At 34.2% G+C, this 71,080-nt stretch overlaps 6 protein-coding genes, 1 long non-coding RNA gene, 3 other non-coding genes and 1 pseudogene across 16 annotated transcripts in view; 6 read left to right on the top strand and 5 right to left on the bottom strand.

The window, feature by feature from the left end:
* The window catches only part of LOC132308869 (uncharacterized), a 2,606-nt gene extending 541 nt beyond the window's left edge, over positions 1-2,065 (top strand). Inside the window, exons 2-4 of one of the 3 annotated variants that reach the window (XR_009482491.1) lie at positions 1-409; positions 693-770; positions 1,549-2,065. The exon at positions 1-409 is cut by the window's left edge and continues 114 nt beyond it. This is a non-coding gene — a long non-coding RNA (uncharacterized LOC132308869). The remainder of the gene's footprint in view (positions 410-692; positions 771-1,548) is intronic. The other 2 variants (XR_009482492.1, XR_009482493.1) reach the window with 2 other exon arrangements.
* A 12,042-nt stretch (positions 2,066-14,107) lies between these two features.
* On the top strand, positions 14,108-20,978 carry LOC132308868 (beta-glucuronosyltransferase GlcAT14B-like). Of its 2 annotated transcripts, XM_059807137.1 has the most exons (5): positions 14,109-14,190; positions 14,387-15,654; positions 19,616-19,691; positions 19,798-19,913; positions 20,242-20,978. In XM_059807137.1, the coding sequence occupies exons 2-5, from the start codon at positions 15,048-15,050 to the stop codon at positions 20,751-20,753; spliced, it is 1,311 nt and encodes a 436-aa protein (XP_059663120.1). In that variant the 5' UTR covers positions 14,109-14,190; positions 14,387-15,047; the 3' UTR covers positions 20,754-20,978. The 2 variants fall into 2 exon arrangements, with proteins under 2 accessions (XP_059663119.1, XP_059663120.1); XM_059807136.1 differs by having other exon boundaries at positions 14,108-15,654.
* On the top strand, positions 17,164-17,235 carry TRNAG-GCC (transfer RNA glycine (anticodon GCC)). The gene has a single exon. It is a non-coding gene; the product is annotated as a tRNA-Gly (tRNA).
* A 318-nt stretch (positions 20,979-21,296) lies between the features above and the next one.
* On the bottom strand, positions 21,297-21,369 carry LOC132310576 (U5 spliceosomal RNA; annotated as a pseudogene).
* Positions 21,370-21,978: 609 nt separating this feature from the next.
* Positions 21,979-22,134, bottom strand: LOC132310546 (U4 spliceosomal RNA). The gene has a single exon (XR_009482616.1). It is a non-coding gene; the product is annotated as a U4 spliceosomal RNA (small nuclear RNA).
* Positions 22,135-22,894: 760 nt separating this feature from the next.
* On the bottom strand, positions 22,895-22,966 carry TRNAD-GUC (transfer RNA aspartic acid (anticodon GUC)). The gene has a single exon. It is a non-coding gene; the product is annotated as a tRNA-Asp (tRNA).
* An 803-nt stretch (positions 22,967-23,769) lies between these two features.
* On the bottom strand, positions 23,770-28,745 carry LOC132308867 (probable galacturonosyltransferase 10). Of its 2 annotated transcripts, none has more exons than XM_059807134.1 (2): positions 28,219-28,745; positions 23,770-25,461 (listed from the first exon to the last, which is right to left on the bottom strand). In XM_059807134.1, exons 1-2 carry the CDS (start codon positions 28,366-28,368, stop codon positions 24,010-24,012), a joined length of 1,602 nt encoding a protein of 533 aa, XP_059663117.1. In that variant the 5' UTR covers positions 28,369-28,745; the 3' UTR covers positions 23,770-24,009. The 2 variants fall into 2 exon arrangements, with proteins under 2 accessions (XP_059663117.1, XP_059663118.1); XM_059807135.1 differs by having other exon boundaries at positions 23,770-25,450; positions 28,219-28,345.
* Positions 28,746-32,036: 3,291 nt separating this feature from the next.
* Positions 32,037-35,336, top strand: LOC132308866 (F-box protein At3g07870-like). The gene is made up of 2 exons (XM_059807132.1): positions 32,037-33,450; positions 35,095-35,336. Exon 1 carries the CDS (start codon positions 32,270-32,272, stop codon positions 33,407-33,409), a length of 1,140 nt encoding a protein of 379 aa, XP_059663115.1. The 5' UTR covers positions 32,037-32,269; the 3' UTR covers positions 33,410-33,450; positions 35,095-35,336.
* A 1,654-nt stretch (positions 35,337-36,990) lies between these two features.
* Positions 36,991-40,380, bottom strand: LOC132308865 (urea-proton symporter DUR3). 3 transcript variants are annotated; one of them, XM_059807129.1, is made up of 9 exons: positions 40,054-40,380; positions 39,664-39,771; positions 39,485-39,580; positions 39,254-39,336; positions 38,960-39,180; positions 38,609-38,871; positions 38,289-38,527; positions 37,548-38,197; positions 36,991-37,398 (listed from the first exon to the last, which is right to left on the bottom strand). In XM_059807129.1, the coding sequence occupies exons 1-9, from the start codon at positions 40,231-40,233 to the stop codon at positions 37,121-37,123; spliced, it is 2,118 nt and encodes a 705-aa protein (XP_059663112.1). In that variant the 5' UTR covers positions 40,234-40,380; the 3' UTR covers positions 36,991-37,120. The 3 variants fall into 3 exon arrangements, with proteins under 3 accessions (XP_059663112.1, XP_059663113.1, XP_059663114.1); XM_059807130.1 differs by lacking the exon at positions 39,254-39,336 and having other exon boundaries at positions 39,485-39,567; XM_059807131.1 differs by lacking the exon at positions 39,664-39,771 and having other exon boundaries at positions 39,485-39,663; positions 40,054-40,180.
* A 7,645-nt stretch (positions 40,381-48,025) lies between these two features.
* LOC132308863 (ubiquinol oxidase 2, mitochondrial-like) lies at positions 48,026-49,729 on the top strand. Its single transcript, XM_059807128.1, has 4 exons — positions 48,026-48,388; positions 48,716-48,844; positions 48,995-49,483; positions 49,606-49,729. Exons 1-4 carry the CDS (start codon positions 48,038-48,040, stop codon positions 49,663-49,665), a joined length of 1,029 nt encoding a protein of 342 aa, XP_059663111.1. The 5' UTR covers positions 48,026-48,037; the 3' UTR covers positions 49,666-49,729.
* Positions 49,730-62,438: 12,709 nt separating this feature from the next.
* LOC132308862 (ubiquinol oxidase 2, mitochondrial-like) lies at positions 62,439-64,531 on the top strand. The gene is made up of 4 exons (XM_059807127.1): positions 62,439-63,017; positions 63,348-63,476; positions 63,627-64,115; positions 64,238-64,531. The coding sequence occupies exons 1-4, from the start codon at positions 62,667-62,669 to the stop codon at positions 64,295-64,297; spliced, it is 1,029 nt and encodes a 342-aa protein (XP_059663110.1). The 5' UTR covers positions 62,439-62,666; the 3' UTR covers positions 64,298-64,531.
* The last annotated feature ends 6,549 nt before the right edge of the window (positions 64,532-71,080 follow it).

The following is a 71,080-nucleotide window of genomic DNA, read 5'->3' as shown; positions in this document are numbered from 1 at the left end:
TGTTTTTTTTCCCCTTGTTTTGGGAAATGAGGGGAAGGGGGTTTTTATGGGGGGTTTATATGCATACAAGCTTCTTTGTGTTGGAGACTTGGAGTGAATCAAGGATTGATCATTTCACATAATTCAAAAGTACATTTGAGGAATAATAATAGGAACTAAAGTCATTTTGTTTTCTTTCTTCTTCTGTTTTTTTCTTTGTTCAAGATTTTCAAGATTTTCTTTGTTCTAATTCTTAGAATTTCAAGATTTTCTTTGTTCTAATCCATATAATTTTATATTCACATCATTACCAAATACTGGCTTTTTTTATTCGCAGGGTCTTGGTGCATTGATTTATGCTGGAACTGGAATAGTAGAAGGAAGTAATTCATCTGGAGAGTGGGAGGAATTGGAACTAAAGACATCTCAGGTTTATATACATACCTGTGTATGTTTTTTTTTCCTCTTGTTTTGGGAAAGGAGGGGAAGGGGGTTGTTAGGGGGGGTTTATATGCATACAAGCTTCTTTGTGTTGGAGACTTGGAGTGAATCAAGGATTGATCATTTCACATCATTCAAAAGTACATTTGAGGAATAATAATAGGAACTAAAGTCATTTTGTTTTCTTTCTTCTTCTTCTTCTTCTTTTTTTTTTTGTTTTTTTTCCCTTTCTTTATTTTATTTTTTTGTCATGTGTGTCACTTATGATGCAGTTTACCAAATTGATGAAACTAGAGGTGCCTCTCTATTGATACTAAGAAACAGTGACTCGAGGACTACGAACTGTGAAGGTTAGGGGTTCTGACATAAAAATTACATCTTGGAGCATCTTTTCGAAAATCGTATTGTTTTTTCCTGTTAGATGGTTTCTTGCAGAAATAACTTTGAACGTTGAGAGTTTCACCGATCACATAACTACACTGTAATTTTTATCATTTTTGTACACATAAATCAAGCATTGTAAACGTATTTTCCCTTGAGCATATCATGTCATCGTGTTTGAGCTAAATGATTCTCTTTGATTGGTAGCAGTCTGGGTTCACCAGTTTGGTCTCCAATTCAGTTTATTCTTTTATATTTTCAGTCAAGTCCTTATCTATTTTTTATAACATCTATACTAGACAATTTACTTCAACTTAGGACGACAATTGGCTAATCTGTCCGGTAATCTCATGGAATTTTCATCTCACCATGTGAATTTTCAACTTCAACTCTTTTGTGATCTGCCATATGCCCAAACTTGAGGTGTCCATTTTTAGAAAGGAATATGGATACAAATATATCCATATTTTATCATGCCAACTGCAAAATGAGCTGAAATCTGCTGCAAGTTGAACCTATTACAGACCCTTACGGTCCTTCAATCATTGATGAGAATTTGGGGATTTGGGTTTGGTCAGCACCACATATTAGTCAATTGTGGGAATATATTAGTTAATTGTGGGAATATATCTATATGTAAGCCAATTTATCTTGGAAAATACTCTTTTAAGTCTTAGCTATGTCATCTAACATATATATGGTTTTTTTTTTTACTTGACGTTTTTTTAGTTTTATCATTTTATATAGATTAGAGGTAAAAAGACTCAGAACTACATACTACAGTGGGGGTGAAAGCTTTTGACAAGCTTGGAGATGGAATGTCATGATTTTTGTTTGGTGATAGGCTCGGAGAATGAAATAGCCTTCTTCATTGAAGCCAGTGAATGGTATGTTTAATACTTTGCTCATGTGCTCATATGGTTTTTTTTTTTACTTGATTTTTATTAGTTTTATCTTTTTATATAGATTAGAGGTAAAAAGACTAGGAACTACATACTACAGTGGAGGTGAAAGCTTTTGACAAGCTTGGAGATGGAATGTCATGATCTTTGTTTAGTGACAGTCTCGGAGAATGAAATAGCCAGTGACAAGCTTCCAGTTCCAGAGCATGACCACTTTTCTTTTTTCTTGAATGAATGGGACTTTGTGGATTTAAGTTATATATATATATATATGTTGGATGATTTGCTGAAACAATTTGGGTTGAAAAGATATGTAACTGATATTATATTGTTTCTATTTATTTTGATGCCTTAGATAAACATAAATGGGATGAAAAAAAAAAAAAAAACAAACAAACAAACAAACAAAGAAACAAACTTAACCTGATTTATTTGATAAATGGGTTAAATGGGTTAAATGGGTCGTGTCGTGTTGAATTCAACATGACACGACCCAATTATTACATGAGTCGTGTCGTGTTGAACCCAATAAAACACGACCCAATTATTAAACGGGTTACATGGGTCGTGTCGTGTTACCCGTTTAATAATTGGGTCGTGTTCGTGTTTATCCAACTCGACACGAAAATTAAATGGGTCGTGTTCGTGTCGACCTATTTGTTATAATACCCATGTCTCGACACGACACGAATACGACCCATGAACACGAATTGCCACCCCTAATATATATATATCACGTCGCTTGGATGCACATGAAAACACCTAAATATTTCCGACTCAAAACTCATTGTAACATTTTTTTATGTAATAGTGTTGCGTAATGTAATGGTGTACGTGTGAAGTTGCATGTGTTCATTCTCAATTTATTGTATTTTAAAAAATTAAAAAAATTTAAAAAAATTTAGAATATTAAGTGAGTGTGCATACATGCGCGTACGCTCGTCAATATTCATGTATACATATATATACTAGTAAAAGGTACGTGCGATGCACGCGATGAATGTTTTCTAACTTATATAATTTATATTTTTATATATTTTTTAATCGTTTATTGTTTATATATATAATTATTTATATTTTTATCTAATGAACAATTTATTAATGTTTGTCAATCATTGAACACTGTTAGGGTTGCAAGTGTTCCAATATGTTCCATACTTAGCTCTGTTGTGTTGCATCGAGGACAATATAAAATTTAGTACTACAATTGATCTTAGCCAAAAAAGAGAAAGGTGTAATTTTTATTTCTTTAGGTCTATAGTTTTATAAGAGGCTTTCATGTAATCTTTTTTACTTAATACTAATGTGGGACAAGAAAAATGAATTTTATTAGGTAATTTGTAATTTTAATTAAACTTTTTAAATAATTATTAAGTAATTTTTTGTTTATAAAACTCTTTTTTTATATTAATAAATAAGATCAAGAAAGGTTAACTAAAAGGTCGATTAAAAAAAATTTAGTACTTGATCTTAGCCAAAAGGCTAAGAAAGGTGTGATTATTATTTCTTTAGGCCTATAATTTTATAAGGACTTTCATGTAATCCTTTTTACTTAAAACCAATGTGGGACAAGAAAAATGAATTTTATTAGGTAATGTGTAATTTGAATTAAACTCTTTAAATTAATTTTTATAAATTTTATTAGGTAATTTGTAATTTGAATTAAACTCTTTAAATAATTTTTAGGCAATTTTTTGTTTATAAAAACTCTTTTTTATATTAATAAATAAATACTGAAAGCTAAAAGGCTGAGAAAGTAATACTACACCTTATCTTAGCCAAAAGACCAAGAAAGGTTAGCCAAAAGGCCGATCCAAAAAAATTTAATACTACACTTGATCTTAACCAAAAGGTCAAGAAAGGTGTGATTATTATTTCTTTAGGTTTATAGTTTTATAAGAAGCTTCCATATAATCCTTTTTACTTAAAACCAATGTGGGACAAGAAAAATAAATTTTATTAGGTAATTTGTAATTTGAATTAAACTCTTTAAATTAATTTTTATAAATTTTATTAGGTAATTTGTAATTTCAATTAAATACTGAAATACTGAAACTCTTTGTACAAAGGCCGAGAAAATAGTATTACATTTGATCTAAGGCAAAAAAGACCAAGAAAGGTTAGCCAAAACGTCGACCCAAAAAAATTTAGTATTACACTTGATCTTAAGCCAAAAGGGTGAAAAAGGTTAGCCTAAAATGTGAGAAATGTGTGATTATTATTTTTTTAGGTCTATAGTTGAGCCTTTTATGTAATCCTTTTTACTTAAAATCAATGTGGGGCAAGAAAAATGAAAAAATATCCAATAATCAATCACATCCATCCATAGACCACCTGGGTGTAAGTGTCCTTGATCCACCTAAAGCTCGTCCTCAGAGAACCCTTCATCTTATAGGACCTCTTGTAAATTCTTATTTTGCTGTTTTTTTATACAAAGCTTACCCATTCAAGCTGCAACTAAATAAAAAATAAAAAGATTGAAGTCATTGGTTCCAATTTGCTAATATGCAAAGTTAACTCTACTAAAATTGTAATGTTAACATTTTTTCTACCAAAATAATATGGTAATCAAGGAGTAGTAGAAAATAAATAAATAGTTGTATGTAGCTTTGACTTCTAAATCTTCCCTTGGATTGAGGTAACACAGCAAACTAAACTAATTATTGGGAATTCTAATCGAAAGCTAAAATTAAAATATAGACCGCAATTTTTGAACAAAATTTGCGAAAATAAGCCCTATGCACCTAACATGTATAAGATGCACTTAGTTGCTGTGCGCTCGTCATGCACAGTTTTAATTTTTAAAGATAATGTCTGCGTGTCCATGCTTTAAAGATTGTTACAGATGAAAAATTCTTATACTGGTATCCTTTGATTTAATAAAAGGCCAACTCAAAAAATTTAGTCTACTATACTTGATCTTAGCCAGATGACCGAGAAATGTGTGATTATTATTTCTTTAGGTCTATAGTTTTATAAGAGGTTTCCATATAATCCTTTTTTACTTAAAACCAATGTGGGACAAGAAAAATGAATTTTATTGGGTAATTTGTAATTTGAATTAAACTCTCTAAATTAATTTTTTATAAATTTTATTAGGTAATTTATAATTTGAATTAAACTCTTTAAATAATTTTTAGGTAATTTTTTGTTTATAAAAAATTCTTTTTTTATATTAACAAATAAATACCAAAATACTGAAGCATTGAAACTCTTGTACAAATTTTATTAGGTAATTTTAATTTGAATTAACCCTCTTAAAATAATTTTTAGGTAATTTTTTGTTTATAAAGACTCTTTTTTTATATTAATAAAAAAATATTTGATCTTAGCCAAAAGGCCAGACTTATAACTATGGCTATTATGTTCCTTGTCTATGATCATCTCAGCATTTTAATATGTTTCATAACCTTTTCTTTTAGCTCCATTTTAATTTTTGTAGTTCTTAATTTCTTTAATTTCATTTGTTATATTTTTCCTGAGATTAACATCATTTTGCTCGTGTCACTACTGTTCAATGAGGACCTGTATTGTCATGATTTTAAAGTTTATATTGTCACATGTTTGAAGTGTTTACATATATGAAGCATTTGTGGTACTTAGCCGGCCTATTTTTAAAAAATAACATAGCCAAAAGGCCAAGAAAATTTAGTCAAAAGGTTGAAAAAGTAGTACTACACTTGATCTTAGCCAAAAGGCCGAAAAAGTAATACTATACTTGATCTTAGCCAAAAAGACTAAGAAAGGTTAGCCAAAAGGTCGAGAAAGTAGTACAACACATACACTTGATTTTAGCCAAAAGACCAAAAAAGGTTAGCCAAAAGGTCGACCCATAAAAATTTAATATTACACCTCATCTTCGCCAAAAGGTCAAGAAAGGTTAGTCAAAAGGCTAAGAAATGTGTGATTATTATTTCTTTAGTTCTATAATTTTATAAGAGGTTTTTATGTAATCCTTTTTACTTAAAACCAACGTAGGACAAGAAAGATGAATTTATTAGGTAATTTGTAATTTGAATTAAATTATTTAAATTAATTTTTATAAATTTTATTAAGTAATTTGTAATTTAAATTAAACTCTTTAAATAATTTTTAGGTTTCTTTAGGTCTATAGTTTTATAAGAAGTTTTTATGTAATCCTTTTTACTTAAAACCAATGTGGAACAAGAAAGATGAATTTATTAGGTAATTTGTAATTTGAATTAAACTATTTAAATTAATTTTTATAAATTTTATTAGGTAATTTTTAATTTAAATTAAACTCTTTAAATAATTTTTAGGTAATTTTTTGTTTATAAAAACTCTTTTTTTTATATTAATAAATAAATATTGAAATACTGAAACACCTGAAACTTTTTGCACATTTAATAATAGTATAGATATAGATATCACGTCGTTTGGATGCACATGAAAACACCTAATTATTTCCGACTCAAAACACATTGTAACATTTTTTATGTAATAGTGTTGCGTAATGTAATGGTGTACGTGTGGAGTTGCATGTGTTCATTCTCAATGTATTGTATTTTGAAAAATATTTTTTTTTAAAAAATTAGAATATCAAGCGAGTGTGCATACATGCGCGTACGCTCGTCAATATTCATGTATTATTTTTAAAAAGAATTATTCATCATCGTCATCTTTTAACTTTGTTCCGTAAATGAAGTCGGTTACACAAATTCCTCTCAGCGGTATATAGTCATGGCACGATTTTATTCAGGGAGATGGCATTAACAGCCCTGTGCAACGTCAACTTCTAAATTAAAGAGTGCATGCATGCCTTCAAATAAATCATCCAGCGCAAACTCAGCTGGTTCTTCAGTAGTCTATTGAATTCAGTGTGTTGGCAACAATTGAAGCTCCTCCATACACATTTATTTCTTGATGTTTGGTCTCTTCATTACCCTTAATTAAGCTTGCCTAAACTGCCCTTACTGTTGGAGCTTTTCAACTTTATTTTTATCCCACACCCTTTATCGGTGTTTGTTAGTAATTATATAAAAGATGTGTAATTATTCGTAAATCGATCACATGTATCATTTAAACATGGGTGTTTTTTCCTTTGAAAGTCGAGTTCAAAACATCCGAATTTAGCTACTGAGACGTGAAGAATCATATATAATATATATATACACACACACACACATACGCCATCACGGTTGATGTCTTACCTTAGCCCAAATAGAAGTCAGTCAAACATTTAACATTAGTTATATGATTATACCGTGCACTCTGGATAAATATTTTGAACTCTTGATGTACAAAATGAAACCCATTAGAATCTTCCTTGAACATTATATGAACTTGACTTTAATATAGATCGAGTTTGTGAAATGCAGCAATTCAAGAAGCTTATTGCAAAACAACATTTGTGCAGAGAGTGAAATTATAATTAATAATATTATATCCACAGGTAGGATAGAGGTTGACTATGTAGAATCCCAAATAAAGGTAGTTTCAAAATGTGAAGAGGTCACAACTACACATTGGATTCTTCCTAGAGGACCAATTTAGAATCCAGCCTCATAGTTGGCCTACCATTTCCACACACACACACACACACACACGTATATATATGTTTATATAGATATAATTAAAATAATCTTTGACATATGTGCGATTCTTATTCACTGCATAATTTGTATGATGGCCACCTAACTCATTTCTGTCTTGCAACGACACAGAATCCAATGAGGAGTTAGAATATTGATTCAGCAACTCCTGAAAACATTTGATAGAATATAGAATTTTAAAAAAAAAGTCCTACTTTTGCAAGATAACCTTATAAATATGAACTCTTTTATTTATTTAGTGTCTCATCCTTTTTGAATTAACATCACAATTATGTCACCATCATTAGCCAAACATAGAATATTTTACTTCTTCGAACGAATAAAAATTATATACGCACTACATAATACATAGAATTTCATAGGAGTTTTTACTATAACCCTTGTTAACAATTTTCTAAAATCAAATTTCTTATTTCCTTTTCACCAAATAATCAAAATATATCCTTTCTACCTGAGGGTGTCCAAAATAAAGTTAAATCTAAAATAAAAATCTTAGTGAAAAAACTCAATAAATGTATTGGGATGTTGTCAAGAACTTGAATTTAAAGTTATAAAATTAATTATTATAGTCTCTTTTGACTATTGAATTACTTTTTTTTTTTTTTTTTGGGGTGACGTAGTAAAGAGTATTGGAAAACAGGGTTCATTTCTATCAATAGAAGTAAAACGCTAAAGGTTAAAAATGGGAGGTTGGAGATGTTTTAACTTTTAAGAGCTCCGCAGAATAATTTGCAGGCTTTTGCAGCAGTGTTCAAAAGCAAGCTAGCATGACAAAACAATAAGAATTGAAACACCACAACATACATCCCAACTACTTTTTCAAAAGCAAAAGCAGTTTTTTTTAGTTTTGTACTGGATTGCTGTTAAGGAAGCAGTAAGTAATGAAGTAGACATTTGGGTTCCATACTCTTTCTTGTCCATATTTAAATGAGTTTTAGATTGAACAATTTAAGAAGTATAGTTAAAATTCAGATTTAATCAATATGCTAATTAATATGCATATTGATTTGAGTTTAATTAATATGCTAATTTATTTGAGTCCTATATGCATATATTTTATAAAAAAAAAAAAAAAAAAAAATTGATGGAGAGAATTATTCAAAATGAAAAACTATTAAGGTTGATAAATAAACAATAAACAAGTTTGAATTTATAGAGTAAAAATAACTCTTATCTCTAAAAATTCAGCTATTTAAAATTATTTAATCTGCTTCCTATAAAATAAAATAAAAAAATGCAATTTCAGGACAATAAAACGATAAAACTTGGTAAAGAATAGCGAATGTCACAACTTATAAGTAAGAAAATATTAATGGCCCGTTTTCGATCAAGAATAGATCTTTTCGGTTTGTGTCAGCCCATCCATTTGGCATGGTCCAAACCGTCTTTATAGTCAATGACAACCAAATCTACTGTAGTAAAAAGTCTAACTAGTTACTCAAGGATTATGACAGAATGTCAAAATTCAACTCAATTGTCAATCTTCTATTTGAACTCAAATCTCTTCATTTATTCATCCAAAATGTTTTTTTAAAAAAAGAGGTATTTTCATATATCACCCGCAACCTTTTTGATTTATTAAAGGAAAAGTCATTCACTTCTGCTTTTACAAATGAGCTAATACTCCTCATCATAAAAATCTCATTTCTTGTGCAATGCACGTTATATCGTGATACTCACTTGTGCAGGGCTGATGAGTTTGTACTGGGCCCTTTTCAGCCCAAATCGAAGGCCCAAAACCATGAATTTAATTGGATTGAGATTGATGGATGACTGTGTTGGTTGGGTTTGGGTTGAGCCAGGCATCCAAATCCAAAATAAATTGGATCGTGATTGATAATTATATTTGCCCACTTCACCTAACGTCCAAGCTAAATTCTGAATCTCTGACCACTGTTTCTATACACAAATACAATAATAGAGGGGATAATTGTCACTATTTGGGTTGTTTGGGAAATTGACCGAATGGATATTAAATCAAAATAAATAAAAGAATAAAATAGAACAACTAAATATTTTTGCGCGTTTTGGCAACTGGCACCGTAATCAACCCGTGAAAAAAAAAAAAAAAAAAAAAAGCATTCTGACCTTCTTACACAAGATTATCATAACTGACTTTATATTTAAAAATTATTGGGATAATTTCACTCACACCCCTTAAGGTTTAGCCAAATATCACTCTTAAACATCTTTCAAAAAAATTATCACTTAGGTCCATTTTTATTTTTTCGTTAAAACATCCGTTAAAAATATGAAAAAAGTCAACTTTACCCCTAATTTTTTAATCTTATTTATTTCAAAATATCAAGCTACTTAAATGACCATTATACCCCATATATATATATATATATATATATATATATATAAAACCATCCGGTTAGGCACAGAGATGACGGCAAAGGGAGATCGGTTGGGCACTGCAGCGATGGCCGAAGCAAAGAGTGCGGGAGGGTCACCAGACGATGGTGGTTTGGGGGGAAGGAAGACACCTAACTAGAGGTTGCTGCGCAGTCAACTGTGGGTCGCTGTCGTGCGTCGTGGGTAACAATCTTCTCGCCGGCGGTTTACGTGGCCGTCGTGTGTGGATTGTCGATGTAGGACGGCGAGTCGTGTTTTCCTACGGCCACGGTTTGTTGGGTCACTATTTTGTGCCAATTCCGGGTGCTATTTTCTTCTCCGGCGTAGTCGACACCATCTTGTGCAGACTATGGTTGTGAGTTGCAATCACAGGTAGGTTGGGTTGCTTGGGGTTGCCAATTGGGTGGGAGAGAGGGGTGGTTGTGGTTGTTGACACTAGGTTCTGGGTTTTCGACCTTAAGTTCACATACCTCAATTGTTGGGAAACGTGCAAGTTTTAAAAACTTTTCAAGGGATTTTGATTCATAGATCTTGATTCATCACATAGAGACAAGTTTTATGCAAAAATAAAAATATGATGTATTATTCAATTAATGGATTGAATACTTATATCAAAAGTCTGAGTAAACCTTTAAATCTTTCCTCTAAAGTGAATGTTCTCACTTATTGTAAATCCCTTAGCAAGATGCCTTCTCCTTGGATCTCAATCTCCTTGGTAATTATTTTGCCTTTAGGAATCACTCATAAGCCTCCATGAATAACCTTGAAAAACTAGGCTTGTGGGAGCCTCCATTAGATGAGAACATAAACCCTAATTTTCTAGAGAGATAATATATATTTCTTTTTCCTTCTACTAAAAATCACCCCCAAAATATACATAGACCATGTATATTTATAGGTAACATAAAGGTAAAGAAAAGGAAACAACTAATCCTTCTCAATCTCTAATTCGCATGTCTCAAATCTAATATGATTCCAATATCAAGTTGGGTTATGAGTGAGAATCCATTGGGCCTATTATTTTATTGGCTACAATGAATTAATAATTGGCCCGGTCCATGGACCTAATTCAATTAATTCATAAATTAATTTCTACTCCACTAAAAGAAATTAATTGAACTCCAATTAAATAATAAACAACCTCTAAGTCAATATTGCACTTTGACCCCTATATGCATAATTAGTTATCGGATAAATAAAGCCATCAATCCGACTACTTAATTAATATATTTATTTTGGTATCTTTGATTATTTCTGGCTTGATCACAATAAAACATTTGTTTGACAAAAATAATAATTTAAATAAATAAATATATAATAAATCATTTTGTCTAAAAACACACGAAGGCCTTCGAATCTACTTTGTGATTAACCATAATCAATACAAAATAAATACAAGTAGCAATGATGCAAATATTGAAAACATAACCCTCTAACTATTAATCACATAACTACCCAAAGTGTCGGCCTAAGGATTCCGAAGAATCCGCCAAACAAATCAAAGTAATTATTAATTAATAAAAGAGTCTATAATTTTCTCATGCTTAAGAGTCAAATGCCATGACGGTGATAGGAAGCAATTGCATACGACAGCTCTCGCAATATATTTCAATCTAACGCGGATCCAGTTCAAATCTTAATTAATTATGAGTCCATCCATAATTACCGACTATGAACCATTTATGATTACTATTTATATATCATGCATTAATTGCCATCACATGTATATATATAAATATCTCTTATAATCAAATGGACACTATCAATTCTATAATGAATTAAAATATAATACATTGAATTCACCAATTGTATAAAACATAAATATTTAATCCAAACATATATCACTTTAATCCAAACAGGAATTTGCTATGCCAGGACATATAAATCCCAACAATGACATTGTCGCAATGCAATTTTTCTTCGTTTTCTGTTCAAATCACACCTCTACTTTGGTTTTTTAGTTCACATCTAATCTTGGTTTCTCTTTTTGATTCTATCAGTTTGTTGACCGGTGGTAGCATGGCGTTGTCTGAGAGCGAGGGCTCCACTCACAACCACCTGAATTTTGACTTGAACTTGCTGAAATTCCATCTGGGTTTGATTGTTGATTGTGATAAAGAAAGTCGACTTTCTGGTAACCAAGATGTGGAGAGTCTCTGTCACTTGGAAACAAGTTTCTCATTTAGTGACTTTGTTTTTTGTTTTTTTTGTTTTTTTTTTTGGGTAAATTTTTATTTTCAATTCTCTATCTCTTTATTACAATCATAAAACAAGATTCTATTGGCATTCCATGCCAAAGCTCTTTCACAACTGTCTGACAAAACACCCCAATGACATTTTGTACTAATGACTTTCTGAATGTAATTGCAAGGATACTAAAATGGGTTTTGTTGAATAAGTAATTGGAAAAGATTAATCATGCTAATTACTCCATCACTAAACTAAGAGCAGCGAGTTGCAATCACAGGTAGGTTGGGTTGCTTGGGGTTGCCGATTGGGTTATTTGGGGTTGTCAACTTTGGTTGCTTGGGTCGGTGGGACGGCAAATGGTGATGGGCGTGGCTTTAGGAGTTCCATGGTATTTACAATAATGTGTATAATTTTTTTAGCAGTGTTGTAGTGTTGTAAACTTAAAAATAAGGGATATATGAGTACTTACAATCTTCTATTGATACTCTTTCATTCTACTTTGAAACCAGTTGTAGAGTTAAGCTTGTTCTGTTAGGAACTTGATCCTATATATCTTCATGTGTGTGTGTGTGTGTATATATATATGTCTCTGTGTATATATATATGTGTCTGTGTGTATATATATATATAATTTGTAAATTTACAGCTTTCTAGGGGTATTTTTGTCTTTTAATCTAATCATTTAAGCTAAAGGGTTGGTTTGACAAATTCAAAGGATGATTAAGTCATTTTACATCGTGTGATAACTATTTAACTAACGGTTGGGTGTTAGTGAAAAACGGAACAAAAGTTTGTAACGTGAGTGATAGTTATTTTCGAAATATGTTTTAGAGTGATATTTGGCCAAACCTCAGGGGGTGTGAGTGAAATTATCCCAAAATCATTTATATATCACGCAAATATGAGAGTTGTATATTCTGCAATTAGAAATAGTGGTGAATTTCACCTTGCTAGTTAGCGTATTCTCTTGGTAGAAATGATATAAAGAAATAAATCTGTCCAAATACATACAGAAGAGATGAGAGAAGACAAGTGAACCTATTATAGAAATTTGACACTGTATTACTATATCATCATTCATAAATGATAGTTACAAATATATCTATCCTTTTTTCATTGGCATGATAAATTGATACTAATAATAAATTAAGGTAAATATTAGAATTAATATTTAGATAAGAGATAAGACAATAAAATAATTTAATAAAAAATAAAAAATTAATGAAAAAAAATAAAATAATTTTTTTTTAATGAATTTACCTTTAATTACAACATATCAATAACTCAAGATAGTTTTTAATTTCGAGAGATTACATATAAAAGACCAATAATTGGGGAGAATTTTTTTTGCATTTTCAGATATCCTGTACAGAGTGATTTGACCATTATATAAAATAAAAAGGAAAAAGGAAACAGTAAGGGACAAATTTTTAATGCTCCATCCATTCTGTGTCTTGTAAGTGTAAGGCAGGTGGCATTGCGACTTGGCGCCAACATTGATAATGTGGTACGGCTATAAGTTGGAGGTGGATCCTATTGGATCTGTTGTGGGACTCACTGCAGATAGCACGCACGGAGGCGAGCCGACACTCCACTCCACAACATTTAACATTGTTGTTATTAATAAATGATTATCCTCTCCCTGAAAACTAATCCAATTCTTGATATTACTACCCTGTAAAAATAATTGTTGTGTCTTAAAAATTAAATTTTATTGACCATTTTAAAATAAAATAAAGTAATGTTAATATTAAAATAAAACTTGTATTTGACATTCAATTTTTTGAGATAGAAATATGAATTGTTATACATTTCTTTTTAAATTTTATGCACATACTCATCCATATTTTAAGACGTCATAATTGTAAATTCGGTTTTTCTTAATACTATCTGAACACTTCTAAAACTAATAAATATATATATATAATTCATCTTGTTACAAATTCCACTATTTTGTCCCTAACCAAACAAAGCCTTAAAAAGGTTTTAGAATGTCTAAAACTAATAAAGGGTTGGAAACAATTTTCAACTCTCAGGTTAAAAAAGTCTGAACAGATTTTCAACTCCAAAGACCCGTGAGAGTCAAATGTTTTTGGCAAGCCGTGTTGGAAAAGCATTCCAAAAAGCTACTACTGCAATTTGAATATCAATCTAAACACGCACAATAAAATTAATTAAACCATTAATTAAAGGTTGTGTTATTGCCCACAATTTAAGTAAAGGTGTACGGTTGATATAATCTGACTCAGCAGCTCCCCTCTTCCTCTTTGGGCGTCCATCACTTTCTCCTAACCCTCTCTCTGTCTGCCCTACTCGCACTAGATCACTCTGCCCCACACTTCCTTCTTCGAAGCTCTCTTCTGCAAGTAAGATTTCTCTCTCTATAGATATATCTATATTTATATATACACACACATATATATATATATATGCTCCTCTGGACTGTGAAAGTAAGCATTTTTATTCGTTACGTTTTGTGCTAATCTTTTTGGTCCTTCTTCTTAAGACTCCACGATTCTCGAATCAACCACTCATTTGACTTGAGCATTTTCTTCTCTGTAGTTTGATTGGAACCTCTCTCGCTCGCTCGCTATCTCCAAGATTCAAACTTTCTCTCTCTTAAAACTTTCAGAACCTGCAGCAAGCATCGGTTGATCTTTTTGAACCAACTGAAGTATCTCAACTTTCAATCAAAGATATCTTTATACTCTCTCTCTATATATATATTTGAACTAACTGTTTTTGTGGTGCGTGAGTGATTAGATCTGTGGCAGTTTAGAGAGATTAAGCGAGAATCAGTTTACCGCTGGTTGCAAATCTGAAGTTTAGGTTTCGAATTTGGTCATACGTTAATTCCACCTATACAAAATTTCCTCTTTTTTTCCTCATTAGGTTCCTTCATTTATAACTATAAAAGTATTCGGGCTTCCTTTTCCAACCAGAAGTAGATTTTACCTAGATTTTGGTGCTTTCGAGCTTTTCACTAGCTTTGAAATTAAACTTCATTACACTCGAACGCGATGTTATCTTCTACAAATCATTAGGCTTCTGCTTTGATCTTATTCCTATAATTGGGAAAGGGGTCTTTTTTGACCCTACGATCTTCGGAAGTAAGATTGGGGTTGTGGTTTGAATAAAGATTACTCTGGGCTTCTCAATTGATTTACAAATTTGGGGATTCTTCTGATAATACAAATATCAATTTTGGGTACAGTACCAGCTAATGAGTATGAGAAAAAATGTTAATTCCCACTCAGCAAGAATGTACAGTGATAGAAGGTGGGTTCTTCCTTTCTTTGCCAGTTTGCTTATCTCTGTTACTCTGATTATGGCCGCTGGTTTTGGGTTATATTCGTCTTCCTATGGTGGGGATCAACTGCAATTTGACATTGTTTCATTTGGGAGATCGGAGGACTCAAGTGAGTACTTTGTAGAATCCGATATGAGAAGATCACTCGATGCAAATGGGATTTCAAAAATAGAAGCGCCTAGATTAGCTTATCTTATATCGGGAACAAAGGGTGACAGTCAAAGAATGATGAGGACTTTGCAAGCTGTGTATCATCCAAGAAATCAATATGTTCTACACATGGATCTTGAGGCTCCACCACGTGAAAGGTTGGATTTGACAATGTCCGTGAAAAACGATCCAACATTTCGTGAAGTGGAGAATGTGCGTGTAATGGCACAATCAAATTTGGTGACATATAAGGGACCAACAATGATTGCCTGTACCCTTCAAGCCATTGCAATTTTGTTGAAGGAGAGCTTGACTTGGGATTGGTTTATAAACCTCAGTGCTTCAGATTATCCTCTTGTGACACAAGATGGTTAGTGCTACACTTTGTTTCTTATTTGCTTCATACTCATAAATCTGATTGTTATCATTTTGCATAACATGTTACCTTTGTTTTAACTTCATTTTGAGTAGTTTAGAGAATAATAACATATGGTATATGGTTTGGCTATGCTTGTTTGCGGTGCTAAGAGGATTGGACTGTATAAAGAACTAACATTATTTTTTATGAATAGATTGCTTTCGGACACAAATTCATATTCTTAAGCATGGCAGCCTGAATTTTTACCATTCAACCAACCAATGGCCCCTAACTGAATCATTCAAGTGATTTTTCCATCATATAAGCTTATTCCCCCTCAAAATGGTCTTCACACTTAAATGTTTAATTCTGTGTTTGTTATCGTGAAACATTTTTACTACTCGACTGTTTTAGCTATGTAAAGTAAATAGCTATTTTTGATTATCTAATTGGTTTTGATGTAAAAAATGGCAGCGTGATGTTGCTGTAAATACGAACCCTCGGTCCAAGGTAGGTACATTATATGGCTTAATTATTGATTGCCATTTTCTCGCTCAATAGGCTAACTTGGCTTTTAGGGTGCTCTTTGTTTGTTGCGGGGATGAGAGTAATTTGGTTCCACAATTTGCTCGAACATGAGAAAGAGAGGTGATTGTTGAGACTGATGGGTTAAATATTTTCAAACCAAATGTTTATTGTTTTTTGACTTGATTTAACAGAAGGCTGTCAACACTTGTTCTCCTTCTTCTCTTTTTTCTTTACATATATATATATTGAGGGGGGGGGGGGGGGGGGGGGCATGTGGGAGATGGGGGTTTGAAGGATAGGGCGGTGCTATGTTACTGAACTGGAGATCTACTTAGTGAACTGAAACAAGCCATTTGAATGAGAATCTTCTTCTCTTTTTTCTTTACATATATATATATTGAGAAGCCGGGGCGGGGGGGGGGGGGGGAGATGGGGGTTTGAAGGATAGGGCGGTGCTATGTTACTGAACTGGAGATCTACTTAGTGAACTGAAACAAGCCATTTGAATGAGAATCTTCCGGGATCCAACATTTTACTTCATATAGCACACTTATCAATGTTATGCTTGCTGTCTACTTCGCAAGCCTTCACAGCCCCGTTCTGTAACTTCCCTTCGTCCGTCCACGAGGCTCTAAAAAGAGAGAAAGGGGCGGCTATCTAGCGGGAGTCGTTTCGGTTGTATGCCACGAGGTCCCTATAGACAAGGGGACAAGTGAATCATCGCTTTTGGGCGCAGGCAGCCCTCTACCATCTATCCCATTGCATTCCATTGTCTCGTATTGTACTGTACCTATCAGACCAGATACATCTATTGAGTGAGAGAAAGGGCAAAAAAAAACTCGAATTCTATATTCTGAATTTTTATATTGATAGCGATCCCCATTCATTCCGTCATTCCCGTCACTACGGATTGATTGTCCCTAGAAAAACGGAAGTCGTCCGTATCAAGTGATACGTGAATTGCTCAGTAGTGCTTCGCCACTACCGTCGCTGGCGGAAATAGCTTAATGGTAGAGCATAGCCTTGCCAAGGCTGAGGTTGAGGGTTCAAGTCCCTCCTTCCGCTCCTGGCTTCGTCGTTTAGTGGTAACTAGTGCCCTTCAAAGGGACAAGCCAAAACCTACTCCTAACAAGTTGCTGGCTTTTCATCAGCCGTTGCGCGCTAGCTAACGAACTGGTGGGGGATGTCAGCTAGCAGTAAGGTCCCGTTCGGGGGTATTCTAAGGCTAAAGTAGCAGCGATGAATTCCATGCTTCAAATCACCCATCTGCTGAACATCACGGTCCCCATTCTAGCTAGGTCCACGGCAGAGCCTCAAGCACGGAGAGAGTCTATTCTAGCGCGGTGGGAACAGGCTTCCCAAAAAGCTAGCCCGGGCCGGGGTCAGCATAGAATGAAGGGTACGGCCCTAATGTTGTGTTGGCAAAGCCAGCTTCTGGGGTTGCGGGTGGAGAAAAGCGGACGTGGGGACTCGGGTCGGGGCGCAGCGTAACTAAGAGAGCCATTCCATTTAGGGCGAATGGGCGGGCACACGAGGGGGGAGAAAGAGAGGCCTAACAACCAGATACGTGCACACCTGATGCCGGATTGGCCCTTTTATCGACCTTGAATATCTTCCATAATAACTCCTAGCAGCGCAGGAGCTGCCTCTTGATCATTCACTGCTTTAACTACTACTTCAGCATCTCCCTCAAGGATGACTCTATCCAACTTCCAATCTGAGACAGTAATCATATCCTTTCTCAAGATCAAAGCTTCCGCGATATCAGATATATGCCCATCTAGTGTATCATAAGAATCAGAGTGCTTTGGGCACGGGTAGGTGCATGGAGGCATTCTAGACTGTTCCCGGTGTCCCCGGCTCACATCCTGCTAAGGACGAGTAGAATAACACCATCCCGATTCCGAAGGTGAGCCTACTTCATTGTAGAAAGTTCGGCCAGAGACATCAAAGGAAGGGACCAGTAAGAGAGGTCCCAGTACACTACCCCGGAGTGGTGGCAGTAGGATAGCTCTAATAGGGCTAGGCTTCTCCAAACTTGCCCCGCCTTGCGTTTTCACAAGCGGATGGGAATTCTTGCTCTATGTTCCCAGTGCAGATTGATAGAAAGGGCTGGAAAGCGCCTACGTCAGAAGAAACGGAACACAAACAAACCAAATCGAACAATGGAAGACGAGATTCATGCTCTTTCATCACCTCCAAGAAACTAAGTGAACATTATCTTTTTCTTTCCTTCCATGTCATTACCAAACGCAAGGATTGGCTCGAGTTCAGTTCAGTTATCGTACTAATCACCGGTGTTGATGATTTAGAGCTCATTACCTATTCCATCATTTTACCACTTGATTGTAGGGAAAAAAATTGTTACTCAGAATTGATAGTGCACATTGATGCCCTCAAACCTTTTCATGTGGTCCACAGGTGAGTCACAAGAGTATGATGTGAATTATCAATTATCACAGCCAGAAGGAGATGAAATGATAAGGAAATAAGGATTATGTTCTGTAGGTCTGAAGAAATGATTCATATTATACTGATATAATATCTATTCATTTCGTGTAAATTTAAGAACTTTTCTTCTACCTTTAGGGCCTTGATGTCATTTGTGAAACCAACTTCCAGTTCTCTCTCTCTCTGTGTGTGGTCATCTTGCTCCTAATCTAGCTTACAGGCTTGGCTTCTCCCCATCAGTCCCTACTTGGACTTCAATTGTAAACCTTCCTCCAAACGCCTCCAAACGGAGAGAAAGGGATACCACTTCATCTATCTTCTAGTGGTGCTGTCTACTTTTAAAGTTCCATTCCTTATCTTGGGCATTCGAAAGTCTTTTGTTTCTTTACTAGTCTTTAAAGTGGAGGATCCTGTTGCATCCAGTTGTTTAGAAACTCTACTTAAGACATGGTGGCGAGTTACAAACATGAGTTTGTGATGGCAAAGGCCTATATGTTGGTACTCCTTCAAGACCTATGCCATGTCCCAACGCGATTTGTTTCTTCTATCCTGCCATTTTGCTATCCCTCAGTATATCCCTTTAAGAGGCATCATAATGATCATTTAATAATATTGCTATTGTATTTGTAAAAAAGAGGTTGGTAGCTATTTGATTGTTGATCACACCTGTGTAGGCTTATTTTGAGTGGCAAGTTTCTTGTCCCCATGAACATTGTCTACACCCCCTTGCTAAGCCGTCCTTGATCTATAGGACTTGAAATTGAATAACATCGTCACAAGACACCATTTTAGTTTTGTTCAAATATTATCATAATGCATTCTGTTATGTGGTGTATATAGTGTTCGGATATTATTGTGGTGCATTCTGTTATATAGTGTATATATTCTCTGGAAATGGAAAGTTGTGGGAGAAATTTGATGTATATACAAAGATACGTACTTTTCTCAGTCTGATTGCGTGAGAAAAAATCTGACCAGTTTTGTGATTGCGCAGATCTGCTCCATGTTTTTTCTAATTTGTCCAGAAATCTCAATTTCATAGAACATACACAGATACGTGGGTGGAAACTGTAAGTGATATATATATACAATGTGCATATTCCCCTAGAAAGTTTTGTTCTGTTCCAATTCACAATTAAAGTTTACCGATTTTTATAATTTTCCTTATTTCTGCAGGAACCAGAGAGCAAAGCCAATCATCATTGATCCAGGCCTATACTTATCCAAAAAATCTGACATTGCTTCGACAACTCAACGTCGGTCACTTCCCACATCCTTCAAGTTGTTCACTGGTAAGTCAACTCATCGCAACAATTGTGAACGACTGGGAAAATATAAAGTGGGAAACAAACTGAAATCAGATGAAATTTTATAGGAAGCTTGCTGTCTCTGATACCTTAATGGATCTTAATATTTAACTCTAGGGAAGTTGCATGTAAAAGGAAGTGTAAGCTTCAGTAAAAATTTAAAAAGATTGCAAAGAAAGATTTAAAATGTTTATTTAAAAGAGGTAGGTATATATATGGGGTCATGCAGTAGTATTAGATTTTTGAGACAAATGACATTGACCATGTGACCACTGTTTGCACGTTTCAAAACAGTAGTTTGCTTCCCGTGCAGGCTCAGCATGGGTGATGCTAACTCGGTCCTTTGTGGAATACTGTATATGGGGATGGGATAACCTCCCACGAACGATCTTAATGTATTACACAAATTTCATCTCCTCTCCAGAAGGCTATTTCCACACCGTTATTTGCAACACCGAAGAGTTCCATAATACTGCAATAAGCCATGATCTTCACTACATTGCTTGGGACACCCCTCCAAAGCAACATCCTCGCTCTCTGACAATCAAGGACTTTGACAAAATGGTTAACAGCAGCGCTCCATTTGCTAGAAAATTTCCAAAGGATGACTCAGTTTTAGACAAGATTGATAAAGAGCTTCTAGGGCGTACAAATCGGTTTTCACCTGGTGCATGGTGTATCGGGAACTCAGATGGTGGGGCTGACCCATGCTCCTTGCGAGGCGATGATTCAGTGTTTAGGCCTGGTCCTGGTGCAAAGAGGTTGCAAGAGCTAATTGATCAGCTGTTATCTGAAGATTTTCGGAGCAAGCAGTGTCCATCCTAAAGGTGAGACTGGAAATTGGTTCCATATTGGTATTTGTCAGGGTGATTGGGAGCTTAGATGGTGGGGCTGATTTGTGGTGTCAGTTTTTCAGTCAGCAACTAGGTTGCAAGAACCTGATTGAGAAGCTGTTTTAAAAATTTTTGGGGCAAGTGTACATTGGTTCATAGATTACAGTCTTGATGTAAAATTATGCAACTTTATTTTAATGAAATAACTTACAAGTTATATAGTGTCCACCACAGTGATTTTTATCTTTGAAGTGATATATATATATATATATATATATATATATATGATGTTATAAAGCCGCTTAATGGCTCCTGCTCTACGTTTAAGGAGCTTAAGCAGTGTCCCATATGATGTTATAGATTACAGTCTTGATGTAAAATTATGCAACTTTATTTTAATGAAATAACTTAAAAGTTATAGCGTCCACCACAGTGATTTTTATCTTTGAAGTAATATATATATATATGATGTTATGAAGCCGCTTAATGGCTCCTGCTCTACGTTGAGGAGCTTAAGCAGTGTCCGAGTCTTATTCAACTTTGCAGCAAGCACACGGTATTCTTTAGTAAAAGGCGAAAGAATAGCTCGCTATGTGCTCCACTGCGTGGCTGCGTGATTTTTACTTGTTGGATGATTCTTTGTTATAAATTAATTTTGTTGAAAGCAATTCTCTCTTGCAACCGATGTGGGAACTTTCACTTCTCTCTCACAACCTACAGAAACATTAATAAGTTGATTTGTTTTGAAATATATTCTTATTGGTGACCGGTGTCCATTAGGCAGCTATAGTATTCCAGTTCTACTTTCCTTGTTTCTGTATTTAAACTATCAATTAATAAAAGTTAAAATCCTAAACTTAGGGTTCCTACTTGAGAAGGTCAAGAAAGGGGGTTACTGATATTATAAAGAAGAAAATAAACTGGCTGACCATATCGAAGAGATAACGGATATAAACATAAGCATACACTGGTGGTGCCGCTCCCTAAACTGACCTCACCACTCATGAAACAACGATGTAAAACCCCAAAACTCCAATCTTTTTAAAGATGTCGAACCACACTCATATACCCCCCGTATCAAATCTACTATTTGATATTGATTTTTTATCGGACTTTACAACTAATTAAAAAGAGTTACAAATATTATTTGTAAGCAAAGCCGTTAAGTAAGGCCCAGTGAAAACAGACTGAAACAAACTTTGAACTTTGAATTGTAGGGCTTTACCCTGGGTTAGAGGGAGCCCTTCCAGAAATTCTCAATAGCCTGGGCCAAACCCAGGCCAAAGAGGGGGTTTGGAAATAGTTTTCAACCAGCAATTGACGCGCCTCGGTTAGTACCTCACTAGCTGCGTCATTGCCCCAAGCGCAAAGATGCCTTACTACCTCCAACCTTGCTTTCTTTTATAATAGAGTCTTGTGAGGTCATGTCTCCTAACTTTCCGATGTGGGACAAATACAAAACCTCTCTCCCGATATCACTACTCATCCGACTATTCAACCAACCTCACCCGCTCCACCTCATTGTTAATAACCTCATCCAATTACCTCTCTCTCTCTCTACAACTCATCATCTCCACATCAAACGCTCAACTCAATTAGTTCCGAATCATTTTGTTTCCTCTTCACTTTTCTAAACAGTAAACTTACCTCCTCCATATCAAATTATTTTTCCAAACAAAATGAAAATTTCTGAATCAGTTTCCCCTTACCCATGCTTCAACTTCTCTCATGAACAACATCATCCAACAGTTTTCGTTGTCTCTTCTTCAAATCAAATCAACTGAAAAGGAAAAGGGGGGATTTTGAATCAATATTACTTTCAGACTAGTTTTTCTTTAACTTTATGAATCCCACACAATATTGGCACTGCTTTCTTTGCAATACCATCAGAAGTGCAGGTCCAGAAGGGTTGTCAACATCTTGTATATTACAGTACAATATGCAAACTGAATCATCACCATTGGAAAAGATGTTTGAATAATCTAGGCTATAGCTAATCTCATGTGTGCTCAAAAAGATAACAATGAACAAGATTGGAACCTGCTTTTGGGTTTTCCAAACACAAACAAATATGATGGGGAATAGTTATGCCCTATGGGGAATTGGGTAAATATATAAATAAAAATTAAAAATCGCCGTTGCCGGGGATCGAACCCGGGTCACCCGCGTGACAGGCGGGAATACTTACCACTATACTACAACGACTTGATGTTTTCGTCATCAATAGAATTATTCATATCCTTAGAAACATAAAAACTCACACTTCAATCTACAAGACTTGCGAGCTAGAGATACAAGGGCAAGGCCAAATCATTTAATAATCCTTGTTTTCCCCTAGGATAAAATGTTATATGAGAAAAATAAATAAATAACTGAAAGGTTGTGGACAATTATAATGTCAAACACATACACATCATAGAATTGGACCAATTGGTCATAAGCTTTGATGTTTGTCACCAAACTAATTGGGCCACTCCGTTTGGCGATTGCTTTTTTCTTTCTTTTGGTTCATAAGAAGCCTCTCAGAAACCGCATATCAATTATCAACAACCATTAATAACCAAAACCACATTGTGTCCTGCGGACCTAATTAATTTATGAGCATATTCTAAGCAGTATATATTAAAGATGACTACGCTTAAGATACATGAGCACTACTATAATTCTATTGATTTTGTGAGTAAGATAACCATATAGTATAACTTAGCTGTAAATGAAAAAATATAAAAGAAAATCAGAGCCGCCAAACAGTATTATATCATGCTAATCCCTTTTATTAGAGCTAACTTGACTCCAAGAGCGCCTTATTTATTAAAATCCTGTTATTGCTGTTGTTAGTGAAACCATGTTCAGCTGAGTTTAGTTGAGAGAGAGAAACAACTGCATATGAAGAAGATTTTCAAAACTATAAAAGCTTGCTGGGATCACAAAAGGATTAAAACCTCTTCTAACCCTGCACGGCCAAACTCGAACACGGGGAAGCAGAGCACTATGAACTGGTGAGAAAATAAAATGAATCGCAGCTGAAGCAAGCAGCTTCAGAACTATATTTGCGTAATGTTGACCAAAAAAGTTGTTACGAATAAAACCTGTCATGAATATCTTTAAATTATCATTTGAAAAAATACACTACAAGTTGAACACCAGTCCAATACCCATGTTACAATCACAAACACTGTTTGATTTCATTTTCAGTCCTCTGATGCAACAATTATGCCGTGGAAGAGATGAAACGTCCACATTGGAGATCAATGAACATTGCACTGTTGCAATAGAGGGTGAGAATAATCAACATACTTGTCCCAAAGAGGTTTGTACTTCTCCATCCCAATCTTCAACCATGGTTTCGAGTTCCCATTGAAGTGCAGTACAGCCCCCTTCTCTATTAACTGAGGATCAACATTTGTATAGCCCAACCCCAACACATGCCATGTTGGATTTAATGGCTCCGTCAATCCATAGAAGGTCAGCAGTCCAGGTGGAAGTGTACCAAGTTTCCACAACGTCCTGTCGACATTCTTTTCCTGCCAATAGTGATAGATGCCGGTTACGTTTCTTTTCCTCCACTCAACCAAATCAAAAACATTCATACCAAATGCCCACCCACATGCATCCGGATCAAAATGTGGTCGTATAAGAGGGTGGGAGTAATTCAAGTACTTGTGGTATCTATGAAATGTCTCCATGCAAGTCTCGACTGCACCATTAACATTCCCATTCAGATCAATGGAGAATAGAGCTGACAGATCCTTCTGAACCACGACATCATCATCAAGAAATACTAGCTTCTTCAATGCAGGAAAAACTTCCGGAATATAGAACCTGAGGTGGTTAAGCATAGACAAATATTTAGGGTTCCGAAACTTGATTGGAGTCCGGCCGTTGTCGTTGTTGCCCGAGAAATAATAGTTCTGAGTGTCAGAGTCTTGGAGCTGTTTAAGAACAGGAACATAAGAAGCATTTAACCAGCTAAAATCTTCAATCTTTTGGACATCAACAATCACTCCTTGGAAACTGTTTGTGGAGAACCACGCCTTCATTGCTGCATAGTTCACTTCATCGGTGACGAGGTGGAAGACAACCATATCAGGATTTTTGGAATTTAAAGCAGTTGAGTTGACCACAACTGAAGTTGCAAGGATGTTGTCTGAGAAGACGCAGAAATGATAAAGATCGTTATCTTTAAGTTTCATGGCTATATGTCTTTTCTCATCAAGTTCCCTTTGTAAATTTGAGGTTCTGAACCATTCAGTTGTTAAACGAACACCAAGACAATATAAGCTCTTTGGGACTTCTTCGGCAGCTATCTGTCCATACTTCGAACTCTTTTCACTCACAGAATTCATCTGTTCTTCAACACCCTGAATTTTGGCTTTTAGTCTCATGATCATGGTTGCACTGTCATAATGGAGTTGCTGGGCTTGGTAGAGCAAAAGAGCCATATCACGAACTGCAGTTTCTGATTCTCTGGTAGTCAAAGGAGTTCTCCTTTGCGCAGCATTTGAGAGAAGGATCTGCGAATTACGGATCTGAGCACTCAATTCCCATGCAAATTGGAGATTGTTGCTTTCTTTTGCAATCACAACAAAGGCCTTTGCAAGAGAAATTTGATCACTAATTTGCCTTGTGACTGACTCAGGGATCAACATTTCTTCAGTAATGTTAAGGCCTTCTAAAATCCTGTCATTCCTGTAAGATCTCTACGGGACATAAATACAAGTGCCCATGTCATCATTTGAATACGACAAGTTGACAGAAAGAAAAACACACACACACACACAAGGGAAAAGCATAGTTCGACAATGAATGTCTAAGAAGGGGACAAAAAGCTGTTCTCAAGATCCTGAAGAATGATATTGATGCCACCACAGAACAGCAGGACTCTGACGATGTAAGACCTAGATCACATTTCAAACTGTTCAAAAACTGTAATTTCAAAATCGTAATTCTAGTTTCATACAACACATTTATTTAATTCCTTGCCGGGAAAAAAATCACATTTATTTAATTATGAAAATCAACCAACCATGATTCGTGCAAAAAATTGCATTTCTTTCATTCATCCTTCAATTTAATCAAAATTTTTAAAATCCATGCATCACCTAATAATTTTGGTTTACCATTCACCCCTTTTCCTGGGTCAGTGTACGGTGCTGCTGGTGCAGTGATAAAAGCTCAAACTGCCAAGTTTGAGAACTAAGTTCGAATTCAAAAGCAGCTACTTTGTGCAAATGATGCTGATAAATGAGCTCCTAGTTCAGCAAGATTATTAGCAGAAAAAATTGGCCATTTTGTGGAACCAACCGAAGAAGATGCTGATAAATGAAGCTAAGCCATGGCTTGCCTAGCACTTGCTGAATCATATCCAAGCAAAAAATCCTTTTCACACCCAGTTGATCTCACTGGCACAACCTCCAACAACAATATATGACAAATTCCTTAAATCACACTCAAGGCCTATAAGGACAGCCACGACCTCATTGGTCAAGTCATACTGGATGCAGCTCTAGACGAAGCGAATAAAGTAGCAACCTCGTGATCTCTACCAGTTAATCGTAGCCCAAATAAACAGCCACGAGAGATCACTTTATGCAATTAATGGAAGTAGTTCTGCATAAGATTTCAGAAGTCTCCAATAGCTATAGGGGAGTCAAAATAGTCCAGTGCCTAAAAGTCTCCAAAAGAGGAACTCCCTTAAATACTGGAGAGTCAGAACACAAAGAAGCAAGCAAAATGGCTGCCTTAACTTGTATAATTTGCACCGAATATGCCATAATACATTAACAACCTTATCAACATTCTAACTCTCCATTTTGCCAAATTATTTTATTTTCATTGGATTCTTATCATTATCATTATCAAATGGAGAAGGGCAGCCTCCCAATTGGAACACCAAATTTGGTAGTCCTGTAAAGGACATTGCTTTGGTTTTCAAAATTTTGACAGCATACTATAGTCTATACAGCCTAGTATATGCATACATTTCGGATTTACAACTACTCTTTAGGAAGTTTTTACCTAATTGACAACCAGAGAGAAGGCCTAATCTTTGGGCCACAACAGCTTTTTAAATCTCATTTGTGGACAAAACATAATTCCAGTTCAAACACAAAGGACAGATTTAGCACACCTCATAGCTCAACAAGCCTTGTCACAGCCATAATAATAAAGATCTACTATTGCAATTAAGGTTTCAGCATATATATCCACAGCCACAAATTTTGGAATCGCAATTGGAACAGTATTCCCATCCAGAATTCCCCAGCCAGATCTCTAACTTTCTCTACATCCCCATGCTTATTATCTTTTAATACAATCACTCATCCTTAGGTACCAAGTAATATCTTTTTGCTTACCTCTCGGAACATAAATCATGTCAAGCTATCCCCGAAAATAAAAATTAAAAAATTTTAAAACCTCCCTTATATCATCTTTATACTTGTGCAACACATAATTTGACGCATTCCAGTATCTTTATATATTTTCTATCAGGTTAATCATGGATTAATAGCTTTGACCAGATGTTGAATTGGTTTTTGGTTCACTCTAAAACCAAATTGGTTAGAAGTAAATGGTTGAGTCTTACTTTCACATATACCATATGGCAATTACGGTGGTCCAGAAATCTCAAACTTCATGATGATGTGGTGGTTAATCCTATACAAGCTGCAAGACAGATCATTTGGAACATGGTGGTTGCTTTGGGAATGCAGTTGCAGGACCTGGAGATTTTCTCTCTGTAATTTTAGGCTGCCTGTTATTGGCTTGTTTGAGTGTGATTGGGTTTGTCCCAATTTCTGCTCTATGTATTTTGTTGTGTAATGCCCTTTTGAGGGTTATTTTTTATTGTTGTTTTTGTTAGTTATATTCTGGAAATGGGCTTTTAGCAAGCCTAGTTTGTAATGGATATAGGGTTTTATCCCTCTTGTTCTTCTGCTGGTTTGTTAATAAAATTTGGCTTAAGAAAAATAAATAAATAAATAATGGATTAATATTCAATCAGAAGTAACTTTGTAACTCTGTTAAGCCATTCTAATTTTAACATGTTGAAATCTTTTAAGGTAGACAAAACCAACGTTTTTTTTTATTTTTTAATACTACATCTAAGAAGCTGCAAACAGAAAACCCAAAAAACGAAATTATTTTCAAAGGAAAAGGATAGAAAAGCTATTGTCTACCAACATCCTTTACTAACTGTATCCGACATAATAATGCCAACAAATATTACGATTACCCCAATGATAACGTATGGTTCAATGCTCACTAGATCTGTTAAAATACATTCACCCAATTGAAGCTAAACATTGCATAGGGCAAAGTTTAATAACCCCAAATAATGAAAGATCAAAGGCAAACAAAATTCAATTCTTATCATATCCAGCAGTTTCTCAGCAAGCTGACAGAGTATAAACCTTCAATCAAACAGAAAGAATGAGAACGGAGAACAGATCCGTTACCTTAGTTAACACCGATCTGGACGTCGGTTGGCTATCTCGACTTAATAGAACAATGAAGAACAGAATCATCAATCCGCATAAAGTGAACCAAAACACATTCGAAAATCTCCGCCTCACCGGCCGCCGAAAATCCGTAGGTCTTCGCCTCATTTTCTTGCAACTTCAATTTACAAAATCGAATCTACAAGACTCAGAGCGAATACATTTCAATTCAGCGTACAAAAACCAGAAAGAAAATGGGTGAAACTATCACAGTGGGGAAAGGTTCAAAATTAGGGCTTTTTGTTGACTCAATCCTTAGAATTGAATTGAGTTTATATTTGTATTATTGGCGTGAGGAAATTAGGGTTTCTTCGAGTGAGATTCGAGGTATGTACATGAAAAGGCTTGCAACTACTGGAAGTACTAAACAGAGTGAGATCTACCACTTTCTCTACTCTAGCCGACCATGGGCAAATCCGTACGCTTAACGGTCTCAGTTGTAAATTGTAATAACCGGTTTATGAAACTCATCCACCAGTTGGGTTTGGATGCTAAGTTAAAAGAAGATTGCAATGTAATACGTGGTATTATTTTATTATGGATAGATTAAAGTGGGGTAATTACAATGCTTCCTTTAAAATAATAATAATTATTATATATATTAATTGAATAAAAATTTATAAACTACTACCCTGTTTCAAAAAAAATATAAAAAATTATAAATCATTATCTCTATTTTAAAATTGTTGTTTTTTTTTGTTTGAAACTTGTGACTCATGTAATCCACAAAGAGTTTCTTAAAAGAGACATTTTTTTAAGATACGAAGTATCTGATTGGTGCTACTGAAATCATGAATCAAATTCTACCTTACTAATAATGTCTTACACATTTACAATCAAACTTGCTGAATGGTGCTACTTGATACGGAATATTGAAAATAATTGCTTGATAGAACGCTTTTGATTTAGGCTTTAAACGCATATTTCATGCTTGTAACTTGTGAATATGTTTTCAGTTTTCTTTTATCTTTCTCTCTCCTTTCTCATCTTCAACAATTCTATGTAAAACACTACACGGCCCTGATTCTCTTGTGCTTAACCTCTTGGAGCTTCATATCTCACTCTTGCTTTCTTCCTCACATCATCACCCATTTTAGCTGCAGAGCAGCATCAGCTTCACTAACACAAGATTCTCTATTCACTCGTATTAAACTTAACCTAACTCCTAAGCGAGATTCTCTTTCTCCTCCCTACAACCTTAAGTTTTATTCTTCTGGAGGCTAGCTAGTTCTCTCTATTATATTTATTGATGAAAAATTCAGCAAGCCTCAGAATGAAAAGCCTTTTCTTTAACAAAAAGAGAGTGAAAAACCTTTCCTTTAACAAAGAGAGATGGTGATTGAGACTGGCATTGGCATGGTGTCGGGTACACTCTGACTTGTCAAATAATTGAATAGTTAAACTTGTATATAGTTAAACTCGTCAACAATTAAACTTATTATTTTGGTGCAAATAGCAATGCCCTAATTGAATTCACTTTAACAGGTGTAATTTTACATATTGTCATCAATGATTAGAATGGTCACTTAAAGCTAAGATGGTAATTTTGAAAAATCGTAATTTTATTAACTTTTTTTTATTAATACAACAACCAAACCTAAAAAGAAATTTATGACATAAATTTTATTTCTTTCCCTGTATTTTTCCATCAACCAAACATATAGTAGTTATAAAGCTTCCAATACGAAATTGAAAATAATTTAATGGAAAAAATCAAGATGGAAAACAAAAAAGAAAAAAAAAAAGTTAGAGAAAATTTACAAAATTGTTACCATTGATGCATTTTTAATAACAAATTCTTCAAACAAGAATGATTTTGTTTACACATAATTATTTACAGTAATATTTAGAACTTTTTTTAAAAAAAATTGCCCATTTTAATCGTTAGTACAACAATCAAACCTAAAAAGAAATTCATGACAAAATCAATCTTCGTTTGTTTTCCAGCAAGCAAACAAATAATAGATATGAAGCTTTCAATACGGAGTTAAAAGCAATTTACAAAGTTTTTATGGTTGATACATCTTTGGTAAAAATTTCATCAGAACTAAATTATATTCCCGTTTCGCTAATCCCTTTTTGGTACTCATCTTTCTTGCTTCACATAATTATTTGAAATTTTCATTCATTTTATAGAAGAATCCTGCTACTGGGTTCAACAAATAAAAACCTATTAAATCACCTAATCTATGTGGCTAACCATGTGTCAAATATAATGAGATCCATTTTAAAATATTAAGGTAATCAACTATTTAAACAATTGTAATCTTTTTTTATAGGTTTATCTTAATCCAATATCTTTATTGAAAATTGTATCTACGTAAGAATCATTCAGGTACTTGTGTTTTTTTATCATTAATATCCATTACTTTGATATATATTTGTTAATTACTATAATGATCAAAACTAATGATCAATCTAACTCAAAAAAATAAAGATAAAATTTTAAAAAATAATAATAATTTGCAAAGCATGAAAAAATTATAAAACATGACATATTTTTGCTCTAGATTTTGTACAAATCAAATTATTAAATTTGAGTACCATGAAACTTGTTGTGAAAAAAAAAAAAAAAAAATGTATGAATATTCGTGTTCGCATGTCATAGTCGTATCGTGTCAACCTAAGGTAATTCTACTAAAGACGTCAACACTAACCCGACCCATTTAATAATCGTATCAGGAACCCTTAACACTAATCCGACTTGTTTATTAAACATGTTAGAAGACGTGTTAGCATGTTTAATGATTTATTTACCAAAACCAAACATTATATTATTTAAATTATTTATAATACTCAATCAAATAATAAATACTAGAAAAAAAATACATTAATTAAAGAGTTAATGTATATTTTTGTTAGGGCTTATATTGAAATGACCTAGTTATCTATAGTAATTAGGTTAATGAGTTATACGAGTGATATTAATACGATTATGGAACTTTTAGTTAAACAGGTTACACTTATTGAATTCCTCAATCATAACATGACATCATTAATTAAACAAGTTAATCGTGTTGATCCGTTTATGACCCAAACCCATTTAAGATAAACTCAAACTCTTATCTCATGTCGTGTTGGCGGGTCGTGTGAAATTTTGCTACCGTAAAAATGACTACGGAAAACTAAAAAGATAAAGAAAAGTGTTATGGAAAATTGAAAAGATAAAAAAAAGGAAATTGAGTATTTTATGGAACAAATAAGAATAGTAATGGTGCCTACTTAAGTTAAATTTTTTAATAACTATTTTTATGTATGTCGTGATATTAAAGTCGTCAATAATATTATTTTCTATTAAAGAATTGTAACCATTAAAAAATTCTAAAACATCATATAATTTTTAAATTAAAAAACGGTATCAGTTGAGAATTTCAAGATTAAGCATATTAAGTTATTCAAACTTGAGTTGTAACGGTTGATAATTTCAAGAAATTATCTTATAAGTTTTAGATTAAAGAGTTGTAATTATATTTTTGAATGAAAAAAAAATAAAGAAAAATGCTTAAAAATAACAAGAATGGTTTACACCTTTTAATGGTGGTAGATACTACGTAATTGTTTTCTAAGGCATTATATTTTATTGAAAAAACTTATATGTGAATATGTTGAAAATAGATGGAACGTAGTTACGTAAAGAGAGGGTACGGTAATTATTATTATTACTATTTTTATTTATAAAGTAAAAAATTACAAGAGACGGTATCTATTTTTGAACACGTATAGTGCTAGGTGGCAAGCTGCGAGCACGCCTTTAAAGTCCTTACTTCTTGTTAATTTGTCTTCGAGCTTGTTTATAACGGCGATATTCATAGTTATTCTCCTCTCCTTCGGATACTGTTGCCGTGCTCTGTAGATTGGGACCTGTTCGAACACCAATTCTATCTTCTCAGCGGCTAGGGTTTATGCGAATTACAGCAAATGTAAGTTCTTTACTCCTTTGTAATCACTTTGATTTCCTCCATCAAAAATTAGGGTTTTACAGTCTCCTCAACAAAATCCCTGCTAATCTATGTCAACAATGTCAGTCTATGTACCTCCCGATCTCTTGATTCAAATCCTCAGGAGACTACCTGTCAAGTCTCTGATTCGATTCACTAGCGTTTGTAAATCATGGTACTTTCTCATCACAAACCCTAATTTCATCACTACACACCTTAATCAAACAATTGCTAGCAACAAAAACCAAAATCGCCCCCTCCTCCTCAGGTATTACAATAAGGACGACGAGAAAGAACACTACACTTTGCGTCACGACGACGAAACGTTCAGCAGGTTTTTGGAACTCGAATTCCCATTTAAGTGCCAACTTGGATATGTCAGAATAGTGGGTAGCTGCAATGGTTTGCTTTGCCTTAGTGATGACTTTTTTGCTAATACAAACGGCATTTTTCTATGGAACCCATCAATTAGACAGTCATTGGTCCTGCCAGCGCCCAATAAGCCAGAGTCACCTCATATGTTTGTTCTTGGATTTGGTGTTGACATTGCTACAAATGACTACAAGGTGGTGAGACTTGTGTATTGCAAACAGTATCCACTCCATTACGAATATCCTCCTACGGTTGAGATATACACAGTCAGCTCTGGATTATGGAGAAGTCTAGGCACCCCTGGGCCTTCATACGGTATGGTTGAATTATTGTGGTCGCAAGCTTTTGTGAATGGAGCTGTACATTGGATTGCGTTTAATCCGGCTGGTGGTGGTCACAATTTGATAGTGTCATTTGATATGGGCAATGAGGTTTTTTCTAAGATTATGTTGCCCGATGCTTTAGCTGGTGAGCACCAGTCAAACTTGTATATCACTGTGGTTGGAGAATGTCTTTCGGTGTTCAGATACGGCATTGGATCTTGTTGCATATGGGTGATGAAAGAGTATGGAGTTGTGAAATCTTGGACTGAACTGGTTACTGTTAATCTACCGGGAGCAACGGACAGAACGTTAGGACTGAGGAAGAATGGTGAAGTCCTTCTATCTACGACTGAGAAAATATTAGCTTCATATGACCCTAAGACTCAGCAGATCAAGGATCTCGGGATTCAGGGGAACAGACGTTCATTATATGTTGATACTTATATGGAAACTCTAGTTTTGCTCAAACGACAGAATAGATTCTTAGAGGGGCAATTGCATTCTTTTGAGTGGTAAGGGAGGATGTTGCTGAAAGCAAAGAAGAATTTGAAGAACAGGCAAGACATATCGTTCCACTTATACTTATCTTGTTAAATTCTATATTTCAGCATTTATACTTGTTTCTTCTTAGATACATGGAATTAAATCACAGTTATACCTTACGCCCTAGCTTCAAGAATATTTGCTAGAGTAATATAACAATATAGTACTTTTTAAATGTTATAAAAAAAAAAAAGCAAGCACGAAAGGAACTAAAACTACTATGGACACTTTTTCTTACAAAAATAATTTCTTCGAATGTAAGTCTTACAAGGAGGATGATATTTTCTAATCTACAATTCCTACCAAAACTCTGACCTTAAAGAATTATCTTATTTCTCCTAATTTATTTGGGGATTGTTTGGTTGTTTATGATGATTCCGTTGCTATATTTTGTTAAAGTATTTGAATGTACAACTGGTAGTGTGATATGTAGAGATCATAAAATTTGTTGAATTTGAATGAGATCACGTTCTGTAAGGATGGGTTTTTAAATTAAACAAATGTTTGAGAAAAAAAGCAGTGACTTATTAGATGCTATGAAAAAGGAAAAGTTACTCATTTTTCAGTCTTGACTTGGAACAATGGATGATATGAATCCAGCACGACCAGTGGGTGTCTGTCCATTTGTTGTCCCTTCTTATTTTTGTTTTTGTTAGACTATTAAGCATATAGTTGGATTGTGGTTATATGAATGTATGGTTTGAGAAATATTTGTAGCAAAACTGAAAGCTTGTCAGTAAGTTAGAGAAAATAGAAAACCATAAACTACATATAAAACAACTCAAACGTTGCTGGTTCATTGCAGATGATTTGGGGTGTGGCATCAGCCTAATTTTTGTGGTTTATTTCTGTTGGTAGACATGGAGGGATTTATAAAATAATTTTATTTCTAGCTCCCCTAACCTCAGAATACCAGAGTCTCGCCTCTTACCTTGGTGCCATTTAGTAATTTTCAGATTTTGACACTCATTCTGTTTGGTTAGTGGATGGAAATATTTGAAGGGAGAGAAGGGATGAGAGAGACATCCCTAAGGAGTGAAAGGGAAAGGAAGGAAAGGAGTCATATTATTATTTAACCACTACACCCTTATTAAAGTGTCACTACCCTTACCACTATACCCTTAAATATATAAATTAATAGACTTAAATATCCATCTTTTCTCTCCTCCTCCTTTCAGTTTTGGACGGAAGCAAAATTGTGGCCTTGCAATGATACTTCATTCATCCTCCTATCATTTTCTTCTTCTCCTCCTCTCTACCAAACAATAGAAGTTTGCTCCATGCCTCCTTCCTTCTTGCCAATCCGAGCCTTAGGTTTCTGGGTGGAAAAAGTATCTATACTGATGACGGTGAGTACCCATAATTGAAAAGTAAGAAGCTCAAATTGCCTCATGTAATTTGTTTTTACATATTTTTATTTGTGTGTAGGCTCAGTTGATAGTTTTTTCTATTTGCTGCAACTCCCCCTTCAATTATTTTTTACTGTTCTTTCAAGGGTTAACTGTGAATAGAGGGTCAAATAGTGCTTACTTTAGTTTCTCTAGTTGTGCATTAGATTATAGGTTTGATAGATGTATGCTTGTGTATGAGTCTACGTTGAAATGTATACTTACAAAAATATATATATATGTTTATTAAGCTGTGAATTTCCTTTACAGAGTTATGGCTATTGGCGAGGGAGGAGGAGCGTGCATGGGCAATCAAGAAAAGGTGTGAAACAGATCGATAAATAATTAACTACAAATTCTGGTTCCTTTAGTTAATTGCTGTTTTCACATACTGAAGTTTTAGATGGAGAAGTATATTTACCTTTCTATTTCAGTTTTGCAAGATGTATAATCGTGGTTTGACATTTTCATTCTGTTGATGCAACGGTGCATGATATTTTGCTTAAAGAAAATATTCTTAAAAGTATCGCATTCAATTGATTAAATTCCTTTAATATGTTATGCTGAAAATAATTGTTTTTTGTATTTATGGATATTATAGTGAAAGAAAGCTTCACGCTTAATCCATTGTGTGCTACAATAAAAAGGAAATGACCAGTATACAGTGGAGCACGTAGAAGTTTTTTTTGAAGTATGAATGTAGCCTTACTTTATAATTTATATGTCCTTTATTTCTGTTTAATTCTTTTTTGCTATGGCTCTTGAATTTTGTGATGCAATTTCTTTGGTATTGTTTAGAGAAAAAGGATAATGGTTTGGACTAGCAGTCCAGGTAAGCTAGTTGACAAGTTTAAATAGAGTTTTTATGTATTTTAAATTTTAACTGGACTCTGCATGTGATCCTATGGACCAATCCATTATATTCCAAGAGTGAAGTTGGAGAAATAATTTGGATTGAATAGTGTTATGGGATAATGGGTACTTGGGTAATTCTGCTATTTTCTTTGAGAAAAAATGATTCTTAGGCTGAGCCGGCATATCAACTCTATTAACAACTCTCTATTGTGAGATAGTCGGCCTTATGCCAACTTTGGACATATGACATTATTTCCACCTTAGTTTTCTCATTAGACATCTTTATGATTTGAGGATGAGAGTGTCATTTGAATAATTGTATAGTCAAGAAATCAAGAATGGGAATATATATATAATACACACATATCGGTTGTCTTGTCCATATTCACTGTTGAGCCTTTGATTAATTTATTGAATTGATCATATGATAGAAACTATACTTACTACAATACTAAATTTTAGACCTTTAAGAATTTTATTGGATGGTGTTAAGAGTACATTGATGTTTAAATGACCAGCTACGGTAGATGCTACTAAAACTGTGTAAAGCTGAAGTGGTTCAAATTCAGCATATATAGCATTTTTTGGGAACTGTTTTAGGTTATACATTTTTTTTTTAAAAATTGTTACCTACAAAAGAAAAGGTATATGTAATTTTATTATTGCAAATATAAAATATGTATGATATCTTAGAACAGTGAACTTTCTGTACTATGAATAATTTAAATAACCTGGGTTTCTACTTCTTTTTTCTTTTTGTAATAATAAAATTTTCTTAAATTTTATATGTTAATGTGTTTTTAGAATTAATTTTTTTTTTTTTTACATTTTTTAATTTGAAGTTTTAAGTTACGGTCCTTATAATTTACGTCCATTAATGAAATGGCACCACTTTATAAAATTAAATAAAATTTGAGAGAACCTTATTTTATGAAGTATTATTCCAATGACGTGACAAGGTAAAATATGCCCGCAATTATTATTTTTTACTTTTTTTATGGGAATCTTGAAAGTTTTTCATGGTGTGTAGTTTAGTTTTCTCTAGTTTCTTGGTGTTCACTGTCACTATTTTTAATCATGGTCTCTTATCAATGATCACTTATGGATTAGGTGCAAATTCTACTCTCATTGTGGAACAAAAATTATGATATTCTTCCATATCATTTTCCCCAGATTATTCAAAAACACTGTTAGGTCCCTCTTCTTGCTGTATGTAGCGCCCGTGCACTCTGTTTTGGTCGTTCCTGCAAATTTCTCAATAACCGAACACCTGTTTGGTGTCACTCATTGTGGCACATGATCCTCTCTTCATTTTCCATCTCCACACATAATACCAACATACATTCTCTAACAATTGTATTCACAAATTCATATGTTTTGCAAATATATCAACACCAAAGTCATGGGAAACATAATGTTATGCACAAGTCGAATGAGTGTCTCATTCTGATGATTCTTTCTTCTTGGCCTTGGCCTTCTCTTTTTCGAGCAAATATATTCTCTCAGCTTCAGGCACTGCCAAAATAATTGTGTGCAGCTTGAAATTCAATTCTTCAACCTTTTCCATGAGTCTGTCATTTGTAAACATGCCAAGAATCACACTTTGGATTGTTTCCCAGCTTTCCACCAATGGCAATGCTATAATTACTGCCGATCCAATCGTACCCCATGCTATAGCAATCACTGCCCAGAATGAAAAATACCCCTCACTGAATTGTCCTGCATTAACCAAAAAAGTATACAAAGCATAATTAATAAGTGAACATAATAAAAAAGGACAAAGAAAATATTGGGTTTTGAGGCTTTTAGGATATATACTATATGGTCTCATGTGAATGTGGTGTCACAGAACTGCTTATTGAATTTACCTGCAGGAAGGCTTAGCAGAGGCCACAGTATAACAATCACAATTGTAAAACCAACTCCCCATTTCACTATCCATGCTTTTGCTCTCATCAGCTTTTCCTCCCCAAACTCTTCAGCTGGCAGTTCACTCTTTTCCTTCTCAACCATAGTTATCTGTTTCGTGGTGTCCCATTCGTAGTTTTGAGGCCATATCAAACTACAGACAGCATGAACAGCTCCACCAGTAAGTATAGAGACGAGGTTTCCAGCAAGCATAGGTGCATTTCGGCCTGTGGTGTCCAGATTTACCCTGCCATACTCCACGCTTGCAACTGATAACCAAGTGATAATACCAAGAACACAACCACCAATTGTCCCGAGAATGGCACCTATTGCGTTTGCTTTCCGCCATAGAAGCATGAAAGCTATAGGAAGAACTGCTGAGCCAATGAGCACTCCCATGGCCAGGTACATCCAACCCAATGAAACTCCGGCCTTGTTCAGTATTACTGCTAGAATTCCCATGAAACATCCAAAAGCCAGGACGACGCCTCTTGACACTCTTAGGATTTGCTTTCCGTTTGCATCTGGATTGATATAAGTGCGGTAGATATCATATGTGCATAATGAGGAGACTGCAATGAGCTCAGAGGAACCCGCAGACGTTACAGCCCTGATCATTGTTTATCAAATTTCCGGTTCAGAACATAATACGAGCAATCAAAAACTACGAAATCTGTTCACATACCATCAATGATACTCACATAAAAAGCATGGTAAGTAGAAGAATAGAACCTCCTTTTCCCATTAAAGCAATAGCTGTAGCAGGAGGAACAAGTCCACGGCTTGCCTCATCTGCAGTTATCGGTAGATCAAGGGCTAGTGCTCCGAGACCAAGTGATGTTGCCAAGGAAAATGGCACAGCAAACCAGACCAACCCACCTAACAAGTAGCCCTTATGAGTGGATGAAGGTCTTGCAGCAATGGCACTCACCCAATATCCCTACAGTGCCAAATTCCAAAATTTCATAAATGCAAAATAATGAAACCAAATTATGAGGCAAAAAAAAATGACGAGACTCACATTGTCAACAAAAACAGTACCAAAATTGCCAACAATGTTGATTATCCCAAAAACAAGCCCTCCTGAGCTCAACATTGTTAGGTAAGACCCTTTGTAATTCCCACTAACTGGACCACAAGATTGCCCATCGTGTGAGAGTGGCTCTTGACACATTCTTGATTTGCTTGCAACCTCCAACAGACGGTGGTATACGACGCTTGGGCTACCAAGTTCATTGCTTGCTGTGTAGACTAGGTACACAAAGATGACTAGAACCACATGCACTGAAGTCGCAATACAAAAAGGCTCATATGAGTATTAGCATATTTGGAATGAGGTCACATAACTGAACATAGCATAGTGTAAACAAACCTATTACAGAATGTATATAGCTTGCCAAGAAGGTGGCTTTTAACCCTCCGGCTAGCGTGTAAACTATCACCCCAAGAGGTATCAGAAAACTTGCAGCATAAATGTTGACTCCGGTGAGTGCATTCACCACAGCAGAACCACCAAGAAGCAGCATGGCCGTTACAATAATATTCGTCAAGAAGCAGAAAGAAAGAAAGACAAGATGAGCAGCAGTACCCCATCTGCAGTAAAAGAGAGATCAGAATTGCAGTTCAAAATATATAAAGCTTGAATTTATAGAACACTAACAAATACCTAGCTTTAACAATTTCACAAACAGTATGAGCATGAGGAGCCTTTCTTTTGATCTCTATAGCCATTACACCAAACAAGAGTACCTGTTTGTTAAAGCATTACCAAAACTAGTTAACAGAATATATATATATATATATATATATATATATATATATATGTCTTTACTGCATTGTTGTGGAGACAAGAAGTTAAAAGCCTAAAAGAAACAGATGAAAGATAGCTTCTTCTTGCCTGGATTGTGGCACCACTAGCGTACCAGAAAGGACCGCTAACTCCATACTCCCAGGCAACATTGGAACTTTGCAATATTGTAGCTGCCCAAGTCCACTTTAGCAATCCAATGTTTGAAATTGTAAGTTAATTTGGTGGTCTTGGAAATTTGTACAAGGCGGCGAATTTGGATAACTTACCTGAGATACAATCACACTAGCTATCAGTCCTGTTTTAACATTTCGCCCTGCTGTGTTAAACCACTCTGATGTGTGGCGCGACCCAACATATCGCTTCTCCAGCCACACCTGATCAGAAGATGGTTCACAGTGATAATTAGGATTGAAGTGTTTTTTTTGGCACATAATCATATTTTTGTATTTCCTTAGATACTTTAATTCAGTCATCTCTTCAAATCGTACCATTGCAATCACCAGTCCTCTTGTTCAAATCTTATTGGAATTTCTTGGACAAAAATTATACTTCTATGCTAAACAGACGCTAATTACAAATATACCCTTGGGCTTATGCGTGCAATGAGTCAAAAAAGTAAGGATTATAATGTAGAAATGGAAGGGAGTGAGTAGTACCAGGAAAGAGGTAAAGACAGCAAAGAAGGCTCCAAAGCCAAGAATAACAGAGTACCCAACACCTTGATTCAGCACTGCTTTGCCTCCAAAGAAGCTGCTCTGCCTCGGGCAACTTCCTCCGATGCCGTAATACTTGGCGGAGAAGTCAAACGGCGGACAGTTCAATTGAGAAGAGGCCATGGTGGGAGGAGAGGGTTGGTTGGTTTGCGCTGCTCAGCTTCAACTTTAGCAGAATTCATAAGCTAGCGATTCGGAGATACAGAAGCTGCTTTCTTGCGAGTTGTGACGATGCCTACGATAGCAAGTCAAACTATGAACAACGCATCTCTCTAATTGATTTTAGAGGAATCTCTTGAATGGCATTGATGGTTTCTTGGGTCACTCTCATGGCTTTGGATTTGGCAGCATTATTATTAAATTATATTGTCAAGAATACAAAAATAATTGTATACCTATACGTTTATAGTTTATGCATATATCTAGTCACTTTTTTTTTTTTTTTTGGTCCCAACTCCCAAGTAACTTAATTATATTAAACACAGCAGAAAAAACAACCATCACGACTCCTCAAACAAACAATCCACGGGACGAACCATTTCCAGAAAGAAAACAACATGCAACAACATCCAAAAGAAAAAATGTATTTAGACATGTATGTATATATATAGAGTCGTAGACAGATAAATGTCACCCAGTTTAATTGAATTTTTGTCTTGGTATATTGAGTGCCATGCCCTCATTTATTACTCGACCATGAAATCACTCCACCAATGGTGTTAGAAAAGAGTAGGTGTATTCATTTGTTTTTAGTGTCTTCTAAGTCAATGCTCTTTTCGCTATTGTTGAAATTAAATCAAATTTTACACAACTCGTCCACAAGCATTCACACTATATGTGGCAGCCGGGAATCAATATCCTGAAAGATCAAGAAAAAAAAAAAATTAATGGAGATTGAATACCTTATAACATCATTATAATTATAATTATAATTGATGACAGTATAATAATATCTTGAACTCTTAGACTTGAGCCCAGCCCAATCTTGATTAGAGCTCGAATGTTTTGTGGATGCATGTTTGGCTGAGCATCTCCTAAACTTCATTTTATCTCATTTATTTTATTTATTTATTTATTTTTAATTCTTTAATATAATAAAGTAAACTCACATACACATATTTTCACTTAGATTCAACCTTAACCTCCTTTCAAAAAGCAAAAGTTACCAATGTAAAAATGTTTGACTACTAAACTTTTATGAAATTCTGAGAGTTTTTTATTTTTGCCATAACCGACATCTGATACATCATTTGTCAATATATGGTTGGGTTGTTTTTAGAATAGGTCTCTCAATTAATTATGTATATTATTATGTCTGACATTGACAATAATTCTTACTCCTATTATGCATGAACCTCACGACCCATTCATTTTTTTTGTTATTTTACTTCCTATTATTCTTTCTAGATCCATTTTAATTATTATTTTGAGTGAGGGTTACGTTGGCAACATTTCTATGCTTGGAATCTAGGACACAAATTCCTGTATTTATAGGTGATCACAAGGGAATCCCAATTTCCTAACTCCTTATATATATATATATATAATTTCCTAAGTCATCACGTGTGTACTATTTACATAGGTGAAATGTCAAAAATTAAATATAAAAAAAAAAAAAATGTCAAAATTTAAAAGCTGTATCATGGAAGTCAATGGACTTTAGTCTTCTAACACAAACATGTGGAAGGAATAAATCATGTTAGAAAAAAGGAGAGGGAGAGTTCGAGTTGGACCTGATCAAAAGTATGTATGTGCATTTGTTTTATTATTTAAAATAATAATAATAATAAAATAAATTATGTTATGAATTGAAGGGTTACCCTATAGAAATTATCCATAATGGCGTTTAAATAACTAGAGGTAAAGAAATATACGGTAACTTTAATTATTTCTAATATTAGGAATAGAAAGATAATCCAATATACAAAGCTCAAATCTCGTTATGATTAGAAGAAATAAGAAATTTTTAAATACTTCAAGAGCATCTTCAATAGCTTCTCAAACGGGCTCTCAAACTCAAAATATAGCAGGTTAATGAAAATAATGCATTTCAATGGCTTCTCAAAAGACTTCTCATATTTTGATATTATCAAATATAGCAGCTCTTAAATGACCTCTCAAACTTAAAATATAGCAAGTGGATGAAAATAGGCATTCCAATGGAATTTCTCAGAAGAACTCTCATATTGTGAGATTGTCAAAAGTTACTAAAATGAAAATAAGGCACTCCAATGGACTCTCAAAATATGGAATAATTGTTATGTCAAAAAATAGTAATTTAGATGAAAATTATGAAATGCATTATTGGAGCATAATTGTAAAGAGCATCTCTAAATATAGCAAGTGAATGAAAATAAGGCACTCCAACGGCCTCTCAAAATATTTCTCATATTTTGAGATTGTTAAAAGTATTGTCAAATATATCAGTTCTTAAATGGCCTCTCAAATTCAAAATATAGCAAATGGATGAAAATAAGGCACTTTAATGGGCTCTCAAAACTTGGAATGGTTGTTGTGTCAAAAAAATAGTATTTTGGATGAAATGTACCATTAGAACATAATTGCAAAAATATAACATTTTAATATTGTAGTTCCTCTAAAAATATAAAATTAGAATAAAAATATAACATTTTGCATTGGAAATACTCTAAAAGGTTATATAGTAAAAGAATAATGATATAGATTACGATCTCACATGGTGATGGGTCTTCCGTCTCAATAGGTAGAGCTCCCACCACACTTTTGTGACACATGAGGTTTTGAATCATAAAATAATTTTCACAGCTAACTTTTCATAAAAAGATATTATTATCTGTAATACCCCGTAATTTTAAAGAATGTATTTAAATTAATTTTGTGTTAGGTTAATTAATTTTATTTATTTGTGCATACTACATTATTATATTAAGTTCATTTAATGGTACATGTAAATTAATTGTGTATGGTAAAATAGTAAATTTATTCATTTAATTATGCATGTATTATTATTAATAATTTAATTTGTTGGTTATGCTTATATTAATCATTATTAGTTAATTAAAGTATTATATTTGTGTTATATAGTATTATGATGATATAATGTATTATTTAGTAATAATAATAATTATATTAGTTTAATAATATAATAATAATAATAATATAATAATAATAATTATAAAAGTTTAATAATAATAATATTAGTAATAATAATAATAATAGTTATAATAATAATAATAGTATTAAACCAATGTCATGATGAAATTAGAGATTAGGATAGGATTGCATCAATGGTTATGGGTGGAATTGAAGCCTTATGGTTGGGAAGATGGTTAGTAGATGAAAAATTAGATATTTGTAATATTTATATTATATATTTTGTATATAAATTAGCTAAACTTACCTTAGAAGAAAAAAAAAGGGAGTTAGAAGCAAAGTATAAATTCTAGTGAGCTATTTTATAAGAGTGAAAGGAAAAGAGAAAGAGAAAGAAGCTTGGACCGGTGTAGGCAATTTTACCCGACTACGCGCAGACCGGCGGATTTATTTTAAATCCAAAAAGGCAAGTTATTATCTACTTTTCCCCTTTGAATCCATAAATTATTCATTTAATTTATTTCGGGTTTTTTTTTTAGACTAGAAACCATGCTAGAAGTTTCAATAAATTATTTTAGTTTATTAAAATAATGTGTTTTAATTATTAAAGTGGTTAGTTATTTATTTATTTAGCCTATGTAATTAAAATATAGCTGAAAATAATTAAATAAGACTTTAGGGATTTTTCTAGAATTTTCTAGATTTTTCCGGGCATTTTCTGCAATTTCCGGCGACCTTCCGGCGAGTTTTCCGGTCGCCGGCAATGGGGGAGACGACCGGAGTGATCCGGTGTGATGCGGCGCACCATAGGAGGGTATGCGCGCGCATCTGGACCATTAAATAGCAGCGATTGATCCGGTGCACCGCGGTCCATGTTACCGCGGTACACCCGGATCCGTGAACGTTGGATGGAGGAGATGTAGGTGGATTGATCCGGTGTGGCGTGCATGTAGGAAAGCTGATGCAGCCAACCAACCGGAGGACGCCACGTCAACAGGAAGCCATCAACGCGCGCGTGGGAGCGCGTGCGCGCGCGTGGAACGCTCCAGACGCGCGTGGGAGGGCGTGTGCGCGCGTGGCTGACGCCAGACGCGCGTGGAGGCGCGTGGGAGAGGGGGAAAGCTTGGCGGCGCGTGTGGGGAGCTCTGGGAGGCGCGTGGGGGCGCGTGAAGGGCCTCTGCAGCTGCTGGAAAAGTCCAGAGTACCCCTAGGGACTGTTTTGTCATTACCAGGACCTTCACTATACATTTTGGGGCCTCGGGTTGGCATTTTTGGAATTAACGGGACATTATATTATTATTTTATTTCTCGTTAATTATTATAATTGTCCGATTAATATTTCTAAATATTAATTGTATCAGTTAAAGTGCGAATCGCTAGTAAACATATGTAATTGATTTAACGACTATTAATGGTATTATTTTAGTAAACTGTAATAACCATTAATGTTAAATTAATTAGTGCTTGGTTTTATTCATATAAATAACCCATTATATATTATGGAATATTTATACTGTTAATCGTATATAAACCATGATGATTATGCTGTGTGCATTTCAGGGAATAAATGGACTGTTTATTATGTCGCATTTATATTATATGGATGTGTTGCCATATAGAACCATGTGAGCTGACTAATAAGTTTAGACTCATTTATACCTTATGCATTCGTTGCGATAGACAGATGTGTGGCTGTCGGGGTATGTGGTTTAATATTATTGGCATGTGTTGCCTAATTGACATACTCGGTATATTTCTTAATATTGTTGGCATGTGTTGCCTAATTTATATGCTCAGTATATTCATTAGTACTTTGCGAGGTGTTATCACTGTATAGTTCGTTATAGTCTGTGTTGTCAGTACCGTGCACCATGTATAATAGCTGATTTCCCGGGTAGGGAAAGGCGACACTTAACCACCTAGTGTGAGTCTAAGTGATCACCGTCTATTCTGGTTGAGGTCATGTTATACATCGGATAGTTCCCGTAGGATGTATACAGATATAGTACTCATCCGATTCATAATGATTAATTTATTTGATTCTCTGATTTGGGTCATAGTAGAGAGGACTTGCTCGTGGGGTTGACCCACCATTGTTGTTATTTCAGGATACGGTCAGTATCCGTTTCAAGGCTGAGGTTAGCAGTGTGGGACCATCATCCGAACTCATCTACTCTTACGATCCAGTGCAGGGTAGAAGTTTTATGTAATACTTCAGTTTCAGTTTTTATTTACTTTTGACGTTGAACTCTCAGGGTTATATTTAGGGATCCCTGACGTAGGATTTTCAAATTGTAATGAAGTACTGTATTAAATAAAGGATGGATGGATGTTGTATTATTTAATGTTTCTTTCCTGTCTAAATTCTTTTATTTCCATCATTTTGTATTCCATGCTCGTATATTGCCAATTGTTTTTGATATCCCTCGTTTTTCGTGTATAAGCCTGATCAACTTATGCGTGAAAAATGTGGGGGTGTTACATTATCTCTGTCCCATAGTCTACTATCTCATTTGTAGATGTGTCAAATTAATTATCCACTTTGAAAAGTCAAAGCAAATAAGCTTTATCTTTCCATTATTATCCTTCATATTTTCAAAAAATTTCTAAGTAAGTAAATATACATATCTAAAATAAAAAGGATAAGTTGGTAATTTTAAAAGGGAACAATGCATTAATGGTATGTTTTCTTAAAAACCCCAATTTCTAAACATGGACATCTAATATGAAACGGAAAAAGTATAAAAAAATATTAAAAATTATGATAAAGTTTTGTGAATTTCCAATAACATGCTAATCGAATGTTGAAAATTATTATTGTTACACAAATGGATTGTTACTTCACAAACTCATAACTACATCTTAATATAATAATTTGTTCTCTCAAACTTTAATCATTATTTTAATTACTACCTGTTCTATATATATATATATATTTGGGTAAAGTTTTTTCCAAAAAGTAAAGGGAATAAAAAAAAGCTCGCATTGTTTGCGGGGTAGGGGTGGCTTTGTGTTAGTAGGTCATGCTCGTGTTGTGTCGATGTAAGGTTATTATACTAAATAGGTAAATCTAAACTCAACCCATTTAATAATCGTGTCAAAAATCCTTAATACTAACCCAACCTGTTTATTAAACAAGTAAACGTGTTAACCCGTTTAATGATCTGTTTATCAAAATGAGACATTTAACATTTAACATTTAACATTTAATCAAATACTAAATAATAGAAAAAAAATTATCTTAATTAACCTAAATATTCAAAAAAAAAAAAAAATTATAAGGTATAAACAAGATTTATATTGAAATGACTTAACTATTAATAGTAAATAAGTTTAAACAGGTAACATATTATATAGGTCATATTTATGATTATAATATATTGAGTTAAATGGGTCATAAATAAATTATACGAATTGAACACCTTAATTTTAATCTGACATAATTAAATAAACGAATTAATCTTGTTGGTTCTTTTATAATCTAAATTCGAACTCTTTTAACTCCTGTTACGTTCGTACTGTATTATCCACATCGACTGGGGGCGGAGAGTTTTGGAAAGTGTGAATGCATGTGGTTCATGATGTGACCGCAACACGCTTTTGGGTGAATGGTGTCGCAGTTGCCAATTAAATTCGTGGCGGCTGGCGTCTCGTCCCAGATTAATCTCTCCTGGACCAGCAAAGGCATTCAAGTTAGAATCATTCCTTTTTTGTGGAACCGACATATATATACTTTAACCAACTAAAAAAAACATATATATACATGCGCACACAATACAATATACTACCTTCGTTTTTTATTAATTATTTATTTTTGATTTTTATAATTTTTTAAAGAAACATGTAATTAATGTATTATTTTTTTTTTAAATTATCAAATTATTTTTTTAATTTAAATATATATAATTATAAAGTTAAATTTTTTTAAAAAGATAAAGGATAATAATAAAAATATAAAAAAAAGTATGTTTCGACTTTTTAAAGAGAATAATTAATTTAGGACATGTAAAAAAAAAAAAAAACTATTAATAAAAAACAAAAAGGGTATTTCCTTTAGTTGTAATAAAATGACCGTCGACCAAGACTTTGACCTCATCACACCCCTCCACTAATTAATCTTTTGCTTTTCTAAACCCTGTCCCCCAAGAAAATTCAAATATTTCTTTCCTGTAGTAATTAATGAATTTAATGATATATTTTCATCTAGAAACTATCAACTCTAATTACTAAAATGCCCCTGCTCAAATTCCTTTTAGATAGGCATTTTTGTAAAAAAATCAACTACAGTATAGTATTCCGCCTATACTGGACGTTAGATATGGTTTGATAAAAAAAGAAAGTTGCTGCGGAGTATAAAAATAATCAAATTATATAAATAAAAATAATTTTTATATTAATAGTAATGAAAATTAAAAAATATTTAAGCACAACTCATACATTAATACTATTTATACATTATTATATATTGCACCCAAGAAGAAAATGTTACAGTTGCGAAGCATTCAAAAACATTCATATACAGCTGCCATCGGCACACCAAGTCGTACATTAATACTTTTTCTTTTTCTTTTTATTTATTTATTTTTACCATTAAAAAAAAACACAAAAAGAAAAAAGGCTTGAACGAACAGTAGTCAACATTTCGATATAGAAACACACACACACAATTACCACTATATAAACCCTCCCTTAAACCCTCTCAAATTCATCTCAACATCCAACAACAAACAAAACACCAGAACGTTCTATACAATCTTCAATTTCGTTCCAAACTACTACTAGCTCAACGTGTTTCTAGCTTTCATCTACCTTGCTAATTATTCATCTTCTACGTCCTTGGTCTGAATATCTATTAATGATGATGATGAGTCGTAGCGCGACGAGGGTCGTCCGTTCGGCAATGGGTCATGCAGGCCCACACTTTTTCTCAACTGCAATAGTCCGTTCCGCAGCTAATGAGTCGGTCACATGCTTTCTTAATGCTAAACCGGAGAGGACAATTGTGACGTTGTTTAGGGTTCCGGTCATGGGTTTACGGAATGAGAGTACAATGGCCGTCGGTGAGGAGAAGAAAGCGCAGACCGGTCCGACAACAGGCGGCACCCATGGTGGTTCGAATGACAAGACTATCGTGAGTTACTGGGGCATTCAGCCACGAAAGATCACTAAGGAGGACGGAACAGAATGGCTGTGGACTTGTTTCAAGGTATGAACTAAATCACAATCATGCACCCCTCTTCTATAAATAAACTAGGCACAAAAACACACTAGTTTAAATAATAGATAATAATGTTGTTCAACATATATTTTTTTAGTGGTGATATATATATATCATTGTGTGTCATTAAATAAATGTTTTTAATGTAATATTATAAATAACTCTTTAATTTATATATTCTCTATGTTCTGAAAACCACGTCACTTTTAACAGTTTTATAAAAGAAATATTTATTTTGGGACTAGGGAGTATATTTAAATGTATATATATGTGTTATTTGTGACTGATGATTTTTTGGATAAATATTGAATGAAGCCATGGGAGACATACAAGTCCGACGTATCAATAGATCTGAAGAAGCACCATAAGCCTGAAAAATTCTTGGACAAAGTGGCATATTGGACAGTCAAGGTTCTCAGAATCCCCACTGACCTATTCTTTAAGGTACATATATATATAGTTTGTTCTAGTTTTGAATGTTGTCTTGGACATCTACTTTGCTCTGTTTTCAAAGTTAGGATATATTTATTTTATTTTTTTGATTCAAATCACAGTTTAATGAATTATATATATGATCCATGTGTATGATTACAGAGAAACTTTGTGTATCGAGTAATGATGCTAGAAACAATCGCTGCAGTCCCGGGCATGGTGGGAGGGTTGCTGCTCCACTGCCAGTCATTGAGGCGGTTCGAGCACAGCGGGGGTTGGATTAGAGCTCTGCTTGAAGAAGCTGAAAATGAAAGGATGCACCTCCTGACATTCATGGAGGTAGCCATGCCCAACTGGTACGAGCGCGCTCTTGTTTTCGGGGTACAGGGTGTTTTCTTCAATGCCTATTTCACCGCCTACTTGGTTTCCCCAAAGTTGGCTCACCGCATTGTGGGTTATTTGGAAGAGGAGGCCGTTCATTCCTACACCGAGTTTCTCAAGGAGATCGATAATGGCAACATAAAGAATGTCCCTGCGCCGGCCATAGCCATCGATTACTGGCGCCTCTCACCGGACGCCACTCTCAAAGATGTGGTCTTCGTTGTAAGAGCAGATGAAGCTCACCACCGCGATGTTAACCACTTTGCATCGGTACATATTCTATACCTAAGTCTGTCACGTAATAGAATTTCATGTAGTTAATTAAGAAAGATGGAGTTTATTTAAATTGACTTGTATATCTATGCTTACTGGTTTATTTGAATGAATGGCAGGACATACATTATCAAGGACATGAGCTGAATGTTGCTCCAGCACCCGTTGGATATCACTGAAAGATCAGAAATATTTTGGTTATTTAACTGTATCATGAGGTCTATTTATAACTGCAAGTATTTTCACGTACTTGTTTCTACATGTTTAGTTTCTATAACGTCTGTCAAGTGTTTTGACAGGTTCTATTACATTTGTTGGTTGATGAGAAATAACCTTATACATATACATTTTGAAGTTCACAGTCATGTATCGTATGCATCCTCGAATAAATGAGGATCTTTTATCTTTTTCTTTTTCATTTCTTTATGCTCCTTATTTTTACAATATTTACCCAAGGTGGTTTGCTCTATGCTTTCAATTGCTACAAACATTCGGTCAATTGCTTCTCTATGCACGCACTACAATCTTATATAAAATGACAATTATATTCTTAACTTTATAAATAAATAATTATTACTTTTTGAATGACATAACTTTCCTTTTATATTTTCTTTCCTTATCTCTAATCTTTAATATTTTAGATCTCTTTCGGCAAGATAAAAATAAAAATAAAAATTTGTTTCCAAGATAAAAAAAAAGAAAAATTATGGTGAATAAATTCTCTTCTGACCCGACCAAAAAAAAATGTAACACTTAAAAAAATGATCTCTTTTTACCCAAAAAAAAACCCAAAAAAATTTATTTATTGAAGAAATTATCTCTTTTTTCAAGATAAAAAAAAAAAAAAGAACGAAAAAAGATAATTAAAATATATATATATTTCTATTGGATAAATTATCGCTTTTGATAAAACCCAATATATATATTTCTATTGAATAAATTATTTTTTTTTGAAGGAACCCATAAAAAATCACAATTTTTTTTTTTTACCTCCTTTGATAGGACTGAAAAAAAAAAAAATTTTGTTAAATAAATTATTTGTTTTGATTGCACCCAAAAAAAATATATAAAAATAGTCACTATTGAATGAATTATCTCTTTTGACGGTCAATAATAAAATTATCATTATGGAATATATTATCTTCTTTGAGAATACTTTTGAAAAGAAAGGAAAGTATAGCACTGGACAAAAAAAGTAAAGGAACTAAAGAAGGTAAAATGAAGTTAAGTTGTATAAAGGGTAGTTATGGCATTATAAAATAAGGTATAGTGCATTAATGAATTTAAGGATCTTTTTGTCATTTCATTTAAAAGAAAAAATTAAGTGGAGTACAATTAGAGAAAAGTGAATAGCAAATATCGCCTTCCTAAATTAAATTCCACCCAATTTGTCATTATTTAAGAAAAGGTGGCTTGTTATGTCATGCTATATATATATATCGTTTCTTCACACATCGGCCTAAGTGTAAAACTTGAAATAACTCCATATTCATTTAACATGCTAAATTCCGGGGTTTCTGGAAGAAAATCACCTTCCAAGTTGTTGCAGTGTTGCATCCTGATTTGGATAACTGCCATTCTGTTGCTCCGTAGGGGCTCTTTGTTATATCTTTGGGTTGCTTGGGACTTTCAATATTTGGGCCTTGTATCTGGGCTTGGTTTGTTTGGTTAGCCTGGGCTAACTATGTTTTTGTACCCTTGGTTTTTTTTTATCAATTTAATCTTATTTACCTTTAAAAGAAGAAGAAGAAGAAGAAGAAGAAGAAGAAGTTGTCGCAGTGTTGAGGGTGTACGTAGAAACTTTGCCATGCCATAAAAGAGAATTGGTCAGACAGATTTTGAAGTGGCCTCGTAACTTTCCAATTCCTGAAATACAAGTGAACTCACAATTCAACTTCAGCTATAAATTTTCTTGGTGAAGAGCAAGAAAAGTGGATTCATTGAATTTTGGAACCTTCATACCTGTGCATGCGTAGAATTAGAAGCTCAACTACCTAAAATTCTATGGAATTTCTTTTACTTTAAATTTTAAAAGGGTAATTTACACAAACCTTTTCTATGATTTGTCATAATGACATGACCTCCCCTCGGGTTTGAGAAATTACTCGGACCTCCCTTAAAAATAAAAATATCTTACATGGATCTCTCTTCGGTTAGAGTCAACGAACAGTCAATGACGAAAATTGATGACATCATGTACAAATTTTATTAAAATTTCTAAAATACCCTTGCCTCTGTATAATTACATATTATAGGTAATACACACACACTTGATATTTTTTTTTTTTTACAACTTGACTAACAATTTGCCGGCAATTAGATAGATAGCAACCATGAAAGTCAAACTCAAACATAAACACGGCTATCTAATCTATCTCAAATAAAAATTAGAGTAATAATTAATTCATCACCACAACATACAACTTGCACCCAGAAACATAAACCCTAAAAAAACAACTGAGGAACAAACCCATTGTGATCTTAGAAGTTGAAAAACAAAGCTAAAACTTCAAAAACAAGAAATAAACTTATGGTAGTTAGATAGAATTTGGAATTCAGAATTGAACTACATACACACACTTCAATTTTGGGTCTTCCTAGATGAAAAATTATGTGTCGAAACAAAATTGAGAAAGATAGGCAAAGCTTACAAGGAATCTTTGCCAAATTATTTTACAAAATCAAATTTAACCCAATATTCAAGTATATATATATAAATTTATAAAAAAATGTAACCCAACTCATCCAATTTCCTATTTTTGCTGATCGCCGTCGCGATCAGTAATTTTGACAGGTCCGTTAGTGTATTTAACAGTCCATCACACACAAAGGAGGTCCGTATAGATTATTTTCATTTTTAGGAGAGGTCTGAGTAATTTTCCAAACCTGAGGGGAGGTCCCTGTAATTATGATAAACCATATGGCCGGAGGTTTGTGTAAATTACCCATTTTAAAATTATGAGCTAATTGTGTTGATTTACGAGTTTAGGGGTGGCAATTTGTGTTTACGAGTCGTAATCGTGTCGTGTCAACTTAAGGGTATTACACTAAATAGCTCATTTCGAACATGACCCGTTTAATAATCTTGTTAGAAACTCTCAACACTAACCCGACCTGTTTATTAAACGGGTTACATGTGTAACCCGTTTAATGACCTATTTACAAATATATATATATATATATATATATATATATATATATATATATATATATATATATATAAAATTTAAATTATTAAAATACTCAATACATGGCCCATAGGATGTATGGAACACCATGGCCGCGTCCGGATACGAATAGGATGGTTCAAAAAGTCATTTTTACCCTTTTTAACCCTAAAACAAGCGACTTTAAACCAAGTTCTTTTGTCATATTTACAAGTGACTTCAAATGACTAGATATGACCTGGATAGCAGTTGTAAGGTCCCCAATGCACTGCATGGTCCAAAAAGACCGAATTACCTTTATAACCCTAATTGAACTGGTTTAAGGACAGAGTTGATTTTTTCCACCTATATGTGGGCCAATTTGATTAGTAATGATTATTATGATATCATTATAGCCTTTAGTACACTATTTTGGTCAAAAAGACCATTTTACCCTTGGTGTTCCCGGTTCAGGTCATGACCCGGTTAGTGATTCAGACTCCGGGTTTGGGTCTTTACAAATAAAATATATATGTATATATATTATATATTTTATATTGTAAGGGCACTTTGGTCATTTCATTGTTTAATTTGGATTAAATAAAATATTTGTCCTTATTTGCACAAATTAAAAAATATAGGGGGTTTTTTTGTGATACCCTTAGATTTCCGGATGCAGGTTGGCCAGACCCACGCCCAAATACCCGATGATATCAAAAACAAATCTGCAATAATCGAATACAGAATACAAATATGATAAATAAGAATAAATAATTTCTGAAAGAAAACTAAAATGATATTCCATTAATTGAAACCTCAGAATAAAATTTCATTAAATAATAAATTATTCTGATACAATTAATCCTCCAATAATACAACTTAGGAATTCATACTATGTGGACCCCTAGAAAATTCCAAACCAATAATCAATAATAAACAACTGTCTACAACTAGATACTAAATCATAAAGAAAACTCTTATGTAGATAATCCGAAAGAATGAAGTAGGTGATCCCTGCTCAGCACGAACAATCCCTACTCCTGACGAACACCTAAAAAATAATGGTGGGTCAGGCCCACAAACAAGTTTTACTATACTACAGTCCAAGCAAAGATCCGATACACTTATACATCATAGTCAATCCAACAATAACTAGTAGTCCGTATACATATATAGATACACACTATAGGACGCTCACTGGACTATTGGTCTGTCTCAACCTGAATAGAAGGCAACATGCAAATCGCACATGAAATGGGCATGAATGCCTAGACCTACCAAGATACACAGATGTCTACTATATCCAATTATCCATCCTAGGCAATATACGCACCCTAACCATGATCCTGAGACTTAAACTCATATCATGGCACCATAATCATATATATAAAGATCTGTACAAAACAAATGCCATCCATCTGACACAGTAGCCTGACATGAATAAGGAGGACTTAACTCTATGGTTAATCTATTCCCTTATAAATAAATAAATAGGTAAGACTTAACTTCTTTGGCTAATCCATCCCTAGAATGTCACCGTCCCATACCGGTGCATTAAACCATACAATCCATAAATATATAGGTAGGACTTAACTTCTTTGGTTAATCCGTCCCTAGAATGCCACCGTCCCATACCAGTGCATTAAACCATACAATCCAATAAATGATGCAACAAATAATATAGCATATCCATTAATCCATACATAGCATGATATGAATCATACAGATAACTGCTTGTATTTATTTAAGCAAATACAATAATTTAAATAGCATGTAGTTAACTTACATCTCAAGTAATTAACCTACATCTCAAATAAATTATACAAAAATTATAATCATGAATAAAATCATTTAAACATTTAATTCAATTGTTAAAACTATTAAATTAATCAATTCATCTATTTAACAACTTCATTTGCATCTATTTAAACAAATATAATAATTTAGATAGCATGCAGTTAACTTACATTCCAAGTAATTAACCTACATTGCAGATAAATTGTACAAGGTTCATAATTATTATTTAATAATTACTTAAGCGTTAATTTACATTGTTTAGACAATTAAATTAATCCATTTATCCAATAAAACAACATATAGGTTGTCTAACACCCAACTTAATCATATCCTTAACATATATACGTAATTTATGCATTCTGGAACTTCCCCAAGTCCATTTAAACCCATTAATATTAATTAAAACAAATTTAAACACATTCTGAACATTAAAAACCAAAAACCTAGGTCGCAGCTCAACTGAGTCGGCTCGATTGCCAACCGAGTCGGCTCATTTCCTCGCGACATCCCAACTTAGTCGACTCGCTTTCCAACCGAGTCGGCTTACCTAGCAACTGAGTCGACTCAGTTGTAACTGCATGAGTCGTCTCAGTTCACCTGTACTTCGTCTTCTTCATTGGTTCAGCCTCTATAAACCCTTCCATTGTCAAGATTCCTAAACTCCAATCTAAGTCCCATACGTCCATATTAATTTAATTTAGGTGTTTTAACATGTAAAGATTAAACTTAAACATCAATTATGCATCAAAATCCAAGAATCATTCAAAACAAGATAATGAAACTAAAATCAAACAACCCTCTGTTTTAATTCAATTAAGCATGCACAATTATTCAGATTTAATTATTTTAAGTTTTTTAGAATCTCTTAGGCATGTATAGAAACAAAAATCAAAGGGAGAAAGTAAGAGAAGAACTTGCTTTAGGATTCGGGTTGAAAATCCCAAACCTCATTCTCTATATTCTTCCGCTGATTCCGGCGACCTTGGTTACCGTCGAACCTTCTGCTGCTCAGTCCTAACCCCATGAACAGTCTCTCCTTCTTCTTCCTAGGGTTTGGCCTTGAACCCATTGGCCAAACCTCTCTGTTTCTCGCCCCTCTCTATTCTACGTGATTGGTTTGTAAAAACCCTTAGCAGACACAAACTTATATATATATACTACTTATAATTTAACCTACTCCTTATTCTCTCTCCAATTCCTTCCGTTAATAACCAAGAATATAAAAGGAAAACAAATAAATAATATATACATATATATATATATATATAAGTCTGCTAAAACTAACGCAATTATGTACATACATAAATAATTATTAACATTATAACTATATAAGTTATAATTATAATATATATCTGACTATAGTTATATTAATATTAACTATTAATAACAATTAATAATTAAAATAACCATATATACATATATACCCATATATATATGTACAACTATCTATGGGTAAATATTCGTACCTATCCTACTCCCATCCAAGTAGTCCATGCAACCCATTGGGTTGGTCCATTACTGTTATCTAAATCTTATAAAATAAAAAATAAACAAAATACAACATACAACAATTTAAATCATTTAATCCTAGTAAATAATTACAATTAAACTACACATCAATTAAGCAAGCAAAACTCCCAATCAATTAACTACACAAGCACCTAATTAAATCAAATAAATCACATAAGCAATTAAGACAAATAAACATATAATCATGTAACCACATAAACACATAGCCACGTAAGCACATAATCATATAATTAAATAAAATGTAATAAAATAAATAATTAAATTCCATTTTATATCCTTTTGAAAACTAGGGGTATTATATTTTTGTGAACAATAGGGAGCTAATTGCACATTTTGTAAATGATGAGATTTTATTTTATTTTATTTTATTTTTTATTTTTTTTGCACTTAACCCTTTAGTTATTCAATAACATGGGGTTAGGAAAAGAATGATGATGATCCATGAGTTATTCAGATTGAGCAAAATAATACTTGGAGGTGTTGAGATGATATTGACATACTCTCTCCTTCCCAATTTAGTTATTAATCTTTTTGTTTTGGTTGTCCCAAGTTAGTTGTCCACTTTCTAAATTCAAATATTACATTTCACATATTTTCATAAAGGACAATACTCGACTACTCACCGGTGAATATGAAGCTTATACACACCATGTATGTGGCATAATGTTAAATGCCCTTACATTTAAAATAATAAAAATTAAATAATTTGATAACTATTCTAGTTAAACCCAAATGAATCCAAATCTGAATAAAATTCTAATTCTCTCTCCTCTTCCTCTTTCTCACGCTTCCCTAATCTCATCTACCTCTCCTTCTCCACCCCCTCTCTCTCTCGCGCGCGCGCGCTTTCATATTTTTACAGAGAGAAACTCCAGTCGTGTCTCCGGAGAACTGGAAGAAGAAAAAGAGAAGTAGATGCAGAGGAGGAAAGAGAAGACCAAGAAATTTTGAGGTAAGCAAGCATATTTTCTCTTCAATTAGGTATTGAATTTCTCGTTGGATCAATTATTTAGATGCCCTCTTCTGATCTTATGTTTCAAATATCTAACTTGCAAGAATCATATTTGTGTGGGAAGTTTGGTATTGCATCAATTGTTAAAGACAAAGTAAAAACCACTGAAATACAACTCTCTTGAATTAGAAGAAGAGGAGAGCGAAGAGGAGAGAGAAGACCAAGAAGTGTTGAGGTAAGTAAATATAGTCTCTTGAATTAGGGAGTTGTAACTTATAGCCTGTAAATTACCCCGTAAATGTAAATTACCCAGTAAATGTCATTACCCAATACTTTGTCTTTAACAACTAAATGATGAATACCAAACTTCTCATACAATTATGATTCTTGCAAGTTAGATATTTGAAACATAAAATCAGAAAAAGGGTATCTAAATAAATGATCCCGGCCACGAGAAATTCAATACCTAATTGAAGAGAAAATATACTTACTTACCTCAAAAGTAACTTCTTGGTCTTCTCTTTCCTCTTCTGCATCTACTTCTCTTTTTCTTCTTCTTCTAGTTCTCCGGAGACACGAGTGGAGTTTCTCTCTCTAAAAATATGAGAGCGCAAGAGAGAGAGAGAGGGGGGGAGAGGGAGAGGGAGAGGGAAAGGAGGATGAGATTAGGGAAGCGTGAGAAAGAGGAAGAGGAGAGAGAATTAGAATTTGATTCGAATTCATTTGGGTTTTAACCAAATAGTTATCAAATTATTTAATTTTTATTATTTTAAATGTAATAATGCTTGCCAATTTAATATTGTGCCACATACATGGTGAGTATAAGCTTCATACTCATCGGTAAGTAGGTAAGTATTATCCTGCCATAAAATCTCCTTAAACTTTTAAAAAATTTCAAACTTTAATTATATAAATATTCAAATTTGAAATGGTAACTTAATAATTCTTAAAGTGAACAATGTAATAAATATATGTCCTCTTAAAAAAGTATGTTGCCCAAGTGTGACATCTAATATGGGATAGAGGGAGTAGTATGCTTGGCTCACCCAACATATTTTCGGGATATCTATGGAAAGCATGGATCCTTGTTTGTTGGGATATCTATGGGAAGCATGGATCCTTGTTTGTTGGGATAAATATTTTATATATATATGAAAAAAATAATTTAATAATGAACGGAAAAAATAAATTAATTTTGAATACAGGTATAAAAATATAAATAATTAAATTAGTAATATATGATTGTATAAACAAGTAATTTATAAAAAAGAAAAGAAAAAGAAACCCTTACATTTTCAATGAATTCTATGTATATGTGTTTGTTTGTCCATTTTAATTGAGTTCTTGTCTTGGTATATTGATAGCCATGTCTTCATTTATTACTCGGCCATGGAATCACTCCAACCAATGGTGTTAGAAAGAGTAGGGCCCTGTTTAAGGGAGCTTCCTGATGCCAAGAAGTCCTATACTAAGAAAGTCCTTGAAGAAGAACTTTCGATAAAAGGAATTTAAATCAGAAAATATGTTTGGTATATTTAATTTTTAAAGTCCTTTTGAATTAAGAAATAATTTCAACCACATAATTTAATATTTTTAAAGTGACAATATTATCCTCACATTTCCTGAACAAGAACACCATGTATTAGAGAACCAATTATGAGAGAAAGTATATACAGCATTACCACTTCTAAGATACAAGTATATACATATAAAAATACACAATTAATCATTTTCCCTTAGATTTGGATAACTCCATAATTATTCATCTCCATGTTAATCTTAATTTGGTGCAAGTCCATCTTAAACGAAAATATCACTTCAAAGCTACCTCTTTCGGGTCACAGCTTACACCAGAGTCATATAAATGCACCATTACCATGAAATACACTTGTGTTAGTTCAAAACCCTTCTCATATATATATATATATATATATATATATTGACTCCCCCAATTCTTTTTTTTTTTTTTATTTTTTATTTTTTTTATCAAAGAGGCTAAAAAAGGGAAAATCAAGCAAAACACACGTTCACACCTAACAAAAAAGAAATAATAATAATAAATAAATAAATCTAAACATGATTCTTTATTTTCTGGTCAATGGAATCCATGGCGACGCACAGAGGTAGTGCATCACCAATCGGCTGGTGGTGCCAACAAAGAAAACTTAACGCCTAAATCCGAATAAGGGTGCATTGTATTAATTTTTTAGAAACTCCACCAATCGGCTGGAGGTGGTAGCGGTCACCATCAATTTTAACGATGCCGGCAAAGAAACTGGGATATAAGAGAGAGGAAGGAGGATGAGGGACTCCTGAAGTAGCGTGTTGTACAGAAAAACAATGGTTGTAATTTAATAAATAATAAAGGTTAATATAGGCAATGTAATCAATATTTAAGGATAAAATAGTAATCTTATAATATTCCAATATATTCCAACAACCCATGTTTTGCATGTTTTGAGAATCCTATATTGGAAGCATGTATTTGTAGCTTTAGCTTAACAGGCTTTTGATGGCTTCTAATTTTGTTAAAAGCCCATTTCATTAATGCCACCAAACACCCATTTTTTTTTAGGAATGCCTTTTTGGGCTTAGAAGTCCGTTTGAAGCCCTCAGGAACCTCAGCCACGCAGGGCCTAGGTATATTCATTTGATTTTAGTGTCTTCTAAGCAATACTCTTTTCACTATTGTTGAAATTGAATCAAATGTTACATAACTCTTGTCCACAAGCATTCACACTTAGGGATGGCAATAGGGCGAGATGGGGCGGGGATTCCATTCCCTATCCCCATCCCCGATGCATTTTTCATTCCTTATCCCCGCCCCCATCCCCGCTTAAAATTTTACCAGAATCCCCATATCTGCCCTTGCCTCCGACACCTTATCCCCGTCCCCGCCCCGGCCCCGGTCTCATAAATTTTTTTTATTAAAAAAAACACATTTTTTCTTATTTTCATATATATATTAAATCTAATTTAGTAATAAATTATTATACGTAAGGGTATATTAGTAACTTCACACTTAATCAGGGCGGGGTGGGTTTACCCCATCCCCAGCCCCGGCCCCGGCCCCGGCCCGATAGGGATTCATAATTTGCCCGCATCCCCATCCCCCGTTTAGCTAAAAGGATCCACATTCCCGCTATAAACGGGGCGGAGCCTGGCGGGGATGGAGAATTTGCCATTCCTATTGAATCACACTAAATGTGGCAGCCGAGAATCAACATCCTAAAAAAAAAAGAAAAAAGAAAAAGATAATACTAAAATTTATAAGTAAAATGATAAGTGATTTAAAAACCAGAACAAAATCTCAACAATTTTACTGTGAATATCTTATAACATCATTATAATTGATGACATTATAATAATATCTTGAACTCATTGTGAATAAATTTTAAATAATATATATATATATATATATATATATATATATATTTTTTTTTTTTGAATTGAGTTGAGTACAATGAGTGATCAAACTTGAGCCAAGCCCAATCTTGATTAAAGCTCGAATGTTTTGTGAATTCATGTTTGGCTGAGCATCTCCTAAACTTCATTTTATCTTGTTTACTTTATTTATTTGTTTATTTATTTATTTATAGTAAAACAAATTCACATACACATTTCCCTTACTGAGATCCAATCCCAACCTCGCTCCCTTCAAAAAGCAAAAATTACCAATGTAAAAATGTTGACTACTAAACTTTTATGAAATTCTGAGAGGTTTTTTTTTGCAATAACTGACATCTGGTACATAATTTGTCAATATATGGTTCGGTTGTTTTTAGAATAGGTCTCTCAATTAATTATGTATAGTATTATGTCTGACATTGACACTAATTCTTTCTCCTATTATGCATGAACCTCACGACCCATTCAATTTTTTTTTTGTTATTTTACTTCCTATTCTACTTTCTAGATCCATTTTAATTATTATTTTGAGTGAGGGTTACGTTGGCAACATTTCTATGCTTGGAATCTTGGACACAAATTCCTGTATTTACATGGTGATCACAAGAGAATCCAAATTTCCTAACTCCTTATATATATATATGTATATATATATATATAATTTCCTACGTCATCACGTTTGTACTATTTACATAGGTGAAATGTCAAAATTTATAAATAAAAAAAAAAATGTCAAATTTTAAAAACTGTATCACGGAAGTCAGTGGACTTTAGTCTTCTACATAAACATGTGGGAAGAATAAATTATGTTAGGAAAAAAGGAAAGGGAGAGGGAGAGGGAGAGGGAGAGGGAGAGTCCCCACCTGATCAAACGAATGTATGTGCATTTGTTTTATTATTTATAATAATAATAATAATAAATAAATAAATAAATAATGTTATGAATAAAAGGGTTACCCTATAGAAATTATCCATAATGGCGTTTAAACATACATTCACTTTAATTTTTCCTCATATTAGGAATAGAAAGATCATCCAATATTATTTCTCATATTCACAGAGCTCTCGCTATGATTTGAAAAAATAAGAAATTTTTAAATATTTTAAAAGGTTAGATAATAAAAAAATAATAATGATATAGATTACAATCTTACTTAATAATAGATCTTTCGTCACAATAAATAAATCTATAGATCCCACGTTACATTTGTGAGACATGAAGTTTTGAATCAAAAAATAATTTTCACAGCTAACTTTTCATAAAAAGATTAAAAAAAAAATATATATAGAAAATTATGATAAAGTTGTGTGAATTCGTAACAACATGCTAAGAAAATTTTATTTTTCTTTTAGTCATGGAAGATAAATACTCCGTATTACTCACTCACACGCATTGTCTGTGTGGGAGAAGCTTTGGAAAGTGTGAATGCATGTAGGTTCATGATGTAACCTCAACACGCGTTAGGGTGAATGGTGTCGCAGTGGTCAAATTAATTACGTGGCGGCTGGCGTCTGTTCCCAGGTTAGTCTCCCCTGGATCACCAGCGGCATTCAAGTTAGAATTGTTCCACTCTTGTGGAACCAACACACACACACACACACACACACACACAATACAATACCCATTGACCAAGACTTTGACCTCATCACACATCCACCGCTTATTAATGTTTTGCTTTTCTAAACCCTGTACCCCAAGAAAATTCAAACATTTCTTTCCTGTAGTAATTAATGAATTTAATGATATTATTTCATCTAGAAACTTTCAACTTTAATTACTAAAATGCCCCTGCTCAAATTCGTTGTAGATGGGCATTTTTGTAAAAAAAATATCTACAGTATAGTATTCCGTACATACTAGAAGTTAGATATGGTTTGATAAAAAAAAAATGTTGCTACAGAATATAAAAATAATCAAAATATATAAATGAAAATATTTTTTATATTAATAGTAATGAAAATTAAATACGTAATATTTAGCACAGCTCATATATTAATACAATTTATACAGTATTATATATTGCACCAAATTAGAAAATGTAAAATAAAGTTGGGAAGCAATCAAGAAGATTCGTATATAAATAACAGCACACCAACAACTCATACACGCGAGGAAAACTGAACGAACCCGTCAACATTTCGATATAGAAACACACACAATTACCACTATATAAACCCTCCCTCAAACCCTCTCAAATTCATCTCAACATCCAACAACAAACAAAACACCAGAACGTTCTTTACAATCTTCAATTTCGTTCCAAACTACTACTACTAGCTCAACGTGTTTCTAGCTTTCATCTAGCTTGCTAATTATTCATCTTGTCCTTGGTCTGAATATCTATCAATGATGATGATGAGTCGCAGAGCGACGAGGGTCGTCTGTTCGGCAATGGGTCAAGCAGGCCCACGCTTCTTCTCAACTGCAACAGTTCGTTCCACAACTAATGAGTCGGTCACAGGCTTTCTTAATGCTAGACCGGAGAGGACAATTGTGACGTTGTTTAGGGTTCCGGTCATGGGTTTACGGAATGAGAGTACAATGGCCGTCGGTGAGGAGAAGAAAGCGCAGACCGGTCCGGCAGCAAGTGGCACCCCTGGTGGTCCAAATGACAAGGCTATCGTGAGTTACTGGGGCATTCAGCCACAAAAGATCACTAAGGAGGACGGTACAGAATGGCCGTGGACTTGTTTCAAGGTATGTATTAAAACACAATCATGCACCCCTCTTCTATAAATAAACTGGGCACAAAAACACACTAGTTTAAATAATAGATAATAATGTTGTCCAACATATATTTTTTTAGTGGTGATATATATATATATATATCATCGTGTCATTAGATAAATGTTTTTAATGTAATATTATAATTAACTCTTTAATTTATATATTCTCTTTGTTTTAAAAAGAACGTCTCTTTTAACAATTTTATAAAAAAATATTTATTTTGGGACGAGAAAGTTTATTTAAATGCACGTATGTGTGTTATTTGTGACTGATGATTTTTTGGATAAATATTGAATGAAGCCATGGGAGACATACAAGTCCGACGTATCAATAGATCTGAAGAAGCACCATAAGCCTGAAAAATTCTTGGACAAAGTGGCATATTGGACAGTCAAGGTTCTCAGAATCCCCACTGACCTATTCTTTAAGGTACATATATATATGGTTTGTTCTAGTTTTGAATGTTGTCTTGGACATCTACTTTGCTCTGTTTTCAAAGTTCGGATATATTTATTTTATTTTTTTGAATCAAATCACAGTTTAATGAATTATATATATGATCCATGTGTATGATTACAGAGAAACTTTGTGTATCGAGTAATGATGCTAGAAACAATCGCTGCAGTCCCGGGCATGGTGGGAGGGTTGCTGCTCCACTGCCAGTCATTGAGGCGGTTCGAGCACAGCGGGGGTTGGATTAGAGCTCTGCTTGAAGAAGCTGAAAATGAAAGGATGCACCTCCTGACATTCATGGAGGTAGCCATGCCCAACTGGTACGAGCGCGCTCTTGTTTTCGCGGTACAGGGTGTTTTCTTCAATGCCTATTTCACCGCCTACTTGGTTTCCCCAAAGTTGGCTCACCGCATTGTGGGTTATTTGGAAGAGGAGGCCGTTCATTCCTACACCGAGTTTCTCAAGGAGATCGATAATGGCAACATAAAGAATGTCCCTGCGCCGGCCATAGCCATTGATTACTGGCGCCTCTCACCGGACGCCACTCTCAAAGATGTGGTCTTCGTTGTAAGAGCAGATGAAGCTCACCACCGCGATGTTAACCACTTTGCATCGGTACATATTCTATACCTAAGTCTGTCACGTAATAGAATTTCATGTAGTTAATTAAGAAAGATGGAGTTTATTTGAATTGACTTGTATATCTATGCTTACTGGTTTATTTGAATGAATTGCAGGACATACATTATCAAGGACATGAGCTGAATGTTGCTCCAGCACCCATTGGATATCACTGAAAGATCAGAAATATTTTGGTTATTTAATTGTATCATGAGGTGTATACTTATAAGTGCAAGTATTTTCAAGTGCTTGTTTCTAGATTTTTTTAGTTTCTCAAACTTTTGTCAAGTGTTTTGACAGGTTCTATTACATTTGGTGGTTGATGAGAAATAACAATATGCATATACATTTTGAAGTTCATTGCCATGTATCATATACATCCTCCAATAAATGAGGGTCTTTTATCTTTATCCTTTTCTTTTCTTTATGCTCCTTATTTTGACAATATATATTTACCCGAGGTGGTTAGCTGTAAGCTTTCAATTGCTACAAACATTCGATCAATTTTGAAGTGACTAAAAAGAAAGGAATAAATTAAATTCCACCCAATTTGTCATTATTCAAGAAATGGTGGCTTGTCATGTCATGCTATATATATTATATACACATTATATATGTGTGTGTGTGTGTGGTTTCTTCACACAGCGGTCTAAGTGTAAAACTTGAAATAACTCCATATTCATTTAACATGCTAAATTCAGGGTGGAAGAAAATCACCTTCCAAGTTGTTGCAGTGTTGAGAGTGTACGGTGAAACTTTTCCATTCCACAAAAGAGAATTGGTCAGACAGATTTTGAAGTGGCCTCGTAACTTTCCAATTCCTGGAATACAAGTTAAGTCAGAATTCAACTTCTGCTATAAATATTCTTGGTCAAGAGCAAGAAAAGTAGATTCGTTGAATTTTGTAACCTTCATACCTGTGCATGCGTAGAATTAGATGCTCAACTACCTAAAGTTCTATTGAATTTCTTTTACTCTAATTTTAAATTTATGAGCTAATTGTGTTGATAGACGGATTGGTCAACGATCATGTTTCCTGATGTAGACGCTCTTGTACTTGCTCTTTCTTTAGGGTCAATTCTCATAAAAATTTATCAGGCTAATTGGACATGCACGTTAAAGGGGATCAATCTTATCAGAAGGGCGAGAACATTCGTAAGATACTAAGCAAAATTTAGTGGAGATCCAACAACATATATATATATATATATATATATATATATATATATATGGTCAGTCTGAATTTTGTGAGCCAAATCATACGAGGGCAAGGCTCTATATATTATTGACACAAGTTTTACAAGATGAAGAGTATCATAGCGAGCACAGCAAGTCCCAATTCTCAACATGCCATGTCTCACGAGCGCTCGTACGACATGGTCTGAGCTCTCGTTATTGGAAGTTAGCTACTGTTTATTTATTTATTTTTTACCTCTTTCGTTCACTCCGACCTTCACCGTGTGGGTTCTACATGGCTTATAGAATGTATGGAACACATATGGCTACGTTCGTATACGAGTAGGATGGTTCAAAAAGTCATTTTTACCCTTTTAACCCCATAACGAGCTACCTTGAACCAAGTTGTTTTCTCACATTTGCATGTGACTTCAAATGACTAGATATGACCCGGACGGCAGTTGTAAGGTCCCCAATGCGTCGCACGGTCCAAAAAGACCGAATTACCTTTATAACCCTAATTGGACCGGTTTAAGGATAGAGTTGATTTTTTCCACTTATATGTGGACCAATTCGATTACTAATGATTATTATGATATCATTATAGCCTTTAGTACACTATTTTGGTCAAAAAGACCATTTCACCATTGGGTGTTCCCGGGTTAGGACCCGATTAGTGATTCGAACACCGGGTTTGGGTCATTACAAGTAATATATATATATATATATATATATATATATATATATATATATATATATATTGTAAGGGCACTTTGATCATTTCATTATTTAATTTGGACTAAATAGAAGATTTGTCCTTATTTACACAAATTAAAAAATATAAGGGGGGTTTTATGAACAACAGGGGGCTAATTGCACATTTTGTAAATTATGAAAGTTCTTTTTTTTTTTTTTTTTTTTTGCACTTAACCCTTTAGTTATTCATTAACATGGGGTTAGGAGAAGAATGATGATGATCCATGAGTTATTCAGATTGAGTAAAATAAGAACAATATTTACCTTAGACTACATAAGGAAGAACCTCATTCTTATGATAAGGTGACCCAATAAAACATCAACAAGTATTAAAATTTTAAAAGAAAAGAAAATGATGATTACAGGAAATAGAAACCGATCCTTCCCTCTTTCTCTCTCACGCAGCGATATATATTACTTATGTGTTTTGAATCTAAAATCAAACATTGTTACCAACAAGCCATACTAGCCTCTTACCTCGCAAAAGGAGGTCAGGGGTTCAAGCTAGTCTCAGAAGAGACAAGTATGCGTGAGTACCAACTAGGAAAAAAAAAAAAAAATCAAACATTGTTTTTCGTTTTAGTGAATTGGACCATGTGAGTTATGAGTTAAATTGATCAATGGCAAAGTCTTCATCTCAGGACAAGTAATTCACCATTCCACCATTGATAGTCTTCGAGTTCGTACTCATCTACATCGATGTTGTCATTGTGGTGGGCTAATGTATTGCTTGTGTTCATCTTCGATGGTGTCGTTTTACGACTCCGGCAATGGGTTCATGTAACGACCCAAAACTAAATACCAATTATAAAAAATAAAAAAATAAAAAAATTTGGCATGACCTCTGCTAAAAAGGGGCCTACAATAACCTACTTAAAAAAAATGCAATGGCCTTTCTTGGCCTTTCAAGACTTATCCAACCTGTCCTAATACACAATACAAAAAAATATATATAATATATTCCCCAATACTACAACATCAACAACATCATCGTCATCCTATTCAACTTAAACATTTACATATTCTTAATTTACATAAAAAAAAATTTATGAAGTATCTTAGTTATGTTACATAGCCATGATTTGCAAAAAAAATTAATACTCTATTTCATAATTTAAGACTTCACCAAAGATTAACTAGTACACAAAAAAGATCAAAATAGATCTCTAGTCCTCTTCATGCTTGAGAGGGATCGGCATCCGCTACATTTTTTCCTGGCCCTGAAAATGTTAAATAATGGAGTGAGCAAAAAGCTCAGTAGGTGATTGACGGATTGATTACAATTATACATCAACCTTTGCAATAGCACAAATCATTGTAAAATAGGGCTATTGGTCGGGTAAGTCGAACCACTGGGACTGCTAGTTTATGGCAACTAAGATGTCTAGAATCACTTTTAGAATGATGAAAGGGTATATAGAGGTTTGTTGGCTTGTCACTAAGTAACTAAAATTAGAATGTGCATAAAACAGTAAATGAAAGGAATTTAAGATGAGAGGAACTTATGTAGAGAGGGCTAGGGAAGTGAATTCACCACCAATTATGTAAACATGCTTGCTTGCAAATAACTTAGGGGACAAAATATACATGTAACCATGATATGTAGAAATGCAAGACAACTACAATATCTTCAAGAAGTTCACACATTCAAGAATTAAGTATAATTCATCAAAGGTTGGTATAATTCATCTATCTAAACTAGGGTATAGCATGAAATATCCTTCCAAAGCTATGAACTATCAAAGTCCTCAATTTGTGTGGTAAGTGCACATGAAGAAGGATAATCCATCAAAAGGGAGGCCCTAAGCTTGGACTATCAAACCTTCCATACAACATGCCATTAAAATCATTTCATATTCTTATCTCCATTCTCACTATGGAGATGTAAGCCCTATAATAATGAAAATATACAATCTAAGACAAGATAATACATTTAACACCATCATTTATTGAATTGAAGAACATTTACAACATGTGCAAGTCTCTAGAATATGAAAATATTACATACACACTTCATTCCCCAAATCAAAACAAGATTATAGCATACTTACAAAGACTAGCTTCATCACCTCCCTAGGATAGGGAGTTAGTTGCTTATGGATGCAAGAGATGAAGGAGAAGAGATGAAAACCCCCTCCATTTTCGTGCTTAGAGCTTAAAGAACACACAAACTCACTTTTTACAATATTTCTCTCTTTAAAAGCTTCTTAAAATTTTAGACAAGAGATAAAACAAGCCTCCCCTATTCTCTACCACAAAATCTACTTTTTATCCTCCTCCTCACGAGCTCTAACCACCCTAGAGCAATTAGGACCACAAAAAATGCAAAAGGGGACCAAAATTAGCAGGAAATCCGGAGCAGGTAACTGTCATCTGCAGATCCGCGGGCGCCCGCGAGTGTTCAAAGTCCGAGGGGAGCTACTGGCATAAATGGTGGGCGCCCGCGGTGTCTCGGCGGGGGCTCTGCGGGGCCTCGCCAAACAAGGCAAAGAGTTGAGGAGTTTGGCGGGCGCCTGCGATGGCGCGGCGGGCGCCCGCGAGGCCTTGTGGCTGCAACTTCATCAAGGCTTCTTGTAAGCCTCTTCGAGCCAGAGCGTTGATGCGGTTTCCACTTTGAACACTGAGCCACGATCTCCATGCATACGAGGACTCAAGAGGACTGGACGATCCCCAGCAACGGCGCACCTACTTCAACAAGAATGATGTCAAAATCGATTCTTTAATCATATTTGGGGAAACCGACCTGAAACAAGACAAAAGTACACAAGTAAAGTAAAACTGTACATTATACTTCATTAATGGACCTAACTTAAGCAAGAAAGGGCACTTGAATATGCAATATTCGGCGCTTATTACACCCCCAAACTTATATTTTGCTAGTCCCTTAGCAAAACAAAATATAGAACCTAACCAAATGACGACATATGAAATACCGTCAACACGTATCAATCATGAAGCAAGAAATTATCTACGAAGCTAAAAAATAACTTAGAACAACAGAGAATTTGGAAATAGACTCATTAAGTAAACTACCTTACATATATAAAGCCTTGATACTCAAAATGGCAAAATAAGTTTCAACTTTTACGCACTGCTCATTAAAACCTATATAAACATTTCAATTGTCATTTCTAAAATGGAATTTAACTCTAACTTCAGTGAAAGTGAATCGGATTCCCAATATGCGGCTTTTACCCTCTTTTTCCAATCCCAAAAACACAAGCTTTCAAATCCTTAAATCTCCTTCTAAATGAGGTCCCCAAGGCTTAACTTTAATTCACAAAACAACTTTTGTTGTTTAATGATGATTTTATTGATCAACTCAAAAGATCACTTACTCGGGTCGTGCAATGTCAAAATTCTTTAAGCTTTCTAACCAACCCATGTAGCAAGTGTTAGGCCAACAACTCCCAAACTAGATGGTTTTAGGGTGTTAAGTGTAGAAACACTCATAGGGCTTAATAACTCGAATTGGAAAGGTTACGAACTTTGACGAACCATATTTATTTATTTTTGAATGACCGTGCAATGTCTAAGTTCTTTAAGCTTTCTAACCAACCCATGCAGCAAGTGTTAGGCCAACAACTCCTAAACCAGATGGTTTTAGGGTGCTAAGTGTAGAAACACTCCTAGGGCTTAATAACTCGAGTTGGAAAGGCTACGAACTCAAACTGGTCATTTTTATTTTTTATTTTTTATTTTTATTTTTATTTTTATTTTTTATTTTTTTTTATATATATGTCAAGGGTATCCATTCATTAGGGTCATCAATTCAGATCAACTGAGTCCTGGTCAAGGTCAATTGGGTTACATACCTCACAATTAGGTTTTCTGTGTGCAAACGTGCAAAGTGAAGCATAAAAAAGTATGAAGTCCTGCAAAAACCTAATTGAAGTACTTATATAGACCGATATGAATCAACATGCTTATTTCAATTTTTTTTTTTTTTTTTTTTCAAAAATCTCTTGGCTTTTATATGCAAAGTATTAAACTCATGTTTCGATTCCAAAAGTTCCAAATTACACTATCATTGCTCCCAACAACATGATTTTATTAATTAACATGCATAAAAAATGAACAAAAATCATAAGAATGTAAGCACATGCACCCCTAAACTTGAATGTCACATTGTCCTCAATGTGAGAAGACAAAGGATAAGAAAAATAAAAGTAAAAATGGAGAGTGCCAAGAACAATAGTACCAAGTTGAGGAGGAATGGAATGGCGGTGCAAAAATAGGCCACTTCGTGAATTCCATGAGCATACCCCCAAACTTGAATTCAAAACCTGTCAAAAGTATTTATACAGAGCAAGAATCATATGAATCCAAAAATCACTAACGATAACTGCAATTTATTTCAAAGCTAATATCCATGCAAAGAAGCAAAATGGAATGCAGTTATAAGTTCAAAAAAAATTGGAAAATAAATGCCAAACGCGGCCCAAAAGAAGTCTAAAATAGTACTACTGGAAAAGGGAAATAAAACTGAAAGTATAAAATCATTCCACCATCGGAGTGGAGGAGGAACCACCGGGTGCGCCAGGCGCACGGTCAATCAATGACTGGAGCATAGCCTGTAAAATCTCTTGATTCTCCTGAGTCTTCTGGACGGCGCCCTCTATGGCATCAAAGCGCAAGTCAAATGCATCGAGACGAGCATTCAGGGCGAGATAGTCAGCTCGGGTCATGACATCTAACGGCGGAGGCGCAGGGGCATCATGAACAGGCGGAGCAGGAGCCACAGGGGGTGTTGGAGCACCCCAATCCAACTCGCCCCCAATGCAGGCCTGACGGGACGTCTTGAGCTGCACAGTGCTAGACTTCTAAACCCCAACGTTGAAGTCAGACACAATAATCGCTTTTGCCTCACCACGAGGTGCTTTAAATTCGGCATTTTTAAGCAACCCAGTGATAAGGTAAGGAAATGGAAATGCCCAGGTGGTTGTGATACCCCTCGGATCCAGGACGCGGGTTGATCAGGCCCGAGCCCAAACCCGAGGGAATATCAAACAATTAATATTTTAAAA

The sequence above is a fragment of the Cornus florida genome, unplaced genomic scaffold, assembly GCF_030987335.1.
Source record: "Cornus florida cultivar Cherokee Brave unplaced genomic scaffold, ASM3098733v1 CherokeeBrave_3.0.0_Hap2_Chr05, whole genome shotgun sequence".
NCBI lineage: Eukaryota > Viridiplantae > Streptophyta > Magnoliopsida > Cornales > Cornaceae > Cornus > Cornus florida.
Note: the sequence above shows the minus strand (reverse complement) of the source record. Positions and strands in the feature narration are given on the sequence as shown.

Bases quoted from the DNA above. Each gene is read 5' to 3' on its own strand.
- LOC132308865 (XM_059807129.1), bottom strand. From the start codon at position 40,233: ATGGCCTCTTCTCAATTGAACTGTCCGCCGTTTGACTTCTCCGCCAAG. The intron at 39,581-39,663 runs GTAAGTTATCCA...GGATTGCTAAAG, and splicing joins CTAGTGTGATTGTATCTCAG to TGGACTTGGGCAGCTACAAT. The intron at 39,181-39,253 runs GTATTTGTTAGT...CTTTTACTGCAG, and splicing joins TGTGAAATTGTTAAAGCTAG to ATGGGGTACTGCTGCTCATC.
- LOC132308862 (XM_059807127.1), top strand. From the start codon at position 62,667: ATGATGATGATGAGTCGCAGAGCGACGAGGGTCGTCTGTTCGGCAATG. The intron at 63,018-63,347 runs GTATGTATTAAA...TATTGAATGAAG, and splicing joins GGCCGTGGACTTGTTTCAAG to CCATGGGAGACATACAAGTC. The intron at 63,477-63,626 runs GTACATATATAT...GTATGATTACAG, and splicing joins CCACTGACCTATTCTTTAAG to AGAAACTTTGTGTATCGAGT.
- LOC132308868 (XM_059807136.1), top strand. From the start codon at position 15,048: ATGAGTATGAGAAAAAATGTTAATTCCCACTCAGCAAGAATGTACAGT. The intron at 15,655-19,615 runs GTTAGTGCTACA...GTGATTGCGCAG, and splicing joins TCCTCTTGTGACACAAGATG to ATCTGCTCCATGTTTTTTCT. The intron at 19,692-19,797 runs GTAAGTGATATA...TTATTTCTGCAG, and splicing joins CAGATACGTGGGTGGAAACT to GAACCAGAGAGCAAAGCCAA.
- LOC132308863 (XM_059807128.1), top strand. From the start codon at position 48,038: ATGATGATGATGAGTCGTAGCGCGACGAGGGTCGTCCGTTCGGCAATG. The intron at 48,845-48,994 runs GTACATATATAT...GTATGATTACAG, and splicing joins CCACTGACCTATTCTTTAAG to AGAAACTTTGTGTATCGAGT. The intron at 49,484-49,605 runs GTACATATTCTA...AATGAATGGCAG, and splicing joins ATGTTAACCACTTTGCATCG to GACATACATTATCAAGGACA.
- LOC132308867 (XM_059807134.1), bottom strand. From the start codon at position 28,368: ATGAGGCGAAGACCTACGGATTTTCGGCGGCCGGTGAGGCGGAGATTT. The intron at 25,462-28,218 runs GTAACGGATCTG...TATGTCCCGTAG, and splicing joins CCAGATCGGTGTTAACTAAG to AGATCTTACAGGAATGACAG.
- LOC132308866 (XM_059807132.1), top strand. From the start codon at position 32,270: ATGTCAACAATGTCAGTCTATGTACCTCCCGATCTCTTGATTCAAATC.